Source organism: Pan troglodytes, chromosome 6 (assembly GCF_028858775.2).
Source record: "Pan troglodytes isolate AG18354 chromosome 6, NHGRI_mPanTro3-v2.0_pri, whole genome shotgun sequence".
Taxonomy (NCBI): Eukaryota; Metazoa; Chordata; class Mammalia; order Primates; family Hominidae; genus Pan; species Pan troglodytes.
Window position 1 is genome coordinate 142,975,621 of NC_072404.2, and position 70,164 is coordinate 143,045,784.

General features: G+C 46.1%; 4 protein-coding genes across 7 annotated transcripts; 2 read left to right on the forward strand and 2 right to left on the reverse strand.

Annotated features, from left to right (window-relative positions):
- Positions 1-23,156: 23,156 nt before the first annotated feature.
- GCC1 (GRIP and coiled-coil domain containing 1) lies at positions 23,157-28,346 on the reverse strand. The gene is made up of 2 exons (XM_519350.8): positions 26,679-28,346; positions 23,157-25,838 (listed from the first exon to the last, which is right to left on the reverse strand). Exons 1-2 carry the CDS (start codon positions 27,708-27,710, stop codon positions 24,543-24,545), a joined length of 2,328 nt encoding a protein of 775 aa, XP_519350.5. The 5' UTR covers positions 27,711-28,346; the 3' UTR covers positions 23,157-24,542.
- Positions 28,347-30,878: 2,532 nt separating this feature from the next.
- Positions 30,879-34,226, forward strand: ARF5 (ADP ribosylation factor 5). Its single transcript, XM_519351.8, has 6 exons — positions 30,879-31,091; positions 31,609-31,689; positions 32,011-32,120; positions 32,592-32,663; positions 33,489-33,614; positions 33,739-34,226. Exons 1-6 carry the CDS (start codon positions 31,025-31,027, stop codon positions 33,823-33,825), a joined length of 543 nt encoding a protein of 180 aa, XP_519351.3. The 5' UTR covers positions 30,879-31,024; the 3' UTR covers positions 33,826-34,226.
- A 1,978-nt stretch (positions 34,227-36,204) lies between these two features.
- On the forward strand, positions 36,205-44,288 carry FSCN3 (fascin actin-bundling protein 3). 2 transcript variants are annotated; one of them, NM_001246474.1, is given in 7 exon segments: positions 36,205-36,522; positions 37,803-38,499; positions 38,825-38,943; positions 40,927-41,086; positions 41,872-42,042; positions 42,684-42,889; positions 44,114-44,288. In NM_001246474.1, coding segments are annotated over 6 exon segments (1,497 nt in total). In that variant the 5' UTR covers positions 36,205-36,378; the 3' UTR covers positions 44,114-44,288.
- An 8,557-nt stretch (positions 44,289-52,845) lies between these two features.
- On the reverse strand, positions 52,846-60,526 carry PAX4 (paired box 4). 3 transcript variants are annotated; one of them, XM_001151306.5, is made up of 12 exons: positions 60,318-60,498; positions 59,632-59,757; positions 58,273-58,384; positions 57,757-57,887; positions 57,236-57,451; positions 56,840-56,915; positions 56,114-56,239; positions 55,807-55,889; positions 55,379-55,448; positions 54,481-54,536; positions 54,073-54,214; positions 52,846-53,744 (listed from the first exon to the last, which is right to left on the reverse strand). In XM_001151306.5, the coding sequence occupies exons 3-12, from the start codon at positions 58,283-58,285 to the stop codon at positions 53,602-53,604; spliced, it is 1,056 nt and encodes a 351-aa protein (XP_001151306.2). In that variant the 5' UTR covers positions 58,286-58,384; positions 59,632-59,757; positions 60,318-60,498; the 3' UTR covers positions 52,846-53,601. The 3 variants fall into 3 exon arrangements, with proteins under 3 accessions (XP_001151306.2, XP_054512225.1, XP_054512224.1); XM_054656249.1 differs by lacking the exon at positions 59,632-59,757 and having other exon boundaries at positions 53,341-53,744; positions 60,318-60,526; XM_054656250.1 differs by lacking the exons at positions 59,632-59,757; positions 60,318-60,498 and having other exon boundaries at positions 52,846-53,523.
- Positions 60,527-70,164: the final 9,638 nt, after the last annotated feature.

Genomic DNA, 70,164 nt, shown 5'->3' on the forward strand with positions numbered 1-70,164 from the left:
TATGTACAACTGAACCTAATTATAACTAGCACACTTAAGTATTCAGTGCCCTTAAGTATTCAGTGCTTTGTAAATGAGTACATATGCTTTAATCACTAGAGTGTGTCTCATCTGCCCAATAAGACTGGAAGCAATTTGAGGACAGGGATTACATTTTTATCTTTCCACATCTTCCACAGAGCCCAGTATGGTGCCATGCCCCAAACAGAATTAATTTCAATGCTTCTGGATAGATGCACGGATGTGGGGGCTCAAAATAAATCAAAAAGACATACAGAAAAGAGAATTGCTAGCCTTCTCTCTCTTTGAATAGTGAGAATTTCCTTTCTCCACCATCAGTCACTGAGCTTAATTATAGGACACTGTAAATAAACTTGCTGTTGAAATTTATTTGGAGAGACACTAGGTGTTGCTGGTTACCCATGAAAAGGATATTGTTAGGATTTATTCAGCAGTACCTGAAGCAAATTAGGAAGAATTTTGGCTTTCCATTGTGCTTTTGCCAAAGTTCTTTCCAGATAGAAAGTGCACAAAATATATATTGGGGTAGTTAAACTAATGGCCCGCTATAGATGTCCATGTCCTAATCCCAAGAACCTATGACTATGTTAGGTTACTGGGCAAAGGGGAATTAAAGTTGCTAATTGGCTGATTTTAAAATAGGGAGATTATGCTGGATGATCTGGGTGAGCCTAATTGATATGGTTTGGCTATGTCCCCACCCAAATCTCAGCATGAATTGTAGCTCTCATAATTCCCACGTATGTCATGGGAGAGACCCAATGGGAAGTAATTGAATCATGGGGGAAAGTCTTTCCAATACTGTTCTCGTGATAGTGAATAAGTCTCATGAGATCTGATGGTTTTATGAATGGAAGTTTCACTGCACAAGCCCTCTTGTCTGCTGCCAATAAGAGGTACCTTTGCTTCTCCTTTGCCTTTCTCCATGATTGTGAGGCCTCCCCAGCCATGTAGAACTGTGAGTCCATTAAACCTCTTTCCTTTATAAATTGCCCAGTCTCAAGTATGTCTTTATTAGGAGCATGCAAACAGACTAATACACTAATGTAATCACAAGGGTCCTTAAGACTGGAAGAGAGAGGCAGAATAGAGGGGAAGATGTGACTACAGAAGAAAGGCACAGAGCAATGTCACATGGCTGGCTTTGAAGATGGAGAAAGGGAACCATGAGGAAAGAAATGCAGGTGGTCTCTGGATGCTGGAAAAGGCAAGGGGCCTCCAGAATGGAATACAGCCCTGTCAACACCTTGATTTTAGCCCAATCAGACCCCTTTCATGCTTCTTTCCTCCAGAACTGTAAGATAATAAATTTATATTGTTTTAAAACCACTGTTTGTGATAATTTGTTATGGCAGCAATAGAAAATTAATACATATACTAATAAAGTTTTTCCCATTTCATTTTGAAAGTGTGAAACCTACTTCTTAGAGAGACGGTGAGATGGGGGAGTCAGGGGTGGAGGTGGGGGTTAGGTGACAGTTCACCGACATAGTTAATTGTATTATGTTATCTAATGTGTATTATATCAGGCATTAATAATAATTGCATTTTATGATATTTTACACTTTCCCAAGGACTTTCAACATATTGTTTCATTCAATCACGACAATAACTTTGAGAAGCTGCGTAGACACATTGCTTCCCATTTTGACAGGTAGAAAACAATGAGTCACAAAGAAGGTCCCTGAGACAGGTGATGACAGAATCAGCACCTTGTTTTTATCTCTTTCAGGACTTGTCTTAGCCTTTTATATCTTACTCTTTCAAAGAACTTGGGTCCCAGAGCACAAGAAACAAAAAAACCACCTCCCTGAGGATACCTGTATATTTGTAGGTATTCTGCCGCCATCTCTGGCACTTAGGGAAAGAGTTCCAAGACATCAAATTAACATGAAGTATTAACCATCTGGCTTCTAGACAATGGCCTGGAATCAGGTAGAAAGGCAGGGCTTACATATTCCAGACAGATTTGCACCACACATGCTTCCCAGGGCAGAAGGGAACTGTCAGACCCAAAGACTCTCTCCTGCAGGGATTTACTCCTCACTCTCCCACTCCTTCCACCCAGCCTCCACCTTCTTCTGAACTCTGGTCCCAGCCCTGTAGGCAGGAGCTTCACCATTTGACTGACATCAAGAATCTCTGGCTTGAAGTCAGGCAGGGTAATTCCAGCACTTTGGGAGGCAGAGGCAGGTGGGTCACCCGAGATCAGGAATTCGAGACCAGCATGGCCAACATGGCGAAACCCCGTCTCTACTAAAAATACAAAAATTAGCCAGGCATGGCAACGGTCACCTGTAATCCCAGCTACTCGGGAGGCTGAAGCAAGAGAATCACTTGAACCCAGGAGGTGGAGGTTGCAGAGCAAGACTCTGTCTCAAAAAAAAAGCAGCATGTCTGGCTTAAACTCATCCCTGTAGTCCAACCTACTCTGGACCCCTGAAATAGAAAATACACCCTGTTTGTGGCCCCTCAAAGCCTAATTCCCATACAAGTCAAACAGACACATTCTATAATATAATTTATCTCACCTGCCTTCTCAGTCCTCAATCCCCTACCTTCCCCCTTCCACCTTCCACTTTCCCTCTTTCTTCTGTCAATAAATATTGAGGAGCATATTTATTTTATGCACTGTACATGAATTAGGGATGTTGTGGTAAGGAACAGGCCCACTCCCTGGCCTCTGGGCCATACAGCTATTGAATGCACATATATATAAAACAATACTTTCTCAAAAGGGAGAAGCACCGGGCACTGGCACTCACTTGGCAGGGAGGCTGGCTCCCACTTCCTTAACAAGATTGGATTTGGTTATTTTGAGCTCAGTGATGCCATTCCAGAGAGGCAGTGGTTAAAGGACCCAGTCTCCAAAGTCAGACTTCCTGGGCCCAAATCCTGAATCTATCACTTGCTAGCTATGTGATCTTGGGCAAGTTATTTAACTTCTCTTTGCCTCAGTTTCTTCATATGTAAATGGGGATGACGATAATAACACTCAACACTTTAGATGTTTTTGATGATTTAGTTAATACATGTAAATGCAGTACCTGACATATATTGGATTGAAAATCATATGAAATTGCTGTTGTCAGTAATTGACAGCGACATCAGCAACTCCATGTTTTAATCTTAGCAAACACTATATAAATGTTCATCACTGGCTTTTCAGCAGGGTGGTGAGGGAGCGAGCAGACACAAGGGGCAAAGGAATGAGTAGCTAGTGAGGCCATAAGAAGCAGGAAGAAGAAGGCCTCTTCCCTCTCTTTAATCAGTAAAGCCATTACATCAGGCCAGAATGAAAGGGACACAGACAAGTGGAAAATGAACACGTGTTACAAGATAATCTCAGGTCAAAAGCAAAACACCAGTTATAATGCATAATGCTACAATTAGCATCAAGAAAAATATTCTATGGACAGACATCAGAAGGGAACATCGAAGTGAAAACAGTCACTGAATTAGATGCCAGGAATATGGGGAAATGTTTAAAAGCTTTTTACAATACTGTTGTAAAGTGGCTTAAATAGCTTTTTTTTTTTTAAGTAAAGAAGTGTGTTCATGAAAAGAATGCAAGCATAGGCTGAGGAATTGGAGTCTGTTGATGCTCTGTGTGGGCAAGAACCAGTTGCTCTTTATTCTGAAGTTAGAAAGCCTGAGTGCAAATCTCCACTCTACGGCTGCATATCTGTGTGGCCTTTGGCAAGTAACCTACCTCTCTGTGCTTCAGCTTCCTCTTCTTGAAGATAAGAATAGTGTATTAGGATTCTCCAGTGGGACAGAACTAATAGGATGTATGTATATATGAAAGGGAGTTTATTAAGGAGAATTGGCTCATACAGTCACAAGGTGAAGTCCCATGATAGGCCACCTGCAAGCTGAGGAAGAAAGAAGCCAATACTGACTCAGTCTGAGTCCAAAAGCCTCAATAGGAAGGGGAGCTGACAGTACAGCCTTCAGTCTGTGGCCGAAGGCCCAAGAACCCCCGGTAAACCACTAGCGTAAGTCCTACAGTCCAAAGGTTGAAGAACCTCGAGTCTGATGTCCAGGGGGAGGAGAAACAGATGGAGGCATCCAGCATGGGAGAAAAATGAAAGCCAGAAGGCTCAGCAAGCCAGCTTAACCCACCTTCTTGCACCTGCTTTGTTCTAGCCATACTGGCAGCTGATTGGATGGCGCCCACCCACACGGAGGGTGGGTCTTCCTCTCCCAGTCCACCGACTCAAATGTTAACCTCCTCTGGCAACATCCTCACATCCAGAAACAATACTTTACCAGCTATCTAGGCATCCTTCGATCCAATCAAGTTGACACCTAATATTCACCATCACAAATAGAAACTACCACCACTAAAGGCTCTCATAAATACTAACTGAAGTAATAAATGTAAAACACTTAGAGCAGTGCCTGACATATAGCGTGAGCTTTTAGTGTTATCATTCCCAGCAACTAGCAAAAGAGCAATGTCTTGGAACACATCACAGGGCTTATAATCCAATGAGAGAGACAAACATATGACAGTAATAGTAACACCTAACACTAAGTGCTTACTATGTGTGACACACTTATTAAGTTATTCATAGGAATTCACTCATTTAATTCTTCTCTTTTCTTTTTTAAGAGAGATAGGGTCTCACTCTGTTGCCCTGGCCGGAGTGAAGTAGCACAATCATAGCTCACTATAGCCTCAAACTCCTGGGCTCAAGTGATCCTCCCACCTCAGCCTCCCAAGCAGCTGGGACTACAGGTGTGCACCACCATGCCCAGATCATATTTAAATTTTTTGTAGAAACAGGGTCTCACTCTGTTACCCAGGCCAATCTCAAACTCCTGGCCTCAAGTCATCCTCCCACCTTGGCCTCCCAAACTGCTAGGATTACAGGCATGAGCCACTGCACCCAGCCTTACTAATTTAATTCTTGCAACAACTCTAAGAGCTAAGTGTTATTATTACTGTCATACTATTGATGATACTGTTGAGGCACAGAGAGGTGAACTAGCCCAAAGTCACACAGCTAGTAAGTGATGGATCTTTTGCTATTATAGTGTAGAAAGGGTCTTAGTGACGTAATTAACAGATGCACTGAGACTAGCCTATCCTCATCCACGGATACTGTATTTGCAAATTCTCCTACTTGCTAACATGTATTTGTAACCCCCAAGTCCATACTCCCAGTGCTGTCAAGATCATTCACAAACACGCACAAAGTGGCAATAAAAATGTGAGTCACCCCATGTGCATGTTCCCAATGAGATTGAATGAGGTGACATTTTGCCTTTTTATTTCCATTCTCACACTATAAACAAGTGTCCTTTCCAAGGTCCATTTAGTGCCACATTTTTTTGTATCCTTATGCTTTTATTTGGTGATTTCACTGTTTATAATGGCCCCCAACTTAGTGCTGAAGCACTGTCTAGTGTTCCTAAGCATGAGAAAACTGTGATGTGCCCTGTGGAGCAAAACAGTTGTTTGCATAAGCTTCATTCAGGTGTGACTCATGGTGCTGTTGGCTATGGGTTCAATGTTAATGAATCGACAACATATTAAAAAAGAAATACACACAGAACAAGGTTATGCCTTTAAACAGAAACACACATAGAACAGATTATGCTTTAATCAGTTGATGACAATGCGTTGACCAGAAGCTTACAGGAACCTAACTCTATATTACCTCTAGGAACCATGGCTCAGCATTCGCTAATGCAGTGCTCATTGCAACTTTCTAGAATGTAACTACTGTGGATAATGAGAATCAACTATACATAGGAGGTCACTTCCTCCAGACTCAAGGGTCAGGAGGGTTCTAAGAGACCTGAGGTAGGAGTGAGCCAGAAGTGACAGATGGGGGAAAGAGTGTCTCAGGTAGAAGATACAGCAAGAGCAAAGCCCTGGAGGCCTCAGCCAGAGCAGAGACTTTGAGGGGCTGAGCAGCAGTGTGATTGGCAGGGAGTTGGAGGAGGAGAGGCCGGAGGACTAAACTAAGGGCCAACCACACAAGAACCCATAAATCCTATTGAAGGTGTGGGATTCACAAATTTAAGCAGCTGAGCTCCACAAAGTCTATACCGTTCACATTAAAGTTCACTGGTGGCCAAATCTGTGGGACTCTGACAAATTTAAGCAGCTGAGCTCTGCAAAGTCTGTACCATTCACATTAAAGTTCCCTGATGGCCAAATCTGATGGTGGGTTCTCTGTTTCCACAACCCCTGACCCCTCAGCAGGTAGCTTTTGACACAGCAACCCCTGCTTCTTGATGTGCTTTCTTGTTTGGGCTTTGGTGACTCCATGCTCACCTGGTTTAATCCCTACTTAATGGGCTTCCCCCCCATATCTCCTATGCCAGCTCCTCCTTCCCTGCCCACCTCTAAAAGCTGATATGCCTCAAGCTCTGTCCTCTGATCTCCTTAGTGGCTTTCATTCAGGCCTACAGCTTTACTATCAGGTATATGCCAATGGCTCCAGCGTAAGTCAGGATCCTAGCAAGAAGTGTATGGCACCCTCCCTGGGTCATGAGACAAGTTTAATAAAAGGCAGGATTTAGGGAAACCACAAAGGACAGTTCAGCCCTACTGGGCTAATAACAGTGAGATACATTATCACCCCTAGGCTTGATGGGGAATGGAGGGAGTAGTTCCTGAAACTTGGAGACAGGAGCTGTGATCTTCAGTTGAACGACACAGTCAGCCCTAAGTGATACTACATAAACAGAGGGCTAGAGGAATAAATAGCCTGACCTCACTCTCCTTGCTCCCTTCCCCCAGATCTTCTTCCAGGGCTCTTTATTGGCCAAACACAATGGGAAGCCACAGGACAAGATAGGCTGTTGAGTCAATACAGGTCAGATTATTAGAGTTCAGTGCAGGTTAAAAAAACAGTGGAGAGTTGTTCTGAAGGGCAAATTGAAGACACACAGCACAACTCCCAAATCTGTCTCTGGTCTTGACCTGTCCCCTGAGGTCAAACTCCTACGACCAACCTTTAACCCAACTCCCCAACTTGGCCTATCTAAGAACATCTCGAACTTAACTTTTGACAAATCAAAACTCTTGGTTTGCTGCCCCCTACATTCACCTCCATCCTCAAACCTACTTTTTTTCCTTGGTTTTCTCCATCTCTGTAAATAGTACCACCATCACCTACTTACTCAGGCCAAAACCTTGGGAGTCATTATTGTTTTCTCTCTCTCTCCCTCACAGTTGACATCCAAACATTCAGTCAATCATACAGGCTCCCTCCAAAATATATCCCAAGTCTCATGACTTCCATTGCTAAAACCCCATTTCAAACCATCATCAACTCCTCCCATGACTGCTACAATAATGTCTTGATTGGCCACCCTTCTTCCACTGTTGGACTCCTTCCACTCAATCCGCCAAATAGTAGCCAGAGAGTACTTCTCAAAGGATAAACCAGAATACAGCCTCCTCTGTTTTAAATGGCTTCATACAGTAATTTGAATAAAATCCAAACTCCTTACCATGACACCAAGGCCTCCATGATCTGACACAGTCTACTTGTATGACTCATCTCTTATTCCCTTCCTCCTCTTTCCTTCCACTATGGTCAGTCTGGTCCAATTTTGTCTCTCTCAAAAAATTTGGCCAGGCACAGTGGCTCACGCTTGTAATCCTGGCACTTTGGGAGGCCGAGGTGGATGGATCCCTTGAGCTCGGGAGCTCCAGACCAGCCTGGGCAACATGGTGAAACCCCATCTCTACAAAAAATACAAAAATTAGCCTGGTGTGGTGGCACATACCTGTAATCCAAGCTACTCAGGAGGCTGAGGTTAGAGGATTTCTTGAGCCCAGGAGGTCCAGGCTGCAGTGAGCCATGTTCACACCACTGCACTCCAGTCTGGGTGACAAAGCAAGATCTGTCTCAACAACAACAAAAAAATCAGGTCTGTTCTAATATCAAGGGTTTTGTACCTACTTTTTCTTCTGCCTGGAAATCTTTCCTTCCTGAAAAATCTTCAAAGGGCTGCTTCCTTCTCATCAAATATTTACATTTTAATTCAGTTGTCATGTTCTCAAAAATACCTTCCATTTTACTTAAAAATAATCCATCCAGAATCAGGGAGGGGTAAGAGATGCAGGTGTAAATGAAACAACATGCGGCCCTGATATAATAATGGTCAATGATGGATGATGGATATGAGGCTGTTCATTATTCTGTTCTCTTTATTTTAAATACATTTGAAGTTTTCTGTATAAAAAGGCTTCTAAGGGATCCATCCCCTCCCTGCACTCAGGCTCTCTCTTTGCTCTTCTTACTTTCTGCTGCTTCACCTGCTCATGCCCGTTGGGCATGTGGTACTGTTTCCTCTGCTTTGATTCTCTGCTCACTCTCCAGAACAGCTTAATTCCTACTCATCCCTCAGGTCTCAGATTATACATGCCTTCCCTAGGGAAACCTTTCCTGACTCATTTATGTTCCAAATTGCCTTGTTCACAAGTGAGAGCTCAAACTGGTTCAGGTAACTGTAAAGTCCAGAGTTAGCTTCTGGCTTGATCCAGGCCTCAAGAAGTGTTACCAGGACTACTCATCTCTCCATCTCTTGGCCCCATTTCCTCCATGTTGGCTCCATCCTCAGAGAAGCTCACCCTCCATAGTGGTAAGATGACTTCCATGTCTCCAGCTTTCTCCTTCACATTCAAATCTAACATGAAGAATGGATTTATTTCTCCAAAAGTGTTCCAAAAAAAGCCCCATAGCTTATTCTTACTAGCTTGGGTGACTTGACTCTGGGCATAGTCCTGTTTTAGAACCAACCATTGGTGCTGTGGAAAAGCAATGATCTGATTGACCAAACAGGACTGGGTCTTCCCTGACGCTGATTGATAGATTATGTGTGGGGTGAGGTTGCCAAACCCCAACTGGAATTACAGGAAGTCTGAGGATAAATCCTGGAGAGGCAAACAACAAATGTCCACCAGGAATTTCTTTTTTTTTTTTTGAGATGGAGTCTCGCTCTGTCACCCAGGCTGGAGGAAATTTCTTAACTAAATGTTTGCATAACAACTTGTCCTCTTTAATAGCACTATGATAATTATACACTTATGTATAATTTGTTTAATTTATGTGTCTCCCATAACACTGTACGGTCAACTTAAGAGAGACTCTGTCTCCTTTTTTCATTGCTATATGCCCAGTGTCCAGCACCGTTTTGGCACAGGGTAGATAGTATTTTTTTCAATAACTATGGTACTAACACACACACACACACACACGCACACACACACACACACGGCAGGACACAAAGCAGTAAAAAATAAAAAATTTTTTCAAAAAACAATTTATCCTTAACCAAGTGAAGAAAAAACCCAATCCTCCCATTTATCCCTAATTTATCCCTTACTAAACGTTCTTTTTTATTTTCTTCACAGTAAGTATCACTGTCTGAAGTTATATCTCACATATTTATCTATACGTTTATGGTCTGTTTCCCTGCCCGTCCCACAACCATCCCTTGCGATAGATTAACTCCATGACAGCCAGTGTCTTTGCCTTATTTACCACTCGACATGTCACCAAGGTCCAGCACAGTGGCTTCAGAGTGAATGTTTAATAAATATTTGACCAATGAAGGAACAAAGGCTGGGAATGGTGGCTCATGCCTGTAATCCTAGCACTTTGGAAGGCCAAGACAGAAGGATCACTTGAGGCCTGTTCCTGTTCCAGGCAGGAGTTTGAAACCAGCCTGAGCAACATAGTGAGACCATGTCTTTACAAAAAACTTAAAAATCAGCCAGGTGTGATGATTTTGCCTGATGTCCCAGCTACTTGGGAGGCTGAGATGGGAGGATTGCTTGAACCCAGGAAATTGAGGCTTCGGTGAGCCGTGATTGTGCCATTGCACTCCAGCCTGGTTGACAGAGCAAGACTCTATCTCAAAAAAACCCTAGAAGAAAACCTAGGCATTATCATTCAGGAAATAGGCATGGGCAAGGACTTCATGTCTAAAACACCAAAAGCAATGGCAACAAAAGCCAAAATTGACAAATGGGATCTAATTAAACTAAAGAGATTCTGCACAGCAAAAGAAACTACCATCAGAGTGAACAGGTAACCTACAAAATGGGAGAAAATTTTCGCAACTTACTCATCTGACAAAGGGCTAATATCCAGAATCTACAATGAACTCAAACAAATTTACAAGAAAAAAACAAACAACCCCATCAAAAAGTGGGCGAAGGACATGAGCAGACACTTCTCAAAAGACATTTATGCAGCCAAAAAACACATGAAAAAATGCTCATCATCACTGGCCATCAGAGAAATGCAAATCAAAACCACAATGAGATACCATCTCACACCAGTTAGAATGGCGATCATTAAAAAGTCAGGAAACAACAGGTGCTGGAGAGGATGTGGAGAAATAGGAACACTTTTACACTGTTGGTGGGACTGTAAACTACTTCAACCATTGTGGAAGTCAGTGTGGCGATTCCTCAGGGATCTAGAACTAGAAATACCATTTGACCCAGCCATCCCATTACTGGGTATATACCCAAAGGACTATAAATCATGCTGCTATAAAGACACATGCACACGTATGTTTATTGCAGCACTATTCACAATAGCAAAGACTTGGAACCAACCCAAATGTCCAACAATGATAGACTGGATTAAGAAAATGTGGCACACATACACCATGGAATACTATGCAGCCATAAAAAATGATGAGTTCATGTCCTTTGTAGGGACATGGATGAAATTGGAAATCATCATTCTCAGTAAACTATCGCAGGAACAAAAAACCAAACACCACATATTCTCACTCATAGGTGGGAACTGAACAATGAGAACACATGGACACAGGAAAGGGAACATCACACTCTGGGGACTGTTGTGGGGTGGGGGGAGGGGGGAGGGATAGCATTAGGAGATATATCTAATGCTAAATGACGAGTCAATGGGTGCAGCACACCAGCATGGCACATGTATACATATGTAACTAACCTGCACATTGTGCACATGTACCCTAAAACTTAAAGTATAATAATAATAAAACAAACAAACAAAAAACAAATTACACTTAAAGAAGTTATTCAAAATTCAGAGTGAATAAAACACCTTTTTTCTTTCAAAAAAAGAAGAAAAAAAAGAGAAAAGAAAAGAATAAATGAAGGCTCCAAAATTTCCATTCATGGCCATGAGCTCTCTCCTGAGTTCAAATCTACCCTTGAGCATTATTTCTAGACAACTTCACCTGGATCCCCACAGTGGTCTTAAATTCAGTGTACTCAAACTCGATACATCCAAAATTGATCTCAATATGGCCAAAATCTTCCCCCAAAATGTGTCCTTTTTCCTCTGTCCCTTATTTTAGTCGAAATAAAATTTGATAGGGCTGAAATGCATTTCTCCCTGGACTTCTTTAATATCCTTCTTCTGATTTTCTCTTCCTTTTCTGGTTGGGCCTTGTTGTTTCTTGTCTGTCTCTGTGTGCTCTTCTCACTGCCTACTTTTTAAATTTTAATGAGACATTTAACACTAATAAAAGATTGAAAAAGCTCCATCCCAGAGTTCTTGCAATAGAAGAAAAGAAATACAAATATGGAATGAGGGGTGGTAAGGAAAAACCCTGTGAACATGAACTGGAATTAGAGATATTGGTATAAATTCATGATTTCTAAAATGTGTATGTGTATGTGTATATGTAGAGTTACATGTGTACATATGTATTATATACTTATATACAATACACACAGACATTTCCTACCTCTGTCTGCTATAGGAACGTAGGAACAAGACACCCCAGTAGCCATGAGCTCACATAACCATCCAGATATTGGTCTCTAATATTAGTCACCACTAAAAGGAACCAGAAATCTGTGGTCAAAGAACTGATTCTAGGGCTGGGACACAGAAGGTGTAAGATGAGCCAGAAACACGTTTTTGTTTGTTTGGGATTTTTTTTTTTTTTTTTTTTTGGATGGAGTTTTGCCCAGGCTGGAGTACAATGGCATGATCTCGACTCACTGCAACCTCTGCCTCCCGGGTTCAAGAAATTATCCTGCCTCAGCATCCTGAGTAGCTGGGATTACAGGTACCCGCCACCACACCTGGCTAATTTTTTATATTTTTTAGTAGAGATGGGGTTTCACCATATTGGCCAGGCTGGTCTCGAACTCCTGATCTCAGGTGATCCATCTGTCTCTCTCTCCCCAAGTGCTGGGATTACAGGAGTGAGCCACCACACCTGGCCCCAGAAACATGTTTTTATGCAAGAAAGTAAGACAGTACTCCAAAAAATAACGGAGGTATATCACAAGAACACAAGAGTTTGAAGGGACTCTTGTTCTCCAAATCCAATTTGAAAGGGCATTTTGAGCACAAAATAATTACGTAAAATAACGAACTGCAAACCATTGAGAAACTATTAGTCCATACTTATGATAAATGAATGGATGGATGGATGGATGGATGGATGGATGGATGGATGGATGGATAGATGGATGGATGGGTGGATAGATGGTAGAGAGGGCAGAGTTCTTGCTTAGAGGATGTCAAGGACTAAAAGGTCAATGCAGTGCAATGCTAAAGATGAAAAATCATCATTTTGCAACCATCATAGCAAAGATTGGATTATCATCAGTAGATGCTAAATTTGGCGGGGGGAACTTTGATGAGGAGCAGAATATTTGCATGGACTTAAGTGTCTCCCCACAGATTACTTATTAGTAGCAAAACAGAATATATTAACTACAGTGAAGAAATCAGACATCTTGTTCAACTGATCAAAATTAATATCACCAATGAGTAGCAGATGAATATACTTTGCCTCTGGATGTGATACCTTAAGAAGATCACAACGTCTCTGGCAGGGAATACGTAACCTGAATCTAATCATGAGGAAACATCTGACAAACTCAAAATCAAGAACCTTCTATTAAAAGGGAGTGGGAAGCTGTATTATTTTTAAAATGTCAATATCATAAAAGACAGTGAAAAAGTGAGAAACTATTCCACATTAAATGCAACTAAAGAGACATGACAACTAAAAGCAATATGTAATCCTAGACAGGATTCTGTACTAGAGAGGGAAATAATCCTGCAAAGGACATTATTGGGTTAATTAACAAATTAGAATGCAGATGGTAGATTAGATCATACGAATAAGAGAGGATACCACCCCTCATATTGTCTTATGCCCAATTTCTGCCTCCAAAGAAATAAGTAAAAACTAAAAGGCAGAAATGGAATCCACAGGCAGATAGCCCAGCACCGCGTCCTGGGCCTGGTAGTTAAAAAATCAACCCCTGACCTAACTGCTTGTGTTATCTATAGATTTCAGACATTGTATGGAAAAGCATCGTGAAAATCCCTGTCCTGTTCTGTTCTGTTCTGATTACCGGTGCATGCAGCCCCCAGTCACGTACCCCCTGCTTGCTCAATCCATCACAGCCCTTTACGCGGACCCCCTTGTAAGCCCTTAAAAGGGACAGGAATTGCTCACTCGGGGAGCTCAGTTTTTGGAGACGTGAGTCTGCCGATGCTCCCAGCTGAATAAAGCCCTTTCCTTCTACAACTTGGTGTCTGAGGGGTTCTTGTCAGCGGCTCGTCCTGCTACAATACCATTGTAAATATTAAATTTACTGCAGTTGATAACTACACTGTGGTTATGTAAGAGAATATCCTTGTTCTCAGGAAATACTCACTGAAGATTTAAAGGGCAGAGAGCCATGACATATATAATTTACTATCAAATGGTTCAGAAAAATATACACATGTGCACAGAGGGAGCAAATGATAAAGCAAATGGAACAAAATTTTAACAATAGATGAATCTGAGTAAAGAATATGTGAGTGTTCTTTGTAGTATTTTGAAACTTTGCAGTCAATGTGAAATTACTTCCAAAAAGTTTTTCTCGAAGGGGGCAAGTGCCACTCTTGGCCCTCTTGTCTCCAGATGCTACACATTCCTCAAGTAATCTCACCCACATTAATGCCTACATCACACACTATGACAATCTTTATCTCTACTCCAACCTGTGCTCTTGAATTCCCAAACTCTATTTTCAACTCACTTCTAGACATCTCCACCCAAATGTGCCCTGGGTGAAACATACCCACATCCTAAAGGCATCTTCTTTCTTCTATGAAATGGGCACCATTCTCCTCCCAGCTGCTTGGGTTCCTCAAAGAGAGCTGCACTCCCTTTGCCACAATCTGGGGAACAGGAAGACACTGGAGCCACACCAGAAAAATGGAAGCCTCGCTTGTGACCCACTCTCTCCCCCTCGAATCAGTTCTTGATTTTAATCTCCAATGTAGCTTCAATTACCTCCGGAATCCTAGTTGCAAGAGCAACTGACATTGTTTTTGATGTGCTAGTCTCTGCAATCCAGGAAAACAGAACCACAAGGACACTGGAACAAATGGAAGAGCTAATCTACTCCACCTGCTACATTCCCCCCTGCCCACTGTCACCACCTCTGCCTGTCCATGTGGCTAATGCCAGTTGGGCCTAGTCTTACAAAGCTTGCAAAGTGAAGTGTCACTGTCACTTGAGTTTCTTGATTCCTTGCTGACTGAATTTCATGTCCTGTCCCTTCTTTCTATTCCTCCATTATAGCATTTGCCACATTGAATTGTCATCCTTACTCTTTGAGACTATATCCTGGGCTAAACATTGACAGGATGCATTTCTAGTGACTAGAATAGTGCCTGGGATAGAATAGGATGAATAAGCAGTAACACAGTCATGTGCCACATAAGGAAATTTCAGTCAACCACAGACCACTTATACAACAATGGTCCCATAAGATTACAATGGAGCTGAAAAACTCCTGCTGCCCAGTGATGTCACTGCCATTGCAATGCCAAACCACCATGTATGTTCGTGGTGATGCTGGTATAAACAAACTCACTGTGCTGCCAGTCATATAAAAGTACAGCACACACAATTATGTACAGTACATAGCACTGGATAACAATAATAAATGACTATGTTACTGGTTTATGTATTTATTATGCTACACTTTTTATCATTATTTTAGAGTATACCCCTTCTACTTATATTTTTTTAAGTTAACTGTAAAACAGCCACCAGCAGTTCTTTAAGTAGTATTCCAGAAGAAGGCATTGTTATCATAGATGACAGCTCCATGCGTGTTATTGCTCCAAAGACCTTCTAGTGGGAAAAGATGTGCAGAGATGGGAGACAGTGATCTTGACGATCCTGACCCTGTATAGGCCTAGGCTAATGTGTGTGTTTGTGTCTTTTTTTTTTTTTTAAGACACAGTCTCACTCTGTCACCCAGGCTGGAATACAGTGGCGCGATCTTAGCTCACTGCAACCTCCGCCTCCCAGGTTCAGGCTATTCTCCTGGCTCAGCCTCCCGAGTAGCTGGGATTACAGGCACCCATCACCATGCCTGGCTAATTTTTGTATTGTTAGCAGAGACAGGGTTTCACCATGTTGCCAGGCTGGTCTCAAACACCTGACCTCAAGTGATCCGCCTGCTTCAGCCTCCCAAAGTGCTGAGACTACAGGCATAAGCCACAGCACCCGACCTGTGTCTTAGTTTTAAACAAGAACATTTAAAAAGTAAAAACAATAAATAATTTTTAACATAGAAAAAAGCTCTTAGAATAAGGATATAAAGAAATAAAAGGCCAGGTGTAGCGGTACACACCTGTAGTCCTAGCTACTTGGAAGGATTGCTTGAGCCCAGGAATTTGAGTCCAGCCTGTGCAACATAGCAAGACCCTGTCTCTAAAAATAAATAAAATGTTTTTGTACACCTCTACAATGGGTTTGTGTTTTAAGCTAAGTATTATTATAAAAGAGTCAAAAAGTTTTTAAAATGTGAAAGTTCATAAAGTAAAAAAGTTACAGTAAACTAAGGTTAATTTATTATTAAAGAAAGAATAGGCTAGGCACGGTGGCTCATGCCTGTAATTCCAGCACTTTGGGAGGCTGAGGCGAGCAGATCACTTGAGGTCAGGAGTTCAAGACCAGCTTGGTCAACATGATGAAATCCCGTCTCTACTAAAAATACAAAAATTAGCTGGACATGGTGACACACATCTGTAATCCCAGCTACTCAGGAAGCTGAGGTAGGAGAATCACTTGAACTCAGGAGGCAGAGGTTGCAGTGAGCTGAGATCATGCCACTGCACTCCAACCTGGGCCACAAAGGGAGACCCCATCTCAAAAAATATATATAATAATAATTTTTATAAATTAAGAGTAGCCTAAGTATACAGTGTTTATAAAGTCTACAGTAGTGTACAATAATTCCTAGGCCTTCATATTCACTCACTCACTCACCCAGAGCAACTTCCAGTCCCATAAGCTCCATTCATGGTGAGTGCCCAATACATATGTACCATTTTTATCTTAAAAAATTTATTTTCCTTTAGTACTATATTTTTTTACTGTACCTTTTTAAAGTTTCTTAAGTTTAGATATACAATACTTAGAATTGTGTTACAATTGCCTATAGCATCCAGTACAGTAACATGCCATTGTAGGCTTACAGCCTAGGAGCACCAGGTTGTCCATATAGTCTAGGTGTGCAGTAGCCTATACCATCTAGGCTGTGTAAGTACACTCTATGATGTTCACACAGTGACAAAATTGCCTAACAACACCTTTCTCAGAACACATTCCAGTCATTCAGCAACACATGACTATATAACCTAAATGTTCCAGGCTCCACCTATAGGGTTAAAATTTTGGCCCATAAACACTAGCCCTCACAGGTGGGAGTTCCTGGGTAGGTTACCCTTAGTTGGCCAAATCAATAGCATCATCCTTCTGGTGTCTCCCCTTTCTCTTCTGTTTTTTTTTTTTTTTTTTTTTTTTTTTTGAGACGGAGTCTCGTTCTGTCACCCAGGCTGGAGTGCAGTGGCACGATCTTGGCTCACACCGCTTCCCCAGTTCAAGTGATTCTCCTGCCTCAGCCACCCAAGTAGCTGAAACTACAGGTGCATGCCACCGCGCCCAGCTAAATTTTGTAGTTTTAGTAGAGACGAGGTTTCACCATGTTGGCCAGGCTGGTCTCAAATGCCTGGCCTCAGGTGATCCACCCGCCTCTACCTCCCTAAGTGCTGGTATTACAGGCGTGAGCCACCATGCCTGGCCTCTCTTCTTGTATCTCTTTAAGAGTCCCAGGAGCTGTGGCAGGGGAGGAAAGGGAAGGCTGGCACATCAATGGAGCTGCTGCCTTGCTGTCCCCCTCCCTCTGTGCCTACTGCTGCTCTGCTCACCCAGGCTGACAGTGCACAAACCCCCAATGAACCTGGCATCCTACTGTGCTAGCCATCCAGCCATGACCCATCACTCTGGACAAGAGTTTCTACTCTACTCCTAAGCCAGACTGGTGATAGAGCCAATTTGTCCTGTGTGGGTCTTGGTTTCCTGTTTTGTTAAGAGAGGGGCATGACCGAACATGCTGTAATGTCCCTTTCAGATCTAACATCCCGTGATTCCACAAATGTTATTCTCCCTCAATATCCAATCTATTAATACAATGGGCTTGCACAGTCTGGGCCTTTGGTCCATGCTTTTCTGCTGCGGTGGATGCACTTCCCTATCTAAGCCATATTATGCAGGTCAGATCATCACTCACAGCCAGGTTCATATCCTGAAGACTTTCTTCATCGCACTGGATCACTCCCTGCCTCCTCACCCTCATACGATCCATTGATCAACCACTCTCAGCATACAGAGGCCTCCTGGGATTGCAGTCTGGATGCACATACTGTGACCCTTGACAGACTGTAAACAACTTCAGGGAAGGAATTATGATTTATATTGGAGAAGCAAAAGGGCTGAAATGGAGAGAGGAGGAGAGACGGGTACAGCAGCATCACTCATACTGGGTTAGCGAATCTCCTCTGGCTGGGAAATCAGGCTCTGATTCTCTGGGCCTGTTGGCCAAGTCAGCCACCACAACTTGAAAGATACATCCAGATACAGCCAGAGTCATCCTCAGGAATGATAGAGCAGGGGCTGCTGACTTGAGTGATTTAGGCCCCAGGTGTCTCAAAAGTATGTATGGTTCACTAACCACTGGAAATACCATTTCCATCTGTACCCAGGGGACTCACTGACCACCAACCATTTACAAATACTAACCAAGACACTAGAAGCGCTCCCAGAAAGTGTTCTGGTAAGACTTAGAAGAGAAAGAGCACACCACGGTTGACTCTTACCTCATGCCAGGCAAGCATATCTCGCCTAGTCCCTCTCCAGAAGTTGGGTGCTGGTCTGAAGGAGCAAATGTCAGCTCACAGAAAAATACCAACTTTTTTTGTCTGTGACTGAGCCTGGGCATCAGAGAGAGAACAAAATTCCATTTGTCAAGAAGTTTGTCACAGCCATAGAAAGACAAAAAAGGACAATCCATAATCCCCTCGAGATCAAGTAATGAAGGCACTTATTCTACACAGCCCTCAAGTCCAGGGGCCTCTGATATACAGGTTCCCCATCAGGGAAGCTTATTGTTGGAGTCTTCATCAAGGGTAAGACCTGAGAGGCCAGGCACAGTGGCTCACACTTGTAATGGCAACACTTTGGGAGGCCAAGGTGGGAAGACTGCTTGAGCCCAGGAGTTCTAGACCAGCCTGGGCAACACAGCAGGATGCCATCTGTAAAAAATAACATTAGCCAGGCAAGGGCCAGGTGTGGTGGCTCATACCTGTAATCTCAGCACTCTGGGAGGCTGAGGCAGGCAGATCACTTGAGGTCAGGAGTTCGACACCAGTCTGGCCAATGTGGCAAAACCCTGTCTCTACTAAAAATACAAAAATTAGTCTGGTGTGGTGGCGCACACCTGTTATCCCAGTTACTCAGGAAACTAAGGCAGAAGAACTGCTTGAACTTGGGAGGCAGAGGTTGCAGTGAGCCGAGATAGCACCACTGCACTCCAGCCTAGGGGACAGAGGGAGACTCCATCTCAAAAAAAAAAAAAGAAAAAAATTTAGCCACCCTTGGTGGTGCACACCTGAAGTCCCAGTTGCCTAGGAGGCTGAGGCAGGGGGATCACATGAACCCAAGAGTTCAAGGCTGCAGTGAGCTATGGTCATGCCACCGCACTCCAGCCTAGGCAACAGAGCAAGACCCTGCCTCAGGAAAAAAAAAAAAAATCATCCTCTAGGTATGGGGGTAAAAAATAAAAATTTAAAAAATAATAAGACCTGAAACCCAAAGTTTGGCTATATGCCTGGGCCTAGAGTCCTTGCCACATCTTATTTTCTCCTTTGCTCAGCGATCTTCCAATTAGCTCTGAAGAGAATTCCTTGATGGGACCAGGACTAGCTCCCCAAGTCCTCTAACAACCAAAGGAAACTATTTTACTTAACATCAATTATAGACATATTCCCAGAGTCAATTCTAGTCATATTCACTAATATGGCTAAAGAAAAAACGAGCAGGAAAGCAGACCAGTGGGAGAAAGCAATACTAACAAAAATTAAATCGCTCATTCTGAAGGTACAAGATTAGTATTTTTCAGTCTCTTCTTGATTCATTCAGCTATTTATTGAACACTTACTATGTGCCAGGATATGAAAAGTCCTGAGAGCACAAAGATGAATGGGGCATGGGAGTGACCTTCAGGGATTTATAGGGCAGTCCAGGAGACAGAGAAGTAACTTGAATAATGAAAGTACAAGAAATCACTTCTGTGTCTAAGCACTGAGCAAAGTACTGGAGAACCTCAGAGGATGAAGTCCCTGGGTATCAGAAAAGTCAGGATGGAGGAAGTGACATTTCAGGTGAGTCTTCAAGGATAAGGTTTGGGATACTACAAAGGTTTGGGATAGGGGTGGGGAAGGACTTTGAAGGCAGAGAGAACAGTGTGCCTGAGGATTCTAGATGTGAAAAATTTAAACTTGCCAAGTAATACAATGCAGGCACTCAAAAACACCAAACCAAAGAAGCCTGGCCTCCAGACTTATCTCAAATCTCATCTCAGCTGGCTCAGCCTCCATTTTGGACAGCTATTCCAGTGGAGTGGAGTAAACAGGATACCAGGGCAGAATGCCCCCAAGGGGCCTGTGAAATTGCCTAGACTGAGGCTTCCCTCATGCTCAAAAGCCTGGTAGCTGTTGAACTAAGGGAAAGACAATGGACTCTAATCTAAATACTACCCCTTCATATATTTTGACTGTGGACAGCACAGCCTCAGTTAATATAAAATGTATGGGCCAGGTGTGGTGGTTCACGCCTGTAATCCCTACATTTTGGGAGGCCAAGGCAGGCAGATCATTTGGGGTCAGGAGTTCGAGAACAGCCAGGCCAACATGGTGAAACCCTCTCTCTACTAAAAATACAAAAATTAGCCAAGTGTGGTGGTGCATGCCTGTAATCCCAGCTACTCGGGAGGCTGAGGCAGGAGAATCATTTGAACATGGGAGGTGGAGGTTGCAGTGAGCTAAGAGCTGAGATTGCATGGGCAACAGAGGGAGACTCAAAAAAAAAAAAAAAGTATGAAATGTATGTGTAAACCTACATTTAAAAACTCATTCATGTAAAGTGGTATCAGGATTCAGATTCCTTCTGTGAGATATGGAAGGAGATCATGGCAATAGATGAATTTATACTGAACCAGAGATGCTTTCCTTGCTAAAGTCAAGGGACGGGGCATTTCTTCTTAGGAGGGTCATTTTCTCCAGGCATCCTTTGCTTTTATGGGCTCCCTGCAGTGTGAGTCTGTCAGCACCTTCAATATTTAGGTTATCCAGGAGATCTGGGTCCCAGGAAAAACAGTCTGTCACTACTCAAACTCTCATAAAACTGACTTGTAACAAGAGTCCATTTCATAAATTTCATTGTGTAACAGCTCTGCTGCTAGGAAAGCAGGTTTCCGAGAAATTAGGAGGCAGTCATTTGGCACTGAAGAGAGGACCACCTGAACAAGGACCCCTTCTTCCTTAGCCCGTGCCAGCAACTGAGCCCCCTAAATTTCTTAGTGAGCAACACTTCTTCAGTGTTTCACGTTGCCCTCTGCTGGGAGACAGCACAGACATCAGAAAGGGCCTGAGCCTTTTGGTCCATATAAACATGTCTGATTCCTGATTCTGCCATGACTAGCTCTGGCCCTTGGCCAGTTCATCCCATCTTGCCAAGTCTCCACTCACTCATCTGCAAAACAGATATGCTTCTGATTGTTGTGTGATTTAAACAAGGTAGGGGAAATGTTAGTAGTCTCCCTCATAGCAGACACTTGGATAAAAGACAGTCGTCATTTTTCCTTTTGTTTACAGCCACACTTGTGACAAAGAAACACTAGATTTAAATCCAGAAGGCCTCAGTCTGATTTCTAATTCTGCTACTTAACATTCCTGGTGGAGATAAAAAGAGTGTTTTAGCACCTACCTTGTTTCAGATACTACGCTGGCTATTTATATAATTAGGGGGTTTTTTGCTCCAAAAACCATCCATCTGAGGTCACCAGACTGCCTGGGGGGAAAAGGGGATGGGGGGGAGAGGAGAGTAAAGTGACTCATTCATTAGGATTCTATTTCCAATTCCCAAAACTGTTTCCCCAGTTTTTCCAGAGGTGATAGTTGGAACATACTATTAACACCAGCTAGTACCCAGTACTCTTTTATTGTGTTAGAATTACCCAAGTTCTAAAGCTAGCAATCATCTGCAAACTGGGGACAGAGCAGCTTTAGGGCTCTTATGAAGAACCACTGTTGCCTGCTCAACCCTATAGCGTAGCAACTTTGCTTGGCTGCAATTGATAGCTGGAGACGTTCTCTCCATTTGAGCCAGTCCAGTCCAGCCTAGAGAGCAGTCTCCCCATCCCTAGAAACCTAGGGAGAGGCTCTGACCCTCCCAAGGGCTGAGGAGGCAGGAGCATACCCAGATTAAGCAGGCTTTGTGGCTAATCAGACCTGACACAGACATTTACTAGTTACATGATCTTCCACAAATTTAACATCTGTTAAGATGGGGGTAATAGCCCCTGGGAGGAGTAAATGATAAAAATGGGTGTAAATGGCTCAACACGACACCAGGACATTCTACAAGAATGAGCAAAAATGATCCTTAGTAGTAGTAGCTTCACAAAACAAGGTTGAGAGCTCGAATTCTAGGTAACAGACAGGGATTTAACAACAGCCAGGGCATGATACAAGGACAGGTTTATTCCCCAGATGGGAGGTGCCCAAGAAGGGGTCAGAATGCCTTCCCTCCACATTCTCCGTCCATCTCTTCTTCATAGCAATGCTCCTCTAACTTGCGTGGTAATGGTTAATCACGTAAGGCTCAGCCTCATTACCTTACTAACACATCTCATATACCGTCTGATATTCTGGGACCAGGGCCCAAGGAAAATGTGTTTTTCTCTAATTCTGATCTCAATTCTTTCACCCTCATTCTCCCTTTCCTTCCTTACAGTATCTGTCACAGGCAAACCAGCCAAATAACTGGAAAACTTGTTTCAGGGAAGGGTGTGGGAGATAAGGAATTTTGAATTTAGCATGTCTGCATTGATTTTGTCTGTTTCTAGACTGTGTCAAGGGTATGAAGGGAGTAAGTCTTTTAGTTTCAGTTGGGAGTCTTCACAGCTTTATGTATCTCCAAATTTCTAAAATTATTAATCAGAAATTGACTTGCTTCTTTTCCTATTTGGTATCTTCTCAAAAGTCAAAAAAGCACAGGGATTATTAGTCCTAGGAAAGCAACTGTGACTATGGATCTTTCTACTCTGTCCACAGCTACCTAGAAATAACAATTACAAGACATCCTACATTTAGAGAGAACAAGGTAAGAAAATTAAGCAAGTTTATTACTATTTTTTAGTTTGGCTTGATGTCCTGAGACACTTTTTCGGGATACTATGAATCCTGATTTTAAGGATAATAAAGCATTCATAAACAGATTACTTATAGAGGTTGAAGTGTAATTATGGAAGTTTTAAGCCTGCCCACTAAACCCATAAGAAAGCATTTTCCAGCATAGGTGGCCACACACAAACATATACACACACAATTCCAGGCTAAGAAATGTGTTATAACTAAGGTGGTTAAAGCACCGAGGTATTCCTCCCTGGATTCAAGCTCACGGATTAACATATGAAAACATTATTTCCATCCTTTTCATTCACCATTTACATTCACAATCTATTTTTGTCTAGATATATAGATACTATTAAGGAACCACACAGGTCAAGTCACTCAGGTTTAATGATTCCATCATTTGGACACATAAACTTCTGTTCCATTTAAGTCTGCTCACTGTAGATAATCCAGGTCACCCAGCCTCCCATTAAGATTTAATCAAAGTTTTCTGCACCCCAAACCCTCACAAAACAGACCTCTATGATGAAATCACAGAAAGATACATATTAGTCCAGTTAGTGGCCAAACATTGGTCTTTAGAGTCCAAAGACCTCTATAACCAGTAAGAGTAGTTGGGAGAAAAGAAGGAACAAAGAAACTGAGTTTTCTGAGAACCCCCTTTCCAGACTGCCTGAATAAGTTGCCTTTTCTTAAAAGAGCAGGATTAATCTACTTATGCCAAGACCCACTGGGCAGAAAGCACCCCAACCCAGGTTTAGCTGATCTTTACCACTTCCTTGTGAGAGCTACAGCAATCTTTTGGAATTTTCTGCAGCAAATTTTCCCCTTTTGCTGTCCCTACAAAGGCAGAAAAGCTAGGGGCCAATCTCTGAGCTAATTCCTTGAATCCAGGCAGGATGAGCATTCACCATTTGGACCCCTCTCTGTAAGAAGCTAGGACTTTATTTCTTAATGAAAGTTCAACACTGAGGAAAAGATAGCGAAGTCGTTGACTCACAATCTCAGGCCAACCTCAGGCAGATAGGTTAAGGCAAGGATAGGCAAGAAAGGTCTATTTTAACCCTATCCAGGCAAAAAGCAGGTTACTTAGGAAATCCCTAAGATCAAGCTGGTGCTCAGGGCCCTCTCTAGGATGGTCATAAGCGGTGTGATTGCATAGGTCATCCCCAGGCACTAACTAGACTAAGCTTCCCAGTTCCTTCCAGAATAAACTCACTATTCCTTAGCCCTTGGGACTAGTGGATGATATGTCACTATTTCAAACTTCCTGGTCCCTTTCCAGCCTGGTTTTATGTCCCCAGAGAATTGGGGCAGCAATGGACCAGACTCAGACTGTGATGAGAGGGAGAAAATAGCTAGGTTTTGTGCATTTCAGAGATTAACTGAACTCCCTTTGGAGTCACATTTACTCCTAGCTTTGTGCCAGGAGCATATTATTAAAACAAAACATCTTATTTTAAAACAGCCTTACCACTGTTCCAACTTCTGCCCTTCTCAGTCCTAACCTCATCTTCTCCTCACATGCACACCATCAGAAGATACTGCCCCAGGACTTTCAGTATCTCTAGGGCCTAAGGATAAAGCAGCATTAATGGCATTTGGCAGAAAATCCCTTCCCACATTGAAGACCCCTCCCAGCTCAACACAGTGAAGAAATAAATGGCAATGTAAGAGAAGAGGCAGCAGAAACCAGAGCCTGCCCTTTCCCACATAAAAGAGGCACAGAAATTCCAGGAATTCATGAAAATGGCATCATCTCTTGCCAGAAGGCCACCAGCTGGCACTGGTTGGGAGTCGCATTATCACTTGTTTCTCCTCTGGACTGAAGTGCAAGATAGTCAGTATGGCTGTGAGAGTCTGCTGGCGGCCCAGGGAGTCAGGTAAGGTCAGGAAGCGGTAGATGATGTTTTTGAGGTACTCCAGATTGGCTCCCTCCCTGCTCTGGTCCCTGATGTTCTTTTCGATGTGGCTCTGCAGGGCTGCAACCTCCTCGCGATGCCGTTCGCCCTCCTCCAGCAGCCGATCCTGCAGCTGATGCACCTCGACCTCCAGCCTGTGCTTCTGCTTCCTCAGTGATGTGATCTCCACCTCCTTGCGGGCCAGTTGCTCAGCGTACAGAAAGAAAGTGGGCTCATTGGCCGCTGCAAGTTGTAATGCTTGGGTCAGGCTATCAGAGGATGATGTGTCAGCTGGGTCCCCAGGACCGCCACCACCCACAGGACTTCTGCGTCCTGGCAGCCCAGAGGCCAAGGCCACAGAACGCAGTTGCTCCAGTTCCAAGTCCTTCTCGGTGAGCACAGCTAGGGCACGATCCCGCTGCTTGTGCAGCTCCTCCTCCAGTTTCAGTGTGCGGTCCCTGAAGTCCAGCTGGCACCGCTCCAGCTCCTGCCGGTGGAGCTGCTGCAGCCGGGCCAGCTCCTGCTTCCAGTCATCAGCCTCCTGCTGGTGTTGGTGCTCCAGCTCCTCGCAGGAGAGCCGCAGGGAAATATACTTCTCCTTCAGCTCTGCAAGCTGTTCCTGGGCTGCCTCCAGCTCCTTTCCCAGGTTACCATCTTTGGTATTCTTGCTTTTGAGGACGACCTGGGCTCTCATCTTGTACCTCTCAAACTCTTCCTTCAGCTGTTTCAGCTCCTGTTGGTAATAGAGTGCAGTAGCCTTCTCCCCATCAGCAGCCTCCGAGCTGGGCATTATCTCCAGGTCACAGAGCTTCTCCACATCCAGGGTCACCTGGCTTTTCCTGGCCGCAACCTGCAGCAGCCTCTTCAGCTTCTCCATCTTATCTTTCAGGACATTGACATCCAGACTGGACTCCTCTCCATGGCTGTCTAAAGGGGACCTGCTGGAGGCTGCTAGAGCCAGTGTCTTGTTCTCCAGGTCCAGCTGCAGAATGCGCTCCTTCAGCTTCTGAATGGCCAGCTGGTCCTTCTGCTTGGCTTTCTCGTAGGTGCCTAGCAGCTCAGACACCTCGGATATTTGATTCTCCAGGGCTGCCACCCTCTGTTCTTCTACCTTAGATTGCTGACGGAGTTGATCCTCTGCAAGAGCTGTCTGCAAAACAAGGGAACAGACAAAAATGCATCCACAAAAGCCCCACAGCAAACTCTGAGAAAGCAGGAGAGGGGAGCAAAAGGGTCACAGGTTTGGGATGGCCTGGCAAGAATGCTAACTAGGGATTTTTCGGTTGATTCAGGAGCTAACAAAAGTTCCTATTACCTGCTTGGGTTCTGCAAGACACATATTATACTGAACGATATGAAGCACCTTGATACATCTGCTATTGTTCTGCTTTCCACCTAACCACATATAATATGTGTTACTGTTGTTTCTCAGGTGCTTCCTCAAATCCTATTAAGAAATCATACAGCATTCTTTTCCTTATCCAGTATTCCTGGAAGTTCAAAACTGCGCTGGATCTCCCTCTCCACATTGAAAGGAGGCACCCTTTCAATACCTGTTCTGGAAAATAGCACTTCTCCAGAACAGGCAAATCTTGAGTAAAGGCAACGACAAGAGGTTACTTCTGAGAAAATCCCCTTTGCCTTCAGCCACCCTTCCTAGAGGCACATACCAACAGAAGACACGCTACCTTTTACTATACAGCTGCCACTATACTGCTTCATAGAGCACAGCTGGTAAGATGCCAATGCCCAGAAGTGCAGAGCTGTCTGGCTTCAACCCAGCCTACACTGAGAAGCTCCACATCCTCCTGGAAGCACATATGTCAACACCGCATAGAACAGGACTTCCCAGGTTCACTAGTGGAACTTCTCAGGTGGCATCAAAAATGACAGTATAGACACTTAGCTCTAACTAGCAAAGGAGGAAAAAACCCTAATATTTCTCACTTCAGGTCAATGACTGATGTTTGAAAGAGATGTGGATAATTACCTTTCTCATTTCCTGCTGTAACTGAGCCTGGAAATGGCTCTTAAGGCGGGCAGCCTCTTCCTGAAGTTCTTGCAGCCGGGGGTCTGGCTGATTCTTCTCATCTCGAATGGCCTGCAGTTCACTTTTCAGCTCCTCCACCTCACGGGTCAGCTGCTTGGTCTGCAGTTCAAATCCTTCCATCTGTTCAGCTGCATATGCTCGTCCTGCCAAGGCTTCTCGGGTCTCTTCTAACCTAAGCTCCAAGTCCTGGCGCTGGGTCCTCTCCTCCTGCAGCAGCTTCTGGAGCTCACGCAGCATCAAGGCATGGTCACTCTGCTCTTGGGCCCGATCATGCTGCTGCGTGATAAGCCGGGCTTTGGTTTCTGCTATTTGCTCCTGCAGCCCCTTCAATTCTCCCTCTAGGCGGGCCCTCTCCTCCTCCGCCTTGTTACTGGCATCCTCTAAGTCCTGTTTCATCTTTTTCTTGTCAGCCAAGTAAGAAGCCTCCATGCGGGACTTCTCCTGAGTGACTGTGGCCAAAGAACTGGTCAAAGTAGCCAACTGAGTCTTCAGCTGGTGCAGTCTTTTGTCCACCTCCCCACCTGCAAATGGCCCATCCCCACTGCTACTGCTAATGCCACTCTCGCACCAACTGGCCTCTTCGGACTTTGGAGGTGGTGGTCCACGGGCCGGTCTGTCATCTTCTACCCCAAACTCACCCTTGGTGCTGGTGAGACTGGCCGCAGTATCCAAGCTAGTGGCGGTCCCAGTGCTATCCTCGCTGTGAGTGGAGCACCGGTCATCCACAGAGTCAGGAAAGGTGAGGCCTGGAAGCTGGACACCTGCGAGGCCCACATCTGCCTCGTGGGATACCGACAGCACCTTGATGCTGGCCTCTAATGCCTCTTTCTCCTTCAGCAGGCTTTTATAGGCACGGACCACATCCTTGAGCCGTGCCTGGTACTGGAGAAGCTGCTTCTTCTGCGTCTCTATAGTCTCCAGCAAGTCTTTCTTGCTCGGGCCGCCCCCGAAATTCATCCCAAACTTCTCCATGGAGGGTCTGAACGGATTGCCCCACGTCAGCTTTCCAGCAGAACGGGAGAGGGCCGTGAAGACGCAGGCGGGGGCTTAAAGAAACAGCGAGCGGGCTGTCCGGCGGCGGGCCGCACACCTACTCCACCTAGTTATCCTGGACCTAATGCGGAACGGCCGGACGGACTGGCGAAAGCGGCCGCCGGGTCCCAGGCCCGGAGGGCTGGGGCGGATTCTACCCCGGAGGCGGGGCGACACTGGCACCAGAGGTGCACACTGCCAGGGCTCGTTAGCGCTGGCCCAGAAGCCGCTCCGCACTCTCCGCTCGTCTGGGCCACAGCAGCCCGGGCCGGCCCCTCGGCCCACGTCGGCCAGAGGGTTACGCTGAGCGCGGTCCCATCACGACATCCTAACTAAAGCTGCCTGCCGACAACGGCGCTTCCGTGTCCGCTGGAAGTGACGTCAGCGAGGCGCCGCAGGCTCCGCCCCCAGTGGGCCCAAGGTAGGCGGGGCCAAGTCGGCCGGTGGGTGGGCGCGGCCTGTCGAGAACGCAGTGGGGCCGCGAGCGGCAAAAAACAGGTTTGGGAAAGGCGAAGCCAGCAAAGTCGAAGACACCAGAGTGGCACTGGTTTTGTGAGAGCGCCCAAGCTTGACCTCGGGCTACGCTCAGCGAGCGACAGAGCAACGTCGCACTGCATTCTTACCAAACACCCAGGTGAACGACGCATCCAACGATTTGGGAGCTCAGGACCCATGGTCCCTAAAAGGCAACAATTAAGACTCCCATTTAGACCACGAAAACTGCAGTCCTCTATAGCACAGTGCTTGGTACCTAGTAGGCATACAGCGTAATAGTACCCTTCCTTAGTTCTGCTGAGTTGATTCCACAAATATTTACGGAGGGCACTCTATAGCCATGTCTATCCTGAGTGCCAGCTATATACCAGGAGCTCACAAGAGTTTTGCTATTTAGTCTTTACAGTAATTATTGTAAGCACTATACTCATTAGCACTATTTTACAGATATGAAAACATGAGGCAGAAAGGTTATACGTAACATGCCCAAGGTCACACAGCTAGTAAGTTTAGGAGTTCTAATCAGTCTGATTCTCAACGTATCACGTGCTGTGCCAGATGGTAACACCATTAAGAGACACGACCTTGCCCTCAGGGAGCTCACAATCTAGTGAGGAACCAGACATACAAATATGTCCTGCTATCACACCAGTATGTCTGGGTATATTCAAAGTGGTATGAAAGTTAAGAGGAAAGAGGCCTGTCTAGGTGAGGCATGGAAGGCTCTTGGGAATAATACTTTGGGATTTGAAGGATGAGTCGTGATTGTCCACCTAACCAGAGATCAGGGAAACTAGCATTCCAGGCAGGTGGAAAAAAATGCAAAGACCTGTAGGGTATCGGAGTTTGACTCACCCAGAAAGCATTCAGTAGCTTAGGGTATGTGAAGGAGGTGACAACAGAGGGGCTGGCACAATAGGTAGGGACCCAACTTATGGCATTTAAATTTTATCTTGGGTTATAGTAAGGCCCTAATGGATTTTAATCTGAAAAGTGGGATGTCATCAAGACTTGTATGACATGTTGGAGGGAACAAGGGGCAGGAAACCTGTGAGGAGACTTTCAGTCATGGGGAACAGAAGGTAGTGACAACAGAGATGGAAGCAAAGAGGCTGATAAAAGAGCTAAATGTAGAATTGACCTAACTTGGTGAACACTAGTTCTGTTATTATATTGGAACTCTCTAAAATGTACTCTTCAGCCTCGTAAAAGCCTTCTTAGGGATGCAAGTCTATGACTGAAGAGAAAAGGAAAGTCATTCACTCACTCATACCTGTTTCCCAAAGTCTGTCCTTGTTACAGACTTTGCAGATCAGGATGGGGCAGGCCCTGGAGGTCTGTTCAGACCCCGTTTCTCAGTGGCCCAAATAACATCAAGCTGTATTATACATAACATTCAGTCACATTATCAAATCATTTTAATATTCACCATAACCCCTTAAGTTAGAACAAGTCTCCTTTTATAGATGACGAAATAACGGAAGAGTTATGAGGAGTGCTGAAGCCAAATCCTCAAGAAATGGCAGAATTAAGATTTGAACTAAAGCCTGAAATCACGTGCTGGCAAGTGGTGGGTGCTCAGTAAATATCTGCTGAAAAAGCAAATGAATGAGTGAAGGTTTTTTTATTCCCAGCTCAGTTTACCTCGAGTCCATAAACAATTGATCCTAGAAGCCTACTGGGAATCCAGAGTAGACATAACACCTACCCTTGCTCCATTGAGAATCCATCAGTCCAGTTCAACTGAACAAGCATTTGTTAGGCCTAATAATGCCTGGCAATGAGCAAGTCTCCACCGCAGAAGAATTTCATTCCTATTTTGCTATTCTCCTCTCAGATGTTAAAATGAGGCAGGGAAATGACATGTGAAGCTCTTTGGATCTACGGAGTCAAGATCTTCACAAAATCCTGAATGGGTGTGCAAGAATAAGCCAGGTCCATAAGTCTGTGGCAAAGTGAGGAACTTCAGCAAAGCGGCCAGCGCCTGGACTGAGAGGCGGGGCCCGCAGGGCTATCCAAACGAAGGTGGACTTCTCCAACAGCCCAGGAGTGGGTCTGTGACCCCGCCGCCCAAGGCCGTGAATCTTACACTGGTTCTGCGGATTGGGAATTAGGAAGTAGGCGTTTTGAGGGACCATGGAAGCTAGCTAGCACTCGGGCACCTTCCCCTACCTCCCGCGCACTCTTCACACGACCACCTACTACGCGCAAGTCCCTCGGTGGAAGATGAGGCAGTAAAGGGAGGACCAAGACCCCTAATCGCAGCTTCCACTCCCCAAAGGAGAGTGGTGCACACGTTCAGTGCTACTGGTTCCCAAGGGCTAAAACCGGAGCCCCTAGGGGCCTGGACGCAACAAACCAAAGCCCAGCGGCCGGCCACTGAAAATGGGGGCAGGGGCCGCTGCGGAGCGATGAATCCTTTCCTCAGCCGCGCTCGGGCTGCCGGTCGGCGGCCACAGGCCTGGCAGGCGCGTTAGAGACCCAGACCCGTTCCCAAGTAAGGGCCGCACGGGACCCAGGCCAGCAGCGGCAACTCGCGGAGCTTCGGCTCCCCCAGGAGCCAGAGCCGGGGGAGGCGGGGCCGAGAGCCGGGGGCGGGGCCCGGACGGGGGCGGGCCCGCGGTGACGTCGGGAGGGCAGCGACGCGCGGAGGCGGCGGCGGAGCCTCCTCCTGCTGCCGCTGCGCCCCATCCCCCCGCGGCCGGCCAGTTCCAGCCCGCACCCCGCGTCGGTGCCCGCGCCCCTCCCCGGGCCCCGCCATGGGCCTCACCGTGTCCGCGCTCTTTTCGCGGATCTTCGGGAAGAAGCAGATGCGGATTCTCATGGGTGAGGCAGATCGAGCGCGCGGCCCGGACCGGGGCGCCGGCCCCGGCGCAGCCCTTCCGCCCCCGCGTCCCTCCAGCCCCGCTCACCTGGGTCTCTGGCCCCGAGTCACCCACCTCATAACGCCCCGGGGCCTCTGCTCTCGGGCGGGTCCCGGTCTGCATCGCCGACCCCGGGGCCTGACACCCGGAGCTGCGGGCCTGGGTGGGGTGAAGCTCCCTCCGCCCCAGCCCGGCTGGTAAGAAGGGAGGATTCCGCCCTTGGAGACGACTTTTAAAAGGAGCGCGGCCTACCTCCCGTGCCCCTTGCCTCCCAGTCCTCTCCCGCTCCGCGCCCTCTTTGGAGTTGGCTCACGCCACCCGACTGCCCTCCAGGCCTCAAAGGTAGATAACGACGCGCACCTGGAGGCGCTCCCGCTCTCCGCCCCAGTCACCATCAGCTGTTGTGGCCTCTCCCTTTCCCTGGTCTCTAGGGGGCTCCCTCGCTCCCATCTCCATCCCTGTGCCCCTTTCCGTTGCAGTTGGCTTGGATGCGGCTGGCAAGACCACAATCCTGTACAAACTGAAGTTGGGGGAGATTGTCACCACCATCCCAACCATAGGTGAGCCCGGGGATGAAGCAGGGAGCGGGAGCGCCGCGGCGGGCCCTCGCGGGGTCTGCTCCCAGTTCTGCCACTTTTCTGGAGCTGACCCTGACACCAGATACAGCTATTTGAGAAGTGGGTCAGGGTATCTCTACGTGGATACCGGAGGCAGGGTGGATGTGACCTAGCCCCGCCCTGTTGACCGCCAGTTCTGGGGTTCTGTTCCCCTGGGCCTTGATCATTGCCTTCTGGTTTTGTGTCCCTGCTGAAATCTAAGTAGTTTTAGTGAGTTCCTTTCTTTCAGGAGTTTTCTCATATTTTTTTTCCAATTATCTGCAGGCTTCAATGTAGAAACAGTGGAATATAAGAACATCTGTTTCACAGTCTGGGACGTGGGAGGCCAGGACAAGATTCGGCCTCTGTGGCGGCACTACTTCCAGAACACTCAGGTGGAGTGTTGGGAGGGGACTTTCTAACCCCACGGGAAAAGGTGTTAGGGCTGGGAGAACAGAATTGTTGGCCTAGGCTGGGCCCCCAGGCCAAGGAAAAAACCCTTCCCCACTTCTACCCCTTCTGTTTGGCTACCCCCTACTCACTCTTCAGAACTCACCTTAGTCTTCCCCAGCTTGGACTTCTCTTTAGAAGCAGGATTCTGGGACCAGGCTGCCTGATTTAGCCCTCATAACATGTCTTTATTTCCTTGCACATCTTTGGATAAACTACTTCCTCTTTGCAGTGGGGTCTCTAGTTTGTGCCATGACTCCTGTAGAGCTTCTATAGAGTTCTGTAAACTTCTGTAGAGTTTACTAGATGAGAAGGATTGACACAATTACAAATGGGAAGAAAACAGAAAGGGCCACACTACGGTATGCCCCAGGCAGAAGTGATTGCTTCTCCTTTCTTCCTTCCTTCCTGCCCAGGGCCTCATCTTTGTGGTGGACAGTAATGACCGGGAGCGGGTCCAAGAATCTGCTGATGAACTCCAGAAGATGGTGAGTACCCAGAGCCCTGGGAACTGAGCCCTCAGCTTGGGGACAGAGTGATCTCTGTAGTGGTATAGAAGTCAGGGAGCCCCCCACAGGCATTGAAGACCAGGAATATAAGTTTTTCTTTGTGGACAGACACATTGTGTATCTCACCCTGTTTTGGATGGGAGTGACTTTTTCACTTTTTCTGTTCATTCTCTTGTCTTTTTTTTTTTTTGAGTTGGGAGTTTTGCTGTTGTTGCCCAGGCTGGAGTGCAATGGTGCAATCTCGGCTCACTGCAACCTCCGCCTCCCGGGTTCAAGCAATTCTCCTGCCTCAGCCTCCCAAGTAGCTGGGATTACAGGCACCCGCTGCCATGCCCAGTTAATTTTTGTATTTTTAGTAGAGACGGGGTTTCACCATGTTGGCCAGGCTGGTCTTGAACCCCCGACCTCAGGTGATCCACTCGTCTTGGTCTCCCAAAGTGCTGGGATTACAGGAGTGAGCCACCGCGCCCGGCCGCATTCTCATGTCTTTACATCTGAGTCTGAGAAGTTGTGGGAGAGATGGGACTTATATGTGGTAAAGAGAAACATTTTACATTCCTGCCTTTTCCATTTGGAAATGTTGTCATTTTGCCTAGGCAAGTACTCAAATTAGGAAAAGGTCTTTCTTTTCTGGACTTATGGGCTCAGGTCACCTCAAGCTCATTTACAACTATGTCTTGTCTTCAACGGCAGACTGCACAATACTTTTTTTTTCCAATCAAGATGCTAGGAGGTAGAAAGGGAATTCCCCAACACAGTAGAGGAGACGCAGCCTGGGTCCCACCTTCTCTTCTCCTCTCTCAGCTGCAGGAGGACGAGCTGCGGGATGCAGTGCTGCTGGTATTTGCCAACAAGCAGGACATGCCCAACGCCATGCCCGTGAGCGAGCTGACTGACAAGCTGGGGCTACAGCACTTACGCAGCCGCACGGTAGGGGTCCTGCCCACCTGGTGCTGAATCCTGCCTCTTGAGGGAAGCTGCAGGCTGGGACAGAGATATAAAGGCATTCCTTTTGTTCCTGGTTGCTGATCTCTTTCTTTCCTTTTCCCCACAGTGGTATGTCCAGGCCACCTGTGCCACCCAAGGCACAGGTCTGTACGATGGTCTGGACTGGCTGTCCCACGAGCTGTCAAAGCGCTAACCAGCCAGGGGCAGGCCCCTGATGCCCGGAAGCTCCTGCGTGCATCCCCGGGATGACCAGACTCCCGGACTCCTCAGGCAGTGCCCTTTCCTCCCACTTTTCCTCCCCCATAGCCACAGGCCTCTGCTCCTGCTCCTGCCTGCATGTTCTCTCTGTTGTTGGAGCCTGGAGCCTTGCTCTCTGGGCACAGAGGGGTCCACTCTCCTGCCTGCTGGGACCTATGGAAGGGGCTTCCTGGCCAAGGCCCCCTCTTCCAGAGGAGGAGCAGGGATCTGGGTTTCCTTTTTTTTTTCTGTTTTGGGTGTACTCTAGGGGCCAGGTTGGGAGGGGGAAGGTGAGGGCTTTGGGTGGTGCTATAATGTGGCACTGGATCTTGAGTAATAAATTTGCTGTGGTTTGTACACGGTGTTGTCTGTAGCCTGCAAAGGAGAGGCTGGGTTACTGGGTACCAAGAGACAACGTGGGAGAGGATCAAAGCAGCTAAGGCTGCAGGGCAACCCCACCCACACATACCCTCAGCTCAGCTTCTCCCTCCTTATTCTTGGGCTGGAAATACTGTAGGGTTTACAGTGGTGCAAATCTCATTCCTTCCCAGCTCCAAGGAGCCTTTGCTGAAGATTACAGGATCTCCCTTCATAGTTCCATGAACCACGTAACTGTTTCCCATCATTCTCGTAGCTACTTAGAGCCGTTCTTAATGTTTGCCTTACACATTAAAATTAGAGGGGGAGAGAATGTGCGTTAATAATACGAATCCTGAGGTACATTTCAGAAAATGTGATTCATCAGGACTAGTCTGATGCCCAACAATATGCATCTTTAAAATTACCCAGAGGAGGCCGGGCGCAGTGGCTCACGCTTGTAATCCCAGCACTCTGGGAGGCTGAGGCAGGCGGATCACGAGGTCAGAAGATCGAGACCACGGTGAAACCCCATCTCTACTAGAAAAAAAAAATACAAAAAATTATCCAGGTGCGGTGGCAGGCACCTGTAGCCCCAGCTACTCAGGAGGCTGAGGCAGGAGAATGGTGTGAACCTGGGAGGCGGAGCTTGCAGTGAGCTGAGATCATGCCACTGCACTCCAGCCTGGGTGACAGGGTGAGACTCCGTCTCAAAATAAATAAATAAATTAAATAAATAAATAAAATTACCCAGGGAATTCTGCCACTAATAGTCTATTACCCTTATTTTATAAAACATCGGTGGGGTCTGGGGCTTGTAGTTCCTTGCTGCACACCACTGAGAATCTTGCTACTTGGGAAGACCCCTCCTATGGGGAATAGGAAAGCGGGTATAAGGAACCACGGGTGGCTGGGCACTGTGGCTCATGCCTGTAATCCTAGTACTTTGGGAGGCTGAGGTAGGAGGATTGCTTGAGCCCAGAAGTTAAAGACCAGCCTGGGCAACATGGCAAGACCCCATCTCTACAAAAAACAAAAATAAAAAATTACCTGGGCATGGAGATGGACACCTGTGGTCCCAGCACCTCAGGAGGCTGAGGTGGGAGGATCGCTTGAGCTTGGGAGATCAAGGCTGCAGTCAACTGAGATGCACTCCAACCTGGCTAGCAGAGCAAGACCCTGACTCAAAAAAAGGAACCAGGGGTGTGGCCTATTCCCCAAGTGTGATCGACTGCCCATTTTCCCTTGGATCCTAGCCAGGCTTAGGCAGAACTCATCATCACTTGTTTTTGCCTTTGTTTTTCTTTCATGTCACTTTTCCAGGTTCTGAGCTGGGTTTTCTCCTCAAGCTTTGCAGGAAGTGAGTCCAAGAGACTATAACTCAGAGATTCTTTGGAGGGGAAAGATACCCTTGCAGGAGCTCTATCTGCCCAGCCAGATGTCCTACCCACCGGCAGAGCAGCTGGGGTTGAGGAGGGGTGCTTGGTGCTCTCTCCACCTAGGCCCTTCTGCTTACCCAGGTCCTGAGCCAGCCTTCCTGATGAATATGAGTAATTTGATGTCAACTGATTAACTAGGGTTTCCTCATACTCCCTGCAAAGTAGCATCTGGAACATGTTGACCTCATCCTCCTAAGGGCCATAAAAGCTGATAGATTTTTCTTGGTTATCTTGAACTTAACAAAATACTTGAGTTGCAAGGGAGCCAGGCAGAACTCACTTCCTTGGGAGAAAGGAGGTTGCTTTCTATCCTGTTACCAGAATGAGAAACGGAGGTAAAGAAAGGAAAAAACTTGCCTAAATTCACAGGTTGAAGTTCCGGATCCTGGTCTCAGCTCAGCCTACCTTGGTGCCCAGAGGGGAATAGGAAGGCAAACACCGGAGGCTCTGCACCCGCCTCCTCTAGGCCATGGATTAATGCTGCTGCGCCAGGGCCCTTTCCCCACTGTGGTGGGATAAGAGGCTGCCCTCACAGTCACAATGCTCCCGGGTCACAGAGGTGCTGGGCCCCAGGCCAGCCTCTGCCTGGGAAGTTCTCTCTGGGAACATCTGGTGGGTGCTACAGGCCCTATTCCAGGCCCTATGGCCTGTGGAACCTCACCACGGGGGGGAGGGCTGGGCCAGACGGAGACATCACCTGTGGTGTCAGCCCCATGGATGAGACAGAGTGGATACACAGACATCCCAAGGCTGAGGACCTAAGGGTTGGGCTCATCAGCTGGGCAGGAACCTACCTCACCTTTGAGGCATGCAAGAATACAGTCACTGCAACTGCGAAGAGTTTGGGCAGGAGACAGGTGACAAAGCAAACCCATGCTGGCACCAGTTTTCTGAGTGGCCAAGCTGTGTGTGTGTGTGTGAATGTGTGTATGTGTGTGTGTGTGTATGTACTTGCCTGTATATGAAAGTATACTGGAACCAGTTTTCTGAGTGGCCAAGCTGTGTGTGTGTGTGTGTGTGTGTGTGTGTACTTGCCTGTATATGAAAGTATACTGGAACCAGTTTTCTGAGTGGCCAAGCTGTGTGTGTGTGTGTGTGTGTGTGTGTGTGTGTGCACTTGCCTGTATATGAAAGCAGGGTGTACTCTCAACCTAATCACTTTCCTAGGTTCTGCCAGTGCCAGGCCTGAGACTTTTCTACTCTAGGCTTTTGTTCACAGACCCTATTGCCCCATCTCCCACCTCTCAATTTATTCCGCAAGGTGAAGCCTCAGCCTTGCCCTTGCTGCCTTGTCCTGCTCTAACTGTCCCTATTCCCCATCCCAGCACAGGGTGGTTGTGTCAGAAAGAAGAGAAGTGGAGAGCACAGGGTGGTTGTGTCAGAAAGAGGAGAAGTGGAGAGCCCAGGTGGGAAAGCAGAATTGTGGGCATCCAGGGGAAGTTGGACCAGTGGAGTTATTGCAAAGCCTATGTTTCTGTTCTGGTTGTGGTTTGAGAATGGGGAACTCCAGAAGCCCTAGCAGTGTCGGTCTTCATTCTAGAGAGGAATGTAGGCACCTCTGGGATGGGTGCCAGAGTGAGGCAGGGGCGAAGTTCTTCCTCTTATAACAAGGTTGATCACAGCTGAACCAGGCAGTTGCATCTGAACTGTTCATGCTCCCATCTTCATCCCTGGAGCCAGGGCCTGCCTATAAGAGCTTTTGCTTCTGTCTTGCCAAGCTGGAAGGCAACCTTTGGGGATGGAGGTATTGGCTAAGTGTGCTCTCTGCGGACAACAGTGAGGAAGAAAAAAGTAAGACTTACACCAAAGCGTTTCTTTAAAAATTAGGTATTGAAGAGTGGGATTAAGAAAGGAGGGAGGTTTACCTTCTGTTAGCTGAAGGAGGTAGACATCTAGAACTTCTCTTTGGATATTGCCATCTGGCTGCAGGGGTGGAAGGGCCCAGAGATCTCTTGATGAGGGGATAGTGGGAAAGTGGAAGAGCTGACAGCAAGGAGATACCAGGGCTGATGTGGAAGAGGAGGTGGTTGGTGCTGATGAAGGTGCCAGGGTGATACCAGCCATGACAGTTGCAGGGCTCCTTGGTCTGGTAACTTCGTGATACTGATTTCCCTCTTCTCCCTCCTGATGCCTCCAGACCTGGGAGATCTTGGTGAGCAATGAGCATGAGACACAGGCCGTGGTGCGACTAAAGAGCGTGCAGGGCCTCTACCTGCTGTGTGAGTGTGATGGCACCGTGTGTTATGGCCGCCCAAGGACCAGCCACCACGGGTGCTTTCTACTGCGTTTCCACCGGAACAGCAAGTGGACCCTCCAGTGCCTAATCTCTGGTCGTTATTTGGAGTCCAATGGCAAGGACGTGTTTTGCACTTCCCACGTCCTCTCAGCTTACCACATGTGGACCCCCCGACCAGCCCTCCATGTCCACGTGATCCTCTACAGCCCCATCCACCGCTGCTATGCCCGGGCTGACCCCACTATGGGCCGCATCTGGGTGGACGCAGCAGTTCCCTGCCTGGAGGAGTGTGGCTTCCTCTTGCATTTCCGAGATGGATGCTACCACCTGGAGACCTCTACACACCACTTCTTGTCCCATGTAGACCGGCTGTTCTCCCAACCCTCATCACAGACAGCTTTTCACATGCAAGTGCAGCCTGGAGGGCTTGTGGCACTGTGTGATGGAGAAGGAGGCATGTTATATCCACAGGGCACACATCTGCTCTTGGGCATGGGCTGCAACCCCATGAGGGGTGAGGAGTGGTTCATCCTACAGCACTGCCCAACCTGGGTCAGCCTCAGGTCAAAGACTGGGCGGTTCATCTCAGTCATCTACGGCAAGTGCTGGACCCAACACAGATGGAGGGAGGGAGGGCTGGCTGTTAAAAAGAGGAAAATGTGTTTGGGATCAGCACAGATTTTTGAGTCTGCTAATAAGGAAGATCCTGGGGACCCAAGGGGATCTTTTGTGCCATCGAGAAGGACAGAAAAGCATGGGTATGGGATTTAGGGGAAAGTTGCCTAGGTCTTCTCCAGACCTACCATGGTCCAACAGAAAGTGATGAAGTTTGAGGAGGGAGGGACAGAAGCCCCGGTCATAAAACATGGAGGAGGGGCCGAGACTGAGGGGGAGGCTTTTACTGACATGCGCTTCCTCTGCAGATGGTGAGGTGCGTGCTGCTTCTGAGCGCTTAAACCCAATGTCCTTGTTCCAGTTTGAATGTGACAGTGAGAGCCCCACTGTGCAGCTTCGTTCAGCCAATGGCTACTACCTATCCCAGGTGAGATCTTGGCTTCCTGAGCAAGAGAAACCTTAAGCTCTGAGCTCTCCCTCCCTAGACTTCCTTCTCCTTTTTCAAGGCAAATGATGAGAGGATGATGTGGGCTGTGGAGGCACTTGTTGATAAACATTCATTTTCACCCAATGGGGGCTCCTTTAAAAAAAAAAACAAAAATCAACTTTATTAAGGTATAATTTGAAAGTTTGTAAATTATGTAATACTCATATGTATAAATTATGTATATTATTTACAAATAAGTATATTATGTATGTTTTATAAATAAAATGCACCTATTAAGTATAAAATTCAGTAAGTTTTGACAAATGTATCCATCCATGCAACCATGCCGTAAGCATATCACAAGTGAGAAAATATTTCCAACACCACAAAATTTCCTCTTGCTTCTTTGCAGTCAGTTTCCCTCCACCCTTGCCTCCCTCTCCCAGCTACCACTGATCTGTGTTCTGTCTCCGTGAATTAGATTTGCCTACCTACTTTAGCGTTTCTGATCAATGGAAACATACAGTATGTATGGTACATACGTTTCTTGTGCTTGGCACAATGTTTTTAAGGTTCGTTCATAATGTTCGTGTGTCAGTAGTTCATTCCTTTTTATTGCCGAGTAGTATTCTATAATGCTGCTCATAAACATGATTTGTTTATCTATTCACTTGTTGATGAACACTTGGCTGGTTTCTAGTCTGGGCTATTATGAATAAAGTTGCTATAAGCATTCATGTACAAGTCTTTTTGTGAACATACATTTTCATTTATCTTGGGTAAATATGTAGGAGTGGAATTACTAGGTTGTATAATAGATATGTACTTAACTTTGGAAGAAAGTGTCAGTTTTCTAAAGTGATTATACTATTTTACATTCTTGTCAATAACGTATGAGGGTTCTAAGAATTCCATATCCTCACCAATAGTAAAGCTGGCTTTTGGATTGTCTTTTTTAGCCACTCTAGTGGGTGTGTAATTTATGGATTTAATTCACATTTACCTTATAATTAGTAAGGTTTAGAATTTTTTTTTTTTTTTTTTTGAGATGAAGTCTTGCTCTGTTGCCTGGGCTGGAGGGCAGTGGCTCAGTCTCGGCTCACCACAACCTCCGCTTCCTGGGTTCAAGAGATTCTCCTACCTCAACCTCCCAAGTAGCTGGGACTACAGGCATGCGCCACCATGCCCGGCTAATTTTTTGTATTTCTAGTAGAGATGGGGTTTCACTACATTGGCCAGGCTGGTCTCGAACTCCTGACCCCATGATCTGCCCGTGTCAGCCTCCCAAAGTGCTGGGATTACAGGCATGAGCCACCATGCCTGTTTTCATGTGCTCATTGGCCATTTGTATATCTTCTCTGTGACATATCTGTTCAGATGCTTTGCCATTTGTTACTGGGTTGTTTGTCTTATTAATGCGTTGTAAGTGTTCTTTATGTGTTCTAAATCCAAGTCCTTTGCCAAATATATGTATTGCAAAAGTTTTCTCCAAACCTGGGGCTTACCTTTTTATTTGTTTAATGGATCTTTTGAGAAGCAAGTTTTTAATTTCAGTGAAGTTCAGTTTATCAATTTTTTTAAATGGTTACTGCTTTTCTTGTCCCAAGAAATCATTGCCTACCCCAAAGTTGCAAAGAACTTCTCTTATGTTTTCTTCTAGATGTTTCATAGTTTAACTTTCACTTTTATGCCTATGATCTACTTTAAAATGATTTTGGAGTCAAGACTGAGGTTTATTTCTCTCCCTATGATATCCTGGTGTAGTTTTTATGCTGTGCTCTGGGATACAGCACAGACTGGGGGAAGGGGAAGAGCTGAGGCCACAGCACATCTTCCAAAAAGGTTCTGAAAGCATCAACTCTGGGAGCATGAAAAAGGCTGATGGGTGGGATGTGGGAAGAGGGTCTAGGAATAAAACTGATGGGAAGAAAGCTGAGATTGTCAGTCCTTACTCCTCATCTCTGTTTCTGACATTCTTTCCAGAGGCGCCACAGGGCAGTAATGGCTGATGGGCACCCCCTGGAGTCTGACACGTTCTTCCGAATGCACTGGAACTGTGGCAGGATCATCCTGCAGTCCTGCAGGGGGCGCTTCCTGGGCATTGCACCCAACAGCCTGCTGATGGCCAATTCCATCCTTCCAGGTGAGTGGAGCAGCCTTCCTGCCAGATGATTCCAAGTCAGGGAGAACTTTAGAGGGAGGTGGAATATGATTGTTAAAAAGAGCACTGAAGGCCGGGCGTGGTGGCTCATGCCTGTAATCCCAGCACTTTGGGAGGCTGAGGTGGGTGGATCACGAGGTTAGGAGTTTGAGACCAGCCTGACCACGTGAAACCCCGTCTCTACTAAAGATACAAAAATTAGCCAGACATGGTGGTGCGGGCCTGTAATCCCAGCTACTTAGGAGGCTAAGGCAGGAGAATTGCTTGAACCTGGGACTTGGAGGTTGCAGTGAGCCAAGATCGTGCCACTGCATTGCAGCCTGGGCGACAGAGCGAGACTCCATCTCCAAAAAAAAAAAAAAAGCACTGGAGTTGGGGTCGGAAGATTTGGGTCTGTACTTGTTCAGTCACTGAATTTTTGTCATCACTTGAGCAAAGCACCTCCTTGAGCCTCAGTTTTGTCGTCTATAAAAATGAACATTTCATTGTCTACAACTCTGCGGCCTCACAGAGTTGTCATGAGGATTAAACACATCAACACATCTCAAAGGAAGGAAGAATATTAAAGCTTCTTGGGTTTCGCATGTGCTAGGTACTCTCACAAACATTTCACAAGCACCTAGCATAAGACCTGACACATAGTAGGTGTTCATTCACTGTTAAAATATTGACCACACCCTTCTGCAATTAGCGTCCCCCCTCCTGCTTCCACTTGGGAAAACACCTAAAGGCAGCCCATCCAGATAACTCCTTCCTATTTCCTTCAGGCCCAAATGAGGAATTTGGGATTTTATTTGCCAATCGCTCCTTCCTTGTATTGCGAGGTCGTTATGGCTATGTGGGCTCCTCATCGGGCCATGACCTCATACAGTGCAACCAGGATCAGCCCGACTGCATTCATCTACTACCCTGCCGACCGGGTATCTACCACTTCCAGGGTGAGTGGCTCCTCTTCCCTGCCCAAGGGTTCACAGTCTAGTCCCTGCCTTAGCCCCAGCTCAGACTTCAGGGCCTGCCACTCAGGGCTTGCTCATTATAAAAGGAAAAACAGGCCAGGCGCAGTGGCTCATGCCTGTAATCCCAGCACTTTGGGAGGCTGAGGCGGGCAGATCACGAGGTCAGGAGATCGAGACCATCCTGGCTAACACGGTGAAACCCCGTCTCTACTAAAAATACAAAAAATTAGCCGGGCGTGGTGGCGGGTGCCTGTAGTCTCAGCTACTTGGGAGGCTGAGGCAGGAGAATGGCGTGAACCCAGGAGGCGGAGCTTGCAGTGAGCCAAGATCACGCCACAGCACTCCAGCCTGGGCGACACACCGAGACTCCGTTTCCAAAAAAAAAAAAAGGAAAAACAGGACCTCTGTTGTTTTCACACTTCAAAGCCCCAGGGTGGGTTGGCAGAACAGAAAACAGTGGAATCCCTATTGGCGCTCCTGCATTTCCATAGAAGGACCCGCCAATGCAGGCAGGATGGGGCAGCTAGGGGAGGGTGGCATGCCTCCACAAAGTCCCTCCAAGGCCAGATCGCTGGAGGACTCCCCTGTGAATGGCCCACCAACCTGAGCTCTTCCTTCTCCAGCACAGGGGGGATCCTTCTGGTCAATAACATCCTTTGGCACCTTTCGCCCTTGGGGCAAGTTTGCCCTCAACTTCTGTATCGAGCTTCAGGGGAGCAACTTACTCACTGTACTGGCCCCCAATGGCTTCTACATGCGAGCCGACCAAAGTGGCACCCTGTTGGCAGACAGTGAAGACATTACCAGAGAGTGTATCTGGGAATTTTAGGTAAGGGAGAGGAACAGGTAAGGGGCTAGGGGAGCAGAAGCCATGGGGCAAGAGGAGAAGGGAGGTGGGTGGGGAGGCATGTGATGGGAAGACCAAAATGCACTCCCAGGCTGACTTCTGTCCCATAGTTTGATCAACTCCAGACATTTATTCCTAATCTGTGCCATTTCTTTAGAGCTTACAAACCTGGGCTTGCTAGAAAGGGGAGACAGTTTCCCACTGCTATGCCACACTGACAGGTGGGCTTGGAAGCACTCTTGGAGGGGACAGGGTGAGGTGTTCTTGTACATTTCTATCTCCATTAAGATGCAGAATTTCACTCTATTTTTAGGGAAAACGGATGACTTTGATCATGTGTGTAGGTGAAAAAAAAGATGTGCTTTCTATCCTTTGCACCTTCTATCCCTACCTCTTGGACCCCTGGGGCTCTTGAATATTTGTCCTGAGCCCCAACCCTTCTCCTGACCTCTAATGTCATGTCTCTCCAACCTCCTGATAGACAGTTGACTTGACTTCGTCCTGCCAGTTCCTAAAAATCAACATAGCTGATATCAGCCTGCTCATCTTCCCTTCCTAAGGTGACCCTGTTTTCCTGCCTTCCCCAGGGCCATCTTGGGCATTCCCTCCTCCCAAATGCTCAGGCTCAAGAGCTCAGCACGATCTCTCCACCCTTTCTTTCACTTCCTTCATCAAACCCTGCAAATACTTGGCTACTTCTTTAACAATGCCTCTTGTGTGCTTGCTCCTTCTTAATTACCATTGCCACCACTTGGCTCCAGGCTTTTCTCCAGAAGCACTGCTTCTAGGGCTCCCCGAAAGCATTTCCTGCTGCCAGATCTGTCCATCCAATCTCATCTCTGACATCCAATCTCATCTCCACAGTTTGCTTTTATAACGTGCCACTTCCCTTCCATCATTCCCTGTTCACACTCTTCAGGGCACCTTGTTGCTCTTTGTCCTGTCCCTTCCTAATGGACCTCACTTTCCTGACTTATTGTGCAAAGTGCTTTGTTTTTGACATCACACAGACCTGGAATCAAGAGCTATTAAGCTTCTTCCTTTAAGTTAACTTCACATATGTCTAGGGTGGATCCCTCATCAAGAATAGGATAAATCACTATATTCTTTTTCTCCCCCAGGATCTGACCCAGTATTCTAAAAGCCAGAGATCAGCAAATGACTGACTTGATTGCTGACCATTTATATTTCCTCTTTCCTCTCCAGGTCAATGGGATGTCACCTACCAAAATCCAAATCCTCCAGGAAAAACTACTACACTAAATGGACCAGGAACCTCAGAGTCAAGATCCAAGAGAAGAACATCTGTTACAACTTTTCCTACCCAGTTTAGCAAAACACCTGTTTTATGCAACAATACATCACAACAGGCCACCCCCAAGATCCTTGTGTGCATCTGACTCAATATAGAATAGGGGTCTGGATGAGGGTTGAAACAGACGCCCCAGGCTGCTCTAAGTTCTACACAGGAGAGACCAAATGGCAAGCAGTTCTTCCACTGATCTTCCCCGTCCCCATCCAGAACTGCTAGACTTTTTCCAGTGAACCCATGAGCAGCCAGCATTGCCCTGAAGGGTTTAGAATCCAGTTATGACTTTAAATATCTTTTTGGTTTAGAAAAAAAGGAAAGATTGTTAATCTCGTGAGCACAGGATAATGGTAATAACACCTTATGCCTGTATAGGCCACTTTACCTCCTCCTACCATGATTTATTTAACTTCCCCACCCATCATTACCTTTTTTCCAGTGAAGTGGGTACTTCCTCCACCACTTCTTACCTTTTTTTTTTTTTTTTTTGACAGAGTCTTGCTCAGTCACCCAGGCTGAAGTGCAGTGGCAGTGGTGTGATCTTGGCCCACTGCAACCTCCGCCTCCCGGGTTCAAGCAATTCTCCTGCCTCAGTCTCCCAAGTAGCTGGGATTACAGGCGCCCGCCACCACGCCAGCTACTTTTTTTTTTTTTTGTATTTTTAGTAGAGACAGGGTTTCATCATGTTGGCCAGCCTGGTCTCGAACTCCTGACCTCAGGTGATCCACCCACCTCGGCTTCCCAAAGTGCTGGGATTACAGGTGTGAGCCACCGTGACCGGCAGACTTCTTACCTTTCACAGACAGCAAAAGTGATTTGCCCAAGATCTCATGACTAATCACAACACAGCTAGGCTTCTGACTCAAATCCAACTCTAATGTCCACCATTCTTTCAGTTAAAGCAGGATTTCCAAAATGTCTGTCATTCTTACACTGTTTTTGTGATTTTGGCCTTTACCTACCATCTGCCCTATTAATGTTTTTATTGACATAGACTCTTAAATACATTTATTTAGAAAGGAATATTTTTTCACTATCATAAAATGGAAAACCAGTATCACTTACCATAAGTGGAAAATGACTATAAAAATAAATACAGGTATACCTCAGAGATATTGTGGGTTCAGTTCCAGACCACTGTGATAAAGCAAATATGGCAATAAAATAAGTCACACAAATTTTTTGGTTTCCCCAGACATATAAAAATTATGCTTACAGTATACTATGAAGTATGCAATAGCATTATGTCTTAAAAACAATGTACATACCTTAATTTTAAAATACTTTATTGCTAAAAAATGCTAATGATCGGCCGGGGGCAGTGGCTCACACCTGTAATTCTAGCGTTGGGCATTAGGGAGGCCTAGGCAGGCAGATCACTTAAGGTCAGGAGTTTAAAACCAGCCTGGCCAGCATGTTTGAAACCCCATCTCTACTAAAAATACAAAAAATTAGCCGGGTGTGGTGGCAGATGCCTGTAATCCCAGCTACTCGGGAGGCTGAGGTAAGAGACTCACTTGAACCCAGGAGGTGGAGGTTGCAGTGAGCTGAGATGGCGCCACTGCACTCCAACCTGGGCAAAAGAGCAAGACTCCATCTCAAAAATATACATATATATGCTAATGATCATTTGAACCTTCAGTGAGTCATAATCTTTTTGCCAGTGGAGGATCTTGCCTCAATGTTGATGGCTGCTAAGTGATCAAGGTGATAGTTGCTGAAGGTTGGGGTAGCTGTGGTGATTTCTTAAAATACGACAATAAAGTTTGCTGCACTGATTGATTCTTTCTTTCACAGATGATTTCTCTGTGGTGTGTGATGCTGTTTGATAGCTTTTGACCCACAGCAGAACTTCTTAAAAAGTTGGAATCAATTCTCTCAAACCCTGTTGCTATTTTATCAATTAAGTTTATGTAATGTTCTAAATCTTCCATTGTCATTTCAGAAATGTTCACAGCATTTTCAGTAGGAGTAGATTCCATCTCAAGAAACTACTTTCTGGCCGGGCGCGGTGGCTCAGGCCTGTAATCCTAGCACTTTAGGAGGCCAAGGCGGGCGGATCATGAGATCAGGAGATCAAGACCATCCTGGCTAACACAGTGAAACCCTGTCTCTACTAAAAATACAAAAAATTAGCCAGGCATGGTAGTGGGTGCTTGTAGTCCCAGCTACTCGGGAGGCTGAGGCAGGAGAATGGCGTGAACCCGGGAGGCAGAGCTTGCAGTGAGCCAAGATCACACCACTGCACTCCAGCCTGGGCAACAGAGCAAGACTCTGTCTAAAAACAAAAAAACAAAAAAAACACAAAAAACAAAAAAAAAACACTTTATTTGCTCATCCATAAGAAACAACTCTTCACCAGTTCAAGTTTTATCACAAGATTATAGTAATTCAGTCTCATCTTCAGGCTCCACTTCTAATTCTAGTTCTCTTGCTATTTCACCACATCTACAGTGGTTTCCTCCAATGAAGTGTTAAATTCTTCAAACTCATCCATGAGAGTTGGAATAAACTTCTTCCAAACTCCTGTTACTATTAATATTTTGACCTTCTCCCATGAATCATGAATGTTCTTAATGGGCATCTAGAGTGGTGAATTCATTTCAGAAGGTTTTCAATTTACTTTGCTTGTATCCATCAGAGGAATCACTAATGTAAGACAGGTATAGCCTTATAAAATGTATTTCTTAAATACTAAGACTTGAAAGTCAAAATTACTCCTTGATCTGCAGGCTGCAGAATGGATGTTAGGTTAGCAGGCATGAAAACAACATGAATCTCCTTACACATCACCATCAGAGCTCTTGGGTTACCTCTCAATTAAGGCATTGTCAATGAGCAGTAATATTTTAAAATCAATATTTTTTTCTGAGCAGTAGGTCTCAATAGTGGGCTTAAAATATTCCATAAACCACGCCATGAACAGATGTGCTGTCATCCAAGATTTGTTGTTCCATTTACAGAGCACAGGCAGAGTAGATTTAGCATTATTCTTCAGGGACCTAGGATTTTGAGAATGATAAATGAGCACTGGCTTCCACTTAAAGTCACCAGATGCAGTAGCCCCTCACAAGAGAGTCAATGACTGTCTGTTGAAACTTTGAAATCAGGCATTGACTTCTGTGTAGTTATAAAAGTCTAGATGGAATCCTCTAATAGAAGCCTGTTTTATCTATATTGAAATCTGTTGTTTCGTATAGCCACCTTCATCGGTGATCTTAGCTGGATCTTCTAGATCTTGCTGCAGCTTCTATAATACATCAGCACTTGCTGCTTCACTTTGCACTTTTATGTTATGGAGATGGCTTCTTCCCTTAAGCCTCATGAACAAGCCTCTGTTAGCTTCAAACTTTTCTTCTGCAGCTTCCTCACTTCTCTCAGCTTCGTAGAATTGAAGAGAGTTAGGGCCTTGCTCTGGATTAGGCTTTGGCTTAAGAGAGTGTTATGGCTGGTTTGATCTATCCAGGCAACTAAAACTTTCTCCTGTCAGCAATAACACTATTTTACTTTCTTATCATTTGTAGGTTCACTGGAGTAGCCCTTTTAATTTCCTTCAAGAACTTTTCTTTTGCATTCACAATTTGCTAATAACTGTTTGGCAAAAGAGGCCTCGCTTTCCACCTATCTCAGCTCTCAACAGGTCTTCCTTACTAAGCTTCATCATTTCTAGCTTTTGCTTTAAAGTGAGAGATGTGTGACTGTCCTTTCTTGAACACTAAGAGGGAATTGTAGGGTTATTCATTGGCCTAATTTCAATATTGTTGTCTTAGGGATTAGGGAGGCCTGAGGAGAGGGAGAGAGAAGTGGGAAAGGCCAGTCCGTGGAGCAGTCAGAACACACATCACATTTATCAATTAAGTTCACCATTTTATTTTATTTTATTTTAGACAAAGTCTCGCTCTGTCACCCAGACTGGAGTATAGTGGTGCAATCTCAGCTCACTGCAACCTCCGCCTCCCGGGTTCAATGGATTCTCCTGCCTCAGCATCCCAAGTAGCTGGGATTATAGGCACGTGCCGCCACACCCAGGTAATTTTTGTATTTTTAATAGAGACAGGGTTTCACCATGTTGGTCAGGTTGGTCTCAAACTCCTGACCTCAAGTGATCTACCTGCCTCGGCCTCCCAAAATGCTAGGATTACAGGCGTGAACCACCAAGCCCAGCCAAGTTTACCATTTTATATGGGTGTGAGTTGCAGTGCCCCAAAACAGTTACAATAGTAACATCAAAGACCATTAATCACAGGTTACCATAACAGATAACAATGAAAAAGTTTGAAATACTGCAAGAATTACCAAATTACCAAAATGTGACACAGAGACAGAAAGTGAGCACGTGCTCTTAGAAAAGTGGTACCAACAGACTTGCCACAAACCTTCAATTTGTTTAAAAAAAAAAAGCAGTATCTGTGAAATGCACTAAAGCAAAGTCAAAGTGCACTAAAATGAGGTGCACCTGGATAATGAAAATAAAGTGATGATATAAAATCCTAGTTAAACTTTTCTTCCCTGCCCAAGGCTCAGAGCCTAAGGTTCCTTTTCCCTTTACTAATAAAGGAGATGAACAACTTTTTTTTTTGTTTGTTTGTTTTAGACAGAGTCTTGCTCTACTGCCCAGGCTGGAGTGCCGTGGCATGATCTGGGCTCACTACAACCTTCACCTCCCAGATTCAAGCAATTCTTCTGTCTCAGCCTCCCGAGTAGCTGGGACCACAGGCTCCTGCCACCACGCCTGGCTAATTTTTGTATTTTTAGTAGACACAGGGTTTCACCATGTTGGCCTGGCTGGTCTCAAATTCCTGACCTCAAGTGATTGGCCGCCTCAGCCTCCCAAAGTGTTGGGATTACAGGTATGAGCCACAGCACCCGGCCAACAACTATTAAAGTGGCACCAAAGACTAGGACCAAAATGAAACTTTCTCCTTGATACAATCAGAATTGAAAGGGAGTTGAAAAGGGAATAATTTTCTCACTTCTGACTCAATATTATTTGAATCAACATACACACGCTTCCTAAAACATTCTTAAATACCAACAGTGCTGCCTATTCCCCACTTTGGAAAATTTGCCCCATACCATAATGAATGTCTGATTTTTAAATCTGTTGACAAGAGAAGGCTGAAACTGGAACATAAGAGAGATTCAGTTTGGATAGAGGAAAATGACTTTATTTTTTGTAAGTATATCACCCCTCAGGAGATATAAAAGAATTTTTAAAAAATTTCAGTCCAGTAATAGGTGAGGTAAGTGAAAAGTGAGAACACTGGAGATGAGGGCATCTCCTTTCCTGGAAAGCATTAAGAATAGGCCACTTGCTGGGTGCAGTGGCTCACGCCTGTAATCCTTGGGAGGCCGAGGCAGGAGGATCACTAGAGCCCAGGAATTCGAGACCAGCCTGGGCAACACAGTGAGACTTTGTCTCTACTAAAAATACAAAACAATTAGCTGGGCATGGTGGTGTGCACCTGTACTCCCAGCTACTTGGGAGGCTGAAGCAGAAGGATTGCTTGAGCCTGGAGGTTGAGGCTGCAGTGAGCTGAAGTTGCACCACTGCACTCCACCCTGGGCAACAGAGAAATAACGTGTTTCAAAAAAAAAAAAAAAAAAGATAGTGCTCTATTAACCTTGAAATTTTATATCCACATATGTGCAGTGGGATATGCTCTTCAGAGAGATAGGACCTTGGAGGTCATTTAATGCCGAATCTCTCCCTCAGTATTCTAATCCCCCAGCTACCTGCAGGGGATGCATTTAAGACTTCCAGCAGATACCTGAAACCACAGATAGTACAATATCATACATATACTCTTTTTTCCTATGCATACACACCTAGGGTAAAGTTTAATTTATAAATTAGGCACAGTGAGAAGTAAACAATACTAATAGTAAAATAGAATGATTATCACAAATGCCGCTATCGCTACTCTTGCACTTTGGGGCCATTATTAAGTAAAATAAGGGTTACTTGAACACAAGCACTGCAATGCCAAGACAGTTATCTGATAATCCAGACTACTACTGACTAGTGAGCAGGTAGCATAGACAATATGGAGATGCAAGATTTCTCAAGCTACTCAGCATGCAATTTAAAATCAATGAGTTGCTTATTTCTGGAATTTTCCATTTAATATCTTCAGGTTGCAGTTAATCACAAGTAACTGAAACCCAAAAAGCAAAACCATGGACAAAGCGGGGAATACTGCACACACTCAGATGCATGGGCATGCATGTGTGTACGCACATGCATGCACACGTGTACACACACACACACACAATCTTATGCCCTGTTCCCCACATGGCCAACTGTCACGGGATCCTTGAGGGGTTGCTTTTCCAGCCAGAAACTTCTGTGGCTAGTGGTGCCTTTGCCTGAGTTTTGCTCAGGCTGCTGGGCTCATTCTACACACTCGGCCTAGCAGCCTGCACTCAGCTCGTGCTACTGTCCTGCATCACCTGCCAAGAGTGAGCCAGGAGTGGAGCAGTGAGGGGTGTGTGAACAAGCGGGGGGTCTAGCCACTGTGCACAGCCAGGCATGCTGGCTGTGGGGGGCAGGCAGCTCCAGGTGCTGGTACAGATGCCGGTTCTGTGCAAGGCTTCAGCAGGACCGCAAGAAGCTTCCACTGCAGGTGCTGGGGAATGAAGTGGTGCCTGGAAATTTGGAGATGCCAGGAACCACAGGGCCCCAAAGAGGGTATCACAGCCCTGGCTCAGGGAACCCCTAGGTCTGGGGTCCCTGAACGGCCACAGCTCTTCTCTCTTTCTCATCACCCACAACATGGTGAGTGTGTGTGTGCGAGTGTTTCAGTTCTGTTGGTGTTACAGCTCTTTCAGTCCCACCATTTGGTGGATCTGGAGTTTTTGTCCCATGTCCAGGAAGAATGAGGTATGTGGACAACTGCAGGGTGAGCAAGGCAGAGAGGAGCTTCATTGAGCAACAGAACAGCTCTCAAAAGACCGGAAGTAGGTAGGTCCTTTCTGCCGGCAGGTCATTTCAACTAGTCAAGGACACCTGAGGTGGGTAGCTCCTTCCCTTAGCTGGTAGTCCCAATGTCTGTGTGACTCTGGCTGAGTCCTGGGGTTTTTATGGGCTCAGAAGGGAGGAGTGTGTGCTAACTGGTCCATAAGTGGCCATGGGTAGGTCTGGAAAAAGCACCATCCGATTGGCCAAAGGGTCAACAATGAAGTCCTCACTCTGGGCCTCCTACTTCACCCAGAACTGGCAGCCTGGCCCCCAGGCTTCAGGCCATTCTTGGCTTAAAGGTGGGGTTTCTCTGCAGAATTGCCCCTTTCCGCCCAGGAACCTGTCTGCCTCCCACTATCAACATGCTATCCATGGCACCCAGGCTGTTTGTGCTGAGGGGTGCCTGCAGGCCCACACTAAGATGCCCTCAGTCCCCTCCCTCTGGCCTTTCTCCTGCACTTTTAGCACCCAAAGTCTGGAGGGGGCCAAGGTGGTAGGGGGGCTGGTGTGTCAGTGCCACCCAGAGCATGCACACACCCAGCCAGGTCATGACAGTGCCCAGGTGCAGCCACAACTTTATTCCACAACCGAGTGGACTCTGGGGGCAAGGAGAAGCCAGGGAGTGGGAGCAGGCACTTCTAAGCCTGTGGGGCAGGGGCTTCCTGTGCCCCTGAGAGTGCAGGGATGCCTGGGTCTGGAGCCACAGCTAGGCAGCTGCAGCTGTGTCCAGGAGCACCGCGCTCCCACCCTACCAACTCTGTTGGGGGCGTGGCTCCTGCCTGTTCCGGGTTCCCGCTGTCCTTGCAGAGCACACAACCCCAGCCATGCCTCCCCATCTGCAGCCAGCATCTTCACAGCAGCAGCTCAAGATGGGTTGCCACTACCACCACAACCATGAGGCCTCAGCTGAGACAGCTCCTTCTGTGACCAATGTCAGTCCTGTCGCTGAAGTGAATGAATGCTTGTTCTCAGACTGCACTGTGCAGATTGTCACCCCATAAAACCTCATCTCTTTCTGTTCTGCCTAGCAGGACCTCCAGCTTGAAAGTAGAGAAGGCAAGGCAGGGGCAAGATGTGCTCTATTACCCTTGAAATTTCATTCTAGAGCTGTGCAGTCCCATAGAACTTTCTGCAATGACTGAAATGCTCGATAGTCCTTACAAGCCACATGTAACTACTGAGCATTTGAGATGTGGCTAATGTGAGTGAAGAACTGCATTCTTCTTTTTTTTTAATGTGAATTACATTTAAATAGTCACATGTGGTTGGTGGCTACTTATTTAACAGCACAGTTCAGCACAGCACAGTATTTGATAATGAAGAGGCCTCTTGAATGACGTCTTCTGGATCAGTACCTATCCCAGATAGGAGTAAACAACGCCCCCACCTCCCCGCCCGCCGACCAGCATTGCACCATCATTATCCATCGCCTGCCTTTCAAAAGGGAAAGAATTTGGAAGGATGAGCCTATCCTCCTTGCTGAATATCTGATTCTTCACCCCCTTTCCCCCATATTCCTCCCTTTCTCCACATCCTGAGACTTCTCAGGAAGGGCCTAGACCTTTATTTGAAGGGACAGAATTGAGAAGGTTTGGAACTTACTGCCAAAAGGACCAAGCAAACATGCCCCTGGAGCATGTATAAATAAAGCACATATAAATGGAAAGCAGAATATGAAAAATGGCATTTCACTCTGTTTGCTGCTATGACAAAAATACATATGCAAATACAAAATACATATGACAAAATACATATGACAAAAATACATAATATTTTAGATTAAGAAGTTACAGTAAATTTTCTTAGATGTGGATATATTATTGTGATTATGTAAGACAAGTTTCTTGTTTTTTGGGGATGCATGCTGGAAGATTTAGGAATAAAATGCCATGATATAATATCAGTGTGTGTGTGTGTGTGTGTGTGTGCGCGCGCGCATGCACGCATACATACATAATACACATATAGACGCATACATAGAGTAGGTAAATTGATGCATTGACAAATACATTGTTTAGATACATGTATTGCCTACATACATGCATAGATTAGATGGTAGATACATAGATGTAAATAAATGATAGGGCAAATTGTCTATAATTGTTGAATATTAGAGTGGGCATAGGGGTGCTCATAGGGAAAACATGATGGACAACAGAACTACTGCTAATAAAAACTGCTTTTATTACTGCTGAGTGGAGGCCTCTTAAGGCCAGTGTGAGAAGTGGGTGGGTGTTGCTTTACCAGCCCCTCCAATCAGGTGATGCGCCAGAGAGGCATCGAGGCAGGGCCAGGCAACGTCCACACAGGAGGGAGCAATCACAGGAAGGAGGAAGGAGCCACAGTCTGTATGGGCAGGACGGTAAGGACAATGGGCAGGATGGTATTAGATCTTCTCTATGCCATCTCCTTCCCACTCCTGCCTCATTCCAAGCCATACAGTAGTGGGCAGCCAGGCCAGAGCAGGGCCTGAGAGCCACTAAGACTGGCCAGGGGACAGTGGGAGGAAGGGCAAGGAAGGCAAAGCAGTCCTGAGTCCAGGGAATTCGGCTGTGGGGGCAAGTGGCCTGTGGGGACAAATAGAGAGAGCTTGGGGTTATTGCTCCCACCCCACCTCTCAAAGTCACTATGGGAGAGAGGCTGAGACATCAGTTTCCCACCCTGCATATACACACTTGAATCCCAGTCTCACATCCTTTACCTGCTATGGCTGTCAGTGATACCATAGACTCAGGGGTTACTAGTCTCCGTAATTTTGTGGACCATGCAAAGAATGAGGAAAGCTGTACTGAGATTCCTTTGGTGACCCCCAATGGAGATCCATGCCCTCCTGGAGGTTGAGTCAGTCGACCCTCCCTACATCCTGCAGGACTGAGGCCTGGCCTGAATTCTTACCCCAGCAAGGCTTGAGACAGGCTTTAGGTGGGGTGTCACTCAGACACGTTTCTGGTGCTGTTGCCCAGCACAGCTGATAGCAGGAGGGACCCAGTGGTTCCAGGGCAGGAAGGGCTGCTGTGGGCACACTGCCAGGGGACTGCTAAAAAAAAAGCAAGAGAAGAACCTTAGCTTCCAGTGATGCCTCCTGTAGAGAACGCCGGGACCCCAGAGCTGCCTGCCACCCAAGTAGTATCCTGCACAACTCCAGAGGGCACCGTTCACATAGTAGACTTCGGGTTAGTACTTTCTTGACATGAACACTGTGGGGCCCTGGAGAGCCGGAGATCCTGGCTCAGGCCAGAAATGGAAGAGCCCATGAGCCCTTCAGTCTTCCCAGGGCACAGACTCCCCTCTCCTCCCGAGTACCTGTGCAGAGATGATTCCTGGGGCAACCCTTGGTACAGTCAGCCCCTGGGAAGCACCTATAAAATGAGAGTGAATCCACTCAGAAGGAGGAATTGGGGTTAGGGACGGGAGGAGTGTGGTGAGAGGCAAGAAGGTTGGATACAAAGAGGTTCTAGGAAAGTCAGCCACTTCTGGCAGGGGTGTGAAGAGATGGATATTTTAACCCAAAACTGTCCTCTTCCCCAAGACAGGTCCTTGGGAAACTGGAGAAGAATGATTAAATTCCAGTGATGGTACTGGGGACAGTGCAGCCTTAAGAGCCGGGACTGTGTGTGCCCAGCATCTAGCACAGGGTCTGGCACTTGGGAGATGCTGAGTAAATATTGGATGGATGGGTGGATGGATGCATAGATTAATGGAAAGATGGATGGATGGATGGATGCATGGGTGCATGGGTGGCTGGATGGATGCATGGGCGGATGCATGGGTGGATGGATGGATGAATGCATGAGCAGATGCATGGATGGATGAATGAATGAATGGGTGGATGGATGGATGGATGGATGGATGGATAAATGGATAGGTAGATAGGTGGGTGAGCAGATGGGTGGGTGACTGGCTGGCTGGATGGATGGATAGATGGGTGGATGGATAAATGGATGGATGGATGGAGGGATGGAGGGATGGATGAATGGATAGATGGGTGGATAAATGGGTAGCTGGGTGGATGGGTGGGTGTGGTGGGTGGATGATGCATGGATGAATGGATGGATGGATAGATGAATGGATGAATGGATGGATGGATACATGGGTGGATGGATAAATGGATGGATGAATGGAGGATGGATGGATGGATGGATGGATGGATGGATGGATAGATGACTGAGTGGGCAGATGGATGATGGTGCAGAGAAATCACCTGGCAGCTGCATTTCCCACTTGAGCTTCTCTTGCCGACGCCATTTGGCTCTTCTGTTGGAAAACCAGACCTGAGCGGGGACAGGGACAATGCAGCTGGCTGTACTTTATGCTGCCTGTCACCTGCTGATCTCACCACATGTTCCTAGCCTGAACTCAGAATGTTGACCCTTCCTTGGGCCTGACATCCTCCCTCCCTGCTCTAGCTTTTGCTCTCTGGCCCCTTCCTCAACTCAAGGGTTTGGGTTGGGGAAGAGAGGAGAGCAGTCAGCAGAAGGTGAACAAGGAGGATCTCATCTCTGATTGTTGCTCCAAACAAATTTGCTTCCAATTTCTCACCTCCCCTCTCCACCTCATTGGAACCCAAAGCCCTGGCCGGCCCAGACTCTTCCTCCTTGTGGTTTGTACAGTGTTGCAGAGCTCACTCACCCTCACCGTGTCCTCAGGCAGAGAGGTGGCAGTAGCCAGCTTTCCACGGGCCACTGAATCAGGATACTGCCCACGCTGGAACTCTGCGGAGATCGAGTCTCACAAAGTAAGGGCACCGGGAGAGGAGCAAGGCATGGGTCTCCCCTTAGGCAACACTCCCCACCTGCTACAACCCCAAACTACCTTCCTCCTCAAGGCAGGTCCACTCACAGCCTGCACCTCTCAGCCTTTGCCCACAGGCCTCAGGGCCACTGTCCCTGTGTCACACTGAGGACTCTCTGACCCTCCATCTGTCCCAGCCCAGCACCTTTCTCCAGTGCCTCTGCTTGGCTTGGGGAGAAGATAGTCCGATTCCGGTGGCTGGTCCCTGGGTGGGTACCCCGGGGAGTCTCAGAGCCACTATGGGGAGTGAGGACAGCTGGAGCCAAAACAGCTGAAAAGGAAGATAACAGTTTGTGGTGGTTTGTGATGGTGATTCCTCTGGTCAGATGGGGTCCCTGAGTCTCTGGGGCTACAGCCGGGAGACACCATGGGTAGAAGAGCAGAGCCAAGCTGGTGGGGCATTCATAGTTATTAGAGGTCACTGCAGGGTCACTTGGTGGAAAGGGTGCTCAATACCATGGTGGGGTGCATGCTTAATGTGCAGGGGTTTGGAGGGACAAGCAGTAGGCTTGGTCCAGGGGTGTGTTATCCCAAAGAACATGAATGATGCTCTAAGAAGCTATGCACAGGGCAGAGGGAGGGTATGAGATGCAGTCCTGCCTCTTCTTCAATAGATCCTGTGAGCCCAGGGGCTAGGGGACCTGTGTTCTGTTCCAGGGCCTGCCATCAACTAGGTGGTGACCTTGGGTAAGTCACTTCACTTTTCTGGACCTCAATTTTCTTCTGCTGGGAGAGAATGAGACTCCCTGCCCGGTCCTCCTTATTGGGTTGTTGTGAGGGTGATCCAAGAAAGAATGAGAAAGGGCTTTGAGAACTATAAAATGCTGGAGATTTGGCTGTGATTAGCTCTGGGGACAACTCCAAGACCCACCTGGTGACCTGAGCCGTGTGCACGGTAGTCCCTGGTCCTCCTGTAATGCCCGCAGGACTCGGTTGATGGAGGAGACCTGGGAGTGTCAGGGTGTTGAGTGGAGAGATGGTGCTCAGACTCAGGGCTATACCCTGAGGACGTTGCCCTTAATATCCTTTTTCCCGTCTGTCTCCACCTACACATTGTTCCCAAGGGCAGCCTCCTCTCTCTCTCTATGCTTTCTCCTTCCCAATCCTCTTATTACCACCACTTTTCAAAAGAAAAACTTATGGGTCAGAAGAGCCCAGGAGCCCTGTCACCAGCTTGGGATGCCCACATTGCCAAATAAGAAAGGTTCTTTGTCTCCCCCAGAAAGCCTCTTTTCCAGCCCCAGTGTGGGGAGGGAAGGGTACTTACACTGGGAGTCTTGTCCTGGGTGCAAAGCCCTTCAGCACAAAGCTGGCGTTGGATTTCCCAGGCAAAGAGGGCTGGACACTCACCCTTCAGCTGGGCAATTCGAGCCACCACAGGGGGTGTAGCCAGCCGTGGCTTGCTTCCCCCAATGCCCTTGGGCTCCAAGACACCTGTGCGGTAGTAACGCCCTAGGATCTTGCTCACACAGCCATTAGATACCTGAGTCAGGTGAGAAGCAGGGACAGGTGAGGCATGATGGGCAGAAGGAAGGAGAGTGTCCCTGGGACAGGAGGAGGCTATAAGACAAAGCCAAGACTTACTGGACCAGGCCATGAAGTCGGGAGTCCAGCCTCACCTTTGAGGGCCTGAGGCTCACCTTTTCAACCTCCAAGAGGATCTCCCAGGAAGTGACCCAAGTCCCAAAAGCCCTCAGAGCCTGCAACAGCCCCAGGCTCTTGCCTTCAGAGGAGCCCTTTCTCCCTGCTTCCTGTCCCCATCACTGGGTAAAGGTGCTGGCCCATTACCTTAAGGATCCGTGAGATGTCACAGGGCCGCATTCCACTGACTGCTAGCCGCACAATCTGCTGCCGGGTATCCAGAGGCAGAGGCCGGCCATTCACAAAGAGCCCCCCAAGCTGGTTCATGCTGCTGATCCCTGCGCGTGAGACAGAGGTATCCACACACCACCTCTCCCACTGCCCTGCCCGCCTGTGGAGAGGGTCACTCAGGCTCCTCCAGCCTGGCTTCCCACCACCGAGTGCATCCTCTCCTGGGAGACTGCATCCTTGCTGCCCCCCAGGCTGTCAACGCAAGCTGCTTTCTTTGAGAGCTGGCTCACGGGTGAGTCTTTGTTCCTTGCCCATGCCCGCCGACTCTCCTGATCTAAGGGAAGCAGGACAGGGCAGGAAGGGAGGGACTGGAAAAAGCTTCCCCAGAACATTGGCCAATAGCAGATGAAACAGTTGATGGAAGCAAAGCCCTGAGGTCTTCCCCTGTCTCTGTTGTCCTCCCTGTCTTCCCACTTCCCCCAGGCTCCTCACCGTCCTGATGCATGCTCCAGGCTGACCCTCCTCAGAAGGATGAGACTCCAGCTGGGAAGGCTGGGAAGGGAAGTTCCTTCTAGGAGCTCCTTTTCCAGCTTGGGGGCTGGCTCTGCAATAACGGGGGGTTATTTGGGTGAGGTCTTTTGCTTGAAATGGTCCTGGGAGGTAGTGTTTTGTGATAGAGGGTCAGGTTTCTAAAATTTGCAAGTGGGTTGGCTAAAATCAGAAAATTCTAATTCCTTTTATTTAAACCTTTGTGTGATAAAAACTAAAACACTGCAGGTTGGCTGAGGACTGGATCTTTCTTGAAGTCCTGATAAGGGGCTGGGAGGATTGAGAGGGTTCTCCTTTCCTACACATTCATTAGAAAAGTTTGGGGAGATAGAAAGGGATAATGCTTTCAAATGCTCAAGCTTTCCCCTTTCCAAATGGACAGCTGTTGTCTCCAGCTGCTCCTAAGCTTTCTCAGCCCTGGAAGACACACCGGAGCCAGAGATTCTGGGGTCTTCAAGTTCAGGGGTCCACCTTCACTATTAGGCAGTCCTCGGTTGGGCTCTCCAAACTGCCACCCAAATGCTGCACTTCAGAAAGGCTTGCTCCTGTTTTTTTATACTCTCCAGGAAGCTCTAGGGAAACTGGGACTCAGCTCTAACCCACCAGGCATTGAGGCTCTGGTCCTACACACTGGGCATAGAGATGAACACGCCTGAAGAGCCAGCTTCTCCTAGGAGACACATCTCTTAGCATCTCTAACCTGCTGAGATTGTTCATTCTGTTCATTCTCTGAAGAGTTCTAGATCTCACAGTGAAGCTTCAATTTCAGAGACGATCTTTCTGGTATCAGACACTCATTCATTCAACTAACATTTATCAAAGGCATATTGAAGGGAATGAGAAGCAGGAGAAGACTGTCCGCTGACCAACATAGAAACCATCATGAGCCCAAGCGAGTCTCTGAGCAGCAAGGGACACAGGTCCCACAGGCCACCATACCTCTTCTACTTTCATTAGTAATTAATGGGAGTTGAAGATGCCTCCTTTCATGCCTGGAACCCTGGTAGTGCTGGAGATCACCCCAAGGAACAGCTTATGCACAGAACTTTCTTATAATAAGCATGCCATCTGGGCTTAGTTAATTCATCTGCAGTTGTATGCTGAATAAGATATTAAGCATGAGCACATTGCTGGTTGTTCAGGATGAAGGCAGTAAACAGAAAAGGGTAAAGTCTTTGCTCTCCAACACATTACAGAGCAACTGGAGAAAAGAGACTAGCACCAGTGAAACAAAGAATTACAAAGAGTTTGGAATCCAGAGTCTACTTATTAAGTTCAGTAGCTAAATTGGCTTTTACTCACTTGTTTCTAGGTAGGTAGAGGCACAGACCCCTTCAAATTCTCATCTTTCCAAAAAGTCTGGAAAGAAGGCAGAGGTTTTCCAAAGAGAAAACTGAGGCACAGATTGGCATTGCCACAAGTCAGGGGCTGTCCAGAGAGTAAAATTCAAGGTTTAGAAGCCAGTTCCTCACCAGAAGCTACAATTTCTGGCTCCTAATCCTGGGCTCTCTTTCTCTGCTCCCACCCCTGTTTCATGTTTGTGTAATTGCCACAAAAACAATGGAGAGAGGAGAATCAAGCAGGGACTGTAAAGGGCTGTGCCAAGACAGGGTGAAGGAGCTCAAAATATCAGCCAAACCCTAAATCCTTGATGGGACTCAGTTCTCCTAAGTGACCGAATTCAAAAGAGCAGTAGGGATGCAGGTTCAGTATCCAAACCTAAATAATCTCCAAACCTAAATCATTATGCCCCAACTCACAAACAGAAACCCCATTCCCAATAGCCACAACACACATTCCCAACATTCATATTAACATGTCTGAAAAAATAACTGGTGCTTGCAAGATGGAAAAACAGGAAAGGGGGTGGAAGGGGCAGGAGGGTTGTAGCTGCAAAGGCAGAGTGGGAGAGAAGTTGGGTTTGGCCACACAGAGGCATGGAGACAGCATGAGAGGCAGGGCAGACAATGAGCCTGCAGGTGAGCTACCTGTGTGGAGGAAATGAGGTGGGAGATTCAGTGGGAGGTCTCAGCTTCTGAGACCCCTGCAGGCTCCAGGGGTGGTGATGATCTGGTCTTGGTAACAGCCTCCACTCTGCTCCTGCTTCAGTCCTGCCAGGGGGTCCAGAGCTACAGAGAGCCCGTGCTCAAGAGCAGAGGGCAGCCTTCTGGGAGTAGCCAATGATGTCACAGGCCATGAGCAGAGGAGAGAGGAGGAGGGAGGTGTGCATGGGCTGACTGACACCAGCCCTGAGGCAGGGCAAACCACAGCCAATGACCCACTGTGTCCTTCCATGGGGAATCCTCAGAGCCCACTTTGTGTCCACCTACCACCCAGAAGCAGGGACAGAGCCATTCTCAGGCAGGCAAAAGTGTACCCACACAAGCACCAGTACTCCTGAAGGGCATGCTGAGCATGGAAGATGGGGAACTTCAGGTTGTGTTCTTAAGGCTTTGAATACACAGAAGCAAAAAGATGCCTTCCCGAACCACCAACACAGCTTGCCAGCCAGAATGCACATACATGGGCTTTGGGGTCAACTCCTGAGTCGTGTGTGTTGCTATAAAAGATAAATGAGTATACAGACTGTTGCCTAAATACTGACTGAGTTGGCTCCTAGCACTCTGAGATAATGAGAGTGAATGGAGAAGAGTGTGAAGAGTGTGTGTCACCTAGCATCAGCTGTCCCCAGAGAGTGTCCTAACCAATTCTCCAATTGACTCCTTGACTGAGGTGACACCAAGGGTGAATTCTTGCCTGGAAATGGAAGGATCCTGGACTTCAGAACACTGACAATGGTAGTGGTGGTAGAAATGAGCCTCAGGATAGTCAGAGATGCATGTGGATGTTTATAAGGAGGCTTGCAGCAGGATTTTCCTGCTTCCATCTTTAGATGTTAGCAGGCTCCATTCTGTTAGGGATTTGATGCTTTTAGACTCTAAGTTAGTAATGGCACTGCTGTTTCCACAAAAGACACCACAGGTTATCTGGGTCATTGGCGAGGTCAGAGGCATCAGTAGCTGGGCAGGTGGTGCCTGTGGAGTGGGATGCTGGAAGTGAAACACAGCCTCTAGTGCATGTAAATTTTGTTGCCAGTCATCAGGGTCTTTGGCAGATGGTCTTTGGGTCCATTCCACACCTCAGAGTCTGTGAAACCATTGCAAAAGTTAGACTGGAAGTAAGCAGGGTGTAGGGCAATAAGACTAGACCCAGAAATCAGAGAATGGAAGACGTATGTCATTGGTAAATGTTTTGAGGTTTTGGGGGTGAAAGTGGTTGTTGTGCATTCAGCTTGATCCTAGGGTTGGGAACTCTTGCTCTCAAAGGCCAAATATCACATAAGTGAGTTTTCCACTTTACCCTGATACATACTCTCTTCCTCTTCCACCCTCCTCCAGCATCCTCAGACTGGTCTTGGGGAACAGGGGAGACTGCAGAGGGTGATTTCAGGACCTCGGGCAGGATAGCATTTGCCCAAGCGTCCTTACAGCCCATTCCATCCCCGGGGCAGCTGGGGACTGCTGGTCACTCTACTTAGCCATGCTTGGGTGGGAGGAGGTCCCCAGTAAGGCCTGTGGTAGCCCTGCTCCTAGTCCCCCATTCCTGCCTCATCCCTCCCCGCTAGATCTGCCCCTGCGTCTAGGGGCTCAAGGCTTATGTCCTGACCAGCTATTCCTATAGACAGCTGCATGAGGGTGGAGATAGGGGTATCAGGGGGAGCAGGGACAAGCCCTAGCAGATGGTGGTGGCAGCGATTTACCCCATAAACTACCCTCTCCCTCCGCCTTTATGACGCGCTCTTGGGTCTGAACAAACAGAGGCTTTCGACCCAGAGGTGATGGGGGAGGGAAAAGTGGTAAAGGGCCCTGGCAGGGGGGCCTAGAGAGCCCAAAGGCTCTGCCACTCAGCCCTCTGCCCAGCGCGCTAGACTGTTTGAGGAGCAAATATCTGCCTTCACTGTCTGACTCTCTCAGCCACCCCCACCGGGTTTGGGGCTAATTGTCCCTCATTAGCTGGGCCCAGGCCCCGGGCTGCCGCCAGCCCCCGCCATCTGCTCACAATTATACATTAACTCAAAGGTCTTGCCACCCGCCAACAAGCTGTGCGCCCCTCTCCGGGGCCAGCCATGGCCATTCCAGCCTGTCCCTCGCCCTGATGTAGAGCCCTGATCTCCGGCTTCTTCTGCCCTTAGGAGTCCCTGGTAGAAAGGCCCGTGTCTGTAGGGAAAGTCCTGTCCTCAGGAAAGGCGGCTGGAGTTCCCCTGCCTTCCTCAAGGGACCAGAGGGCGAGCCAAGCCCGTGCGTAAAGCTGGAGAGGACTGGGCGCGGCCAGCGCAGAGACCCGCTGGCGTTGGTCTGACACCTCGTCTTGGGCTCTTGGCACCTGCTGTGGGAGGTAACACCAGCTCTAGGCTGTTTCCACCCCTCCCTATGGTGCATTTTCGTAGGCTGTGGGGTCCTGGGCCCCTTCTTCTCTTTCTCCGGAAAGCCCCATCTCCTGCCAGCCCTCAGCTTTCCAGAGCGCACGCGCCACCTGTCCAAAACCGTTCTCTGGCGGCCTGTGTCTCCCACTTTAAAGTCAAAGCGATTTCCTTGCTACAAAAACACGGGGGCTATTCGAGTTCCCTGAAAATTCTGAACTTGAGACCCTCACGCCAAAGTTGCGCTACCCCCGCAAAGCTTTATGCAGTTACCCTACTCTCCCAGCCCAGCCCCTGCTCTGACACCAAAACCCCCTCCCTGCAAATCCCTGCAGTCTCCTGCTCAGCTTCTGGGACGCTGGCACCCGGATCCCTCCCTCTGAACGCCCCAGGGAGGGAGGAAGGCGCACACTCTCCCAACTGTGACTTTGAACTGGGGGCACGGAAAAGCCCTCCCTTTTCCCCTCTTTTTCACCATGAGCTTCTAACCTCTGAGCTCAACCTTGCCTCATATTTCTCTCAGGGCTAGGGTAGATGAGGCGGGATGTTGAGTCTGCACTTCCCCAGACTAACTCCCAACAGAGCTGGGTTGTTCAGGGGCTAGAGCCTAGGGCCTAAGGCGACCAGGAGGAAGCCTGTGGGGGATGTGAAAGGCAAGCCTCTGCCAGCCCTTGGAGAGTTCCTCCTCGGGTCTGCCTGTGCACCAAACCTGCCACTGTGGGGAAGGTGCTGCTTGAGGGCTGCGGTGTTCACACCCACGCTGATAACTGGAAACTGGAAACCTGAAGTTCGTCTTTTCCATGAGATCTGCCAGCTCTGCGCTCCCAGAAGCTTTCCTCACCCTACTGGGCCCCACTTTGCATGGGGTGGAAGATCTGGGGAGGCAGCTGCAGTTTGTTTTTCTTTCATTTTCTTTCTTTCTTCTTTTTCTTTTCTTTTCTTTTCTTTTTTTTTTAAGACCTCTATGGTTTGACTCCGGGATGTTTGTTTTTAAGTAAACATTATTTCAATGAATCTTATTTTTTAGGACAGTTTTAGATTTACAGAGACACTTCAAACATAGTACAGACAGTTCCCATATGACCCACACTGCATTCCCTTCATTATTAATGTCTTACATTGGTATGGTACATTTATTATAACTAATAATGGTAAATATGTTATTATTACCTAAAGCCCATACTATCTACAGATTTTCTCAGTTTTACCTGAATGGTCTTTTTCTATTGCAGGATCCCATCCAGGAGCCCACTTTCCATTAACCATCATGTCTGTGGCTCCTCTTGGCTGTAACAGTTTCTCAGACTTTGCTTGTTTTTGATGACTTGGACAGTTTTGAGAAGTCAGGTATTTTGTGGAATGTCCCTCAACGGGGATCTATGCTTTTCTCATGATTAGGCTGGGGTTATGGATTTGGAAGAAGAAGACTAAAGAGGTAAAGTACCATTTTCATCACATCATACCTGGGCTTTGGGGTCAACTCCTGAGTCATCACATCATGTTAAGGGTATATACTGTCAACATGGTGTATCTATCACTGTTGATGGTGACCTTGAGCACCTGGCTAAGGTAGTGTTTTTCAGATCTGTCCACTAACATTACAATGCCCCCCTTTCCTAATGGTACTTTTCTGAAGGAAGTCATTGTGCACAACTTAATGAGTGAGGAGTTATGCTCCACTTACTTGAGAGTGGAGTGTCTGCATAAATCATTTGGATTTTTTCTGCTGGAGCAATCTCTTTTTTTTTTCTCCCATTTATTTATATCAATATGGACTTATTTTATTCTAAAGAAATGTGTTTTATTTTGGGGTGTTATAATACAATACATTACTTTATTTTGTTGATCAAATTATTCCACCTTTGACAATTGGGAACCCTTTCAGTTGACTCCTGTGTCCTTTGGCATGCCCCCATTATTGTAGGGTTTGAATTTTTTTGTTTCTTGAGTTTGGGGTCTTTTGGGGAATTTTTTTTTTTTGTACTTCTTTACTTTCTGCAACTGCAAGATGCTCCAGGTTATCTTGTATGTTCCCTGACCCAGTCCTAGAATCAACCATTTCTCCAAGGAGCCCTGGTTCCTTCTATTGAAGAATGGTATGAGAAACCAAGATCTGGACCCTAGATATGCTTGTTGCTACTGGGGTGTTAGTGCTTCTCTGTTCTCTCAGTTGACCGAGCAAAGAAATATATGTGTGTATACTGACCCATGTATATACACATATCTTTAATATTTCTATATGTAACCACTTGTATCTAAATTAAACTATTCATGAGTTCATACTGATGTCTCCAACTCTAATCCATTATTATATGGATCATTCTGGTTTCCACCCTGCTTATCTTTAAGCTCCCACTCCAACAGTGAGACACCTGGCTCCCATAATCCACCATCTATTACTTAAGTGCCCAATTCCAGCATATATTATTGCGGCATCTGAATTGTTAACACAAACCATACAGAAAAATGAAACAACTTTATCAACTGGAGTACAATGCTTTTGTACAATTTATTTTACCTTAAATTTACAGACTCTGTTCATTCCCAAAGTTACTTAAATCAGTAAATTTACCCCCACTCCCTTCAATTAGGTGGTTTCATATATCTGTAATACAGTTAGATTATTTTGTCACATTCTGCATTCTATTTTAGGATCCCCTCACCTTTGACATGACTTTTAAAAATTTGCATACATTAAAGTAAACCCTTTGTGCTGTAAAGTTCTATAGTTTTTGACAAATGCATAATGTTATGTATTCACTGCTACAGTATCGTAACAGAATAGTTTCACCATTGTAAGAAACCCTGATGCTTCACCTGGTAACCATTGATCTTTTTACCATTGCTGATTTTTTTGTTTTTTGGGGTTTTTTTTTTTTTTTGCCTTTTCCAGGATGTCATATAATGGAATTAGAGAGCATATAGCATTTCCAGACTGGCTTCTTTCACTTAGCAATATGTGTTTAAGTTTTATCCATGTCTACTCATGGCTTGAGAGCTCATTTCTTTTTAGTACTGAGTAATGTTTTATTGTATGGACGTACCACAGTTTATCCACTCACCTATTGAAGGACGCCTTGGTTGCTTCCAAGTTCTGGCAATTATAAATAAGGCTACTATAAACATTTATGTGCAAGTGTGCAAGTTTTTGTGTGAACATAAATTTTCAACTCATTCAATTAAATACAAAGGAGCACAATAGGTTGTATGGTAAGACTATGTTTAGCTTTGTTAAAAAAAAAAAAAAAAAACTGCCAAACTGTTTTGCAAAGTGACTGCATCATTTTGCATTCTTAGCAACATGGATGATAGTTCCTGTCACTTTGCATCCTTGCCAGCAATTGGTTTTGCCAGTTTTTTGTATTTCAGCTATCCTAAAAGATATAATGGAATTTCATTGTTGTTTTAATTTGTAATTCTCTAACAACAAATGATTTTGGGCATCTTTCCGTATACTTATTTGCCATTTGTACACATTCTCTGCTGAAGTTTCAGTTCAGACATTTAACCCATTTTTGTTTGTTTGTTTTTAAGAGATGGAGTCTTACTATGTTGTCCAGGTTGGATTCAAACTTCTGGACTCAAGTGATCCTCCCACCTCAGCCTCGCAGGTAGCTGGGATTACAAGCATACATACTCCACTGTGCCCAGCTTTGCCCACTTTTTTTTTTTTTTTTAGATGGAGTCTCACTCTGTCGCCCAGGCTGGAGTGCGGTGGTGCGATCTTCGCTCACTGCAAGCTCCACCTCCTGGGTTCACGCCATTCTTTTGCCTCAGTCTCCCGAGTAGCTGGGACTACAGGTGCCCACCACCATGCCCAGCTAATTTTTTGTATTTTTAGTACAAACCGGGTTTCACCATGTTAGCCAGAACGGTCTCGATCTCCTGACATCGTGATCCGCCTGCCTCGGCCTCCCAAAGTGCTGGGATTACAGGCGTGAGCCACCACGCCCGGCCTGCTCACTTTTTAATTGGATTTTTTTTATTGTTGAGTTTTAAGAGTTCTTTGTATATTTTGGATACAAGTCCTTTATCAGATATATGTTTTGCAAATATTTTCTCCAAGTCTGTGGTTTGTCTTTTGATTTTCTTAACAATGTTTTTTGCAGAGCAGAAAATTTTAATTTTAATAAAATCCAGTTTATCAATTATTTCCATTGATCATGCTTTCGGTTTACATCTAAAAACTCATCACCAAATCTGAGGTCATCTATATTTTCTTCTGTGTTCCCTTCTAGAAGTTTTAAAGTTTTGCAGTTTACATCTAGATTTATAAACCATTTTGAGTTAATTTTATGAAATGTGTAAGATCTGCGTCTAAGTTCATTTTTTAGCATATTTCCAATTGTTGAACATTTGTTGAAAAGACCACCCTTTCTCCATTGAATTGCCTTTGCACCTTTATCAAAGATTAACTGGCTGTATTTGTGTGGATCAATTTCTGGTCTCTCTATTCTGTTCCTTTGATCTATGTGTCTGTTCTTTCACCAACACCATACTGTCTTGATTACATAGCTTTATAGTAAGTCCTGAAATTGGGTAAAGTGAGTCCTCTAACTTTATTCTTCTTCCACATTGTATTGGAATCTGTGTCCTTGACTTTTCATATAAACTTTAGAATCAATTTGTCAAGATCTATAAATTAGTTTGCTGGGATTTTGATAGGGATTTCATTGAGTCTATAGATCAAGTTGGGAAGAATTGACATTTTAATAATATTGAGTTTTCCAATCCATGAACATGAACTATCTCTTCATTTATTTAGATCTTCTTTTATTTCATCAGAGTTTTATAGTTTTCCCCATAAAGATCCTGTATATATTTTGTTAGATTTATATCTAAGTATTTTACTTTTTTGGTGCTTCATTTTGGTAAATGCTATCATTTTAAAAATTCTAATTCCACTTGTTTATTGCTGGTATAAAAGAAAGCAACTGGCTTTTATGAATTATCCTTGTATCCTGAGAAGTACTATTAATTAATTCCTGGAGGTTTTTGTTTGGTTGGTTGGTTCTTTGGAATTTTACATATAAACAATCATGTCTTCTGTCAACAAAGACAGTTGTATTTCTTCCTTCCCAATCTATGTATCTTTCATTTCCCTTTCTTGTCTTATTGCACCAGCTAGGACTTCCAATATGATGTTGAATAGGAGTGGTGAGAGAGAACATCTTTTCCTTGTTCTCAATCTTGGGTAAATGTCCAGTTACTCACCATCAAGTATGATGCTAGCTTTAGTTTAGTTTTTTTTTTTATCTTCTGGAAATTTTATTCTGCTCATTGCTTATTTCAAACTTATAATTGTGCTATAATGCATTTTATTCTTTATTCTTTCTCTTATTTACTTTATTTTTATTTTGCCTATTTCTGTCTTTTATTTTTCAATTATTCATCTTTTTTGGTTTTTTATATTTTTTTATTTCTTTTTTATTTTTTGTAGAGATGGGGGTCTCACTATATTGATCAGGCTTGCCTCGAACTGCTGGCCTCAAGTGATCTTCCTGCATCAACCTCCCAAAGTGTTGAGATTACAGGCCTAAGCCACTACACCCTGCTTATAATGCACTTTAATATAATAGCTGGAAGAGCTAGTACCCTTTTCATTACTCTTTATTCAGAACTTTTCTTATTCGTCCGCTCAAGTTTATTTTTCAGTTGAGCAATAGTATCATTTTATCAAATTAAAAATTTTGAGCCAGGTGCAGTGACTCACACCTGTAATCCTAGCAATTTGGGAGGCCAAGGTAGGTGGATCACTTGAGCCCAGGAGTTAAAGACCAGCCTGGGCAACATGGCAAACCCCATCTCTACAAAAAAAGAAAAAAAAAATAGCCGGGCGTGGTGGAGCCTGCCTGTAGTCCCAGCTACTCAGGAGGCTGAGGTAGGAAGATCACTTGAGCCCCAGAGGTTGAGGCTGCAGTGAGCCATCATCATGCCACTGCACTCCAGCCTGGGCGACAGAATGAGACTCTGTCTCAGAAAAAAAAAAAAAAAATCGGATGTATAATATTAATTTAGAGAGAAATGTCATCTTCACAATATCAAGTCTTCCTGTCCAAGGCAATATGTATTTTTTAATAGACTTTACTTTTTAGAGCAGTTTTAGGTTCACAACAAAATTAAACACAAGGTGCAGAGATTTCCCATATACCCTTTGTCCCACACATGCATAGCTCCCCCTGTTATCGATATCCCCAACCAGGGTAGAGTGGTACATTTGTTATAACTGATGAACCTAAGCTGTGCAATTTTTGTAGATTTCTTTATCAAATTGAGGAGGTTCTCCTCCATTCCTGGTTTGCTGAGCATTTTTATCGTGAGTGGGTATTGGATTTTGTTAAATGCTTTTTTTATGTCAGCTGATATGATTATATGATTTTTTTTTCTTCTTTAGCTTGTTGATGTGGTGAATTACACTGAATGGTTTTTAATGTGGAACCAGCTTTGCAAACCTGAAATAAATCCCACTTGGTCATGGTGTATAATTCTTTTTATAAAGTGTTGGATTTGATACGCTAATATTTTGTTGAGAATTTTTGCATCTAGGTTCATGAGCAATGTTGGTCTATGTTTTCCTTTCTTGCAATGTCTTTATCTCTTGGTATAAGGGTGATATTGGCCTCATAAAACAAGTTAGGAAGTGTTTCCTCAGCTAGCCAGCTTCGAGGGTGAGGATTTATCAAGCAGACGTAACTCAGGCTGAGAGACACATGAAGTGCATCTCCTATAACAGCATCTAGGACAGTATGGCTCAGTAATTAACAGTGGGAATTGTAGAGGCATCAAACCTCAGTTCCTATCCCAGGCCTGTCATGCCATCTGCATGATCTTGGATCAGTTAACTGTTAATTCAACAAATAATTATTGAACATGTGCCAGGCACTGGGATAACTGCAGTGAATAAAAAGGGCAGAATTCTCTGCCCTCTTGGAGCCTGCATCCTTTTTTAAGCTTACATTTTAAAACCTTCTGTGCTTCATTTTTCTGCATGTATAAAATAAAAATATCAATAGTAGCTACATCATAGGATTGCTGTGACTATTATATAAATTAACAAATGTAGAACATTCTATATAAGTGTTTTATATTATTACTATTAACACTACTATTGTGCACTAATAGTTAACATTATTATCTATTGACTGAGTTCAGTAGTTACAGTCTAGGAGATTCCCAGGCCATCCTCCCTGCTGTAACTCTGTGCTCCCATTATCTCTGTCTCTCTGCTTCTTCAGTTGGCCTTTTTTATCTTTGGGATCACTAGCCTATTATATGAAACTCCTTCTCTGGCCTAGATTTATCTTGCCTAGGAGATAGTTGGGTGGCTATCTTTCTGCTGCTTTTGAAAACTACCAAAACTTTGCCAGGCGTGGTGTCTCATTCCCATAATCCCAGCATTTGAAGAGGCTGTGGCA

Bases quoted from the DNA above. Each gene is read 5' to 3' on its own strand.
- PAX4 (XM_001151306.5), bottom strand. The intron at 56,916-57,235 runs GTAAGTACCCTT...TGACACTCCCAG, and splicing joins CCCAGGACAAGACTCCCAGT to GTCTCCTCCATCAACCGAGT. The intron at 54,537-55,378 runs GTGATTTCTCTG...CTCATTTTATAG, and splicing joins GTGGGAAATGCAGCTGCCAG to GTGCTTCCCAGGGGCTGACT.
- ARF5 (XM_519351.8), top strand. From the start codon at position 31,025: ATGGGCCTCACCGTGTCCGCGCTCTTTTCGCGGATCTTCGGGAAGAAG. The intron at 31,690-32,010 runs GTGAGCCCGGGG...AATTATCTGCAG, and splicing joins CACCACCATCCCAACCATAG to GCTTCAATGTAGAAACAGTG. The intron at 32,121-32,591 runs GTGGAGTGTTGG...CTTCCTGCCCAG, and splicing joins ACTACTTCCAGAACACTCAG to GGCCTCATCTTTGTGGTGGA.
- GCC1 (XM_519350.8), bottom strand. From the start codon at position 27,710: ATGGAGAAGTTTGGGATGAATTTCGGGGGCGGCCCGAGCAAGAAAGAC. The intron at 25,839-26,678 runs GTAATTATCCAC...CTTGTTTTGCAG, and splicing joins TACAGCAGGAAATGAGAAAG to ACAGCTCTTGCAGAGGATCA.
- FSCN3 (XM_009454038.5), top strand. From the start codon at position 36,379: ATGGATGAGACAGAGTGGATACACAGACATCCCAAGGCTGAGGACCTA. The intron at 38,500-38,824 runs GCAAGTGCTGGA...CTTCCTCTGCAG, and splicing joins GTTCATCTCAGTCATCTACG to ATGGTGAGGTGCGTGCTGCT. The intron at 42,043-42,688 runs GTGAGTGGCTCC...TCTCCAGCACAG, and splicing joins GGGTATCTACCACTTCCAGG to GGGGGATCCTTCTGGTCAAT.